Source organism: Myripristis murdjan, chromosome 11 (assembly GCF_902150065.1).
Source record: "Myripristis murdjan chromosome 11, fMyrMur1.1, whole genome shotgun sequence".
In the NCBI taxonomy this organism is placed as follows: domain Eukaryota; kingdom Metazoa; phylum Chordata; class Actinopteri; order Holocentriformes; family Holocentridae; genus Myripristis; species Myripristis murdjan.
This window is the reverse complement of record NC_043990.1, coordinates 25,242,165-25,296,541: the sequence shown is the minus strand read 5'-3', so window position 1 is coordinate 25,296,541 and position 54,377 is coordinate 25,242,165. Positions and strand designations below refer to the sequence as shown.

Here is a 54,377-nt window from a genome sequence, read left to right as displayed (position 1 = left end):
GGTGCTCCTACAATACTCCTGTGACCATGTGAAAGCAAAGTGATTTTTCTTTTATCACAGTAAGGGTAGAAAAAAGGAGCCATCCAGTGGGAAGAGGGTGACAGGATCAGCCTGTTGCTGAGAGAGTTTTGGCCCCTGAGGCGGACCAGGTCAAAGCCGCTCCGCAGTGACATTGGACAAAGACACTGGGACTCGGCTCCAACGACAACACTTTGCTTTTATCAGCGCTGAGTCATGGTCACGCGGGCCAATGATCAGGCAGACAGAAGAGGCTGCTAAGCAACTTAGGCCCATGCATGTTGTGAATGTCGAAATCTCACACATGCAAACCCCATGTGGGCAAGAGGAGGTCAGAACACTGATGCAGAAACACTCAGGAGTGATGGTAATGAAGAGTGAGGAAGTATTACTACAACTAGTACAATGAATGTTGCTACCACTACTACTACTATCTTTTGTTTTCTTTAATAACATTTTTCAGAAACATCCTAGTTACAAAGACAATTATACTGTATAATAACTTATCCTTGATCTCAGAAAGACACAGCCATACAACCAGGCTAGCAACACAAGGAAATTTCACACTACCCAGAGCAAAAACGAATGCAATAAAAAGGACAGTAATGTACAGAGCCATTAGTGAATGGAATGCATTACCTAATCATATAATACAAGAAAATAGCAAAAATAGGTTTACATTCTTACTAAAACAATACCATCTATCAAAGAATGATATATAAATACTAATTATGTTCATTTTCTCTGGGTTAGTGCTTGTGTAGGCCTTCATGCCAGTTGGGTAGGTGTGTATTTGACTGAGATTGAAGTACATATATATATTGTATATTCTGATGTATTAAAATATGAGCTACATATTTGAGATTTGTGTCACTTTACCCAATGGAGGTATAATATCTTTGGTGACCTGTCTAGGGTACTGGCAATTATGCCTGTATGTAATTTCAGTGAAACTCAATGTTTGGAGTTTCACTGAACAGTTGACCTGTTTTGTGGTCTGGATGTTTGTCTATTTATTGTATTTTATTTTTTTCCTTTAAACTGTGCTGCGTCATATGTGATGTGATGTTCTATGCTGTATGTGTAATAATATGATTTTGAGTGATGAATGCGGACCCCAGGAAGAATAGCTATGTTTACATGCTAATGGGGATCCAAATAAACCTTGAACCTTGAACTACTACATCTACTTGTACTGCTACTAGTGCTGAGTATTGTATGGGACATCCAAACCAATGAGGTATGGGCGAGGGAGCTGCATATTTTATATGTGAGATGAAGCTGTAAGGATCTGTACACGAGCATCATAAAAACTGACATCCTTATTTTTAGTGAATTAATTGTCTGTTGAATCAGGGATGAAATGGGTTTCCAGATTTCTCTCAGTGCTAAGTCGAGCCGATCGGTGGGTGGGTACCGCCGAGGAGGAGACACTTAGTTATTTGCGTGAGCTTAATGAAACTGAATGAGATTCATTTTGCTCTGCATTGCCCACATTACCATGAAATAAGAATGACATTGTTTAATAGAAGTGGAAGGAAAAAATGATCTACTCCTTATGCAGGACAGATGGTTGTTTGAACCAGAAAAAACCCTCTAAATTTTCTGATTATTTAGAGAAAGCATGGGCTGGAGGAAAGACAGCACTGTACAGATGGGATCCTTATTTTCTTTTTTTCTTTTCTATGGTTATTTGTCATGCATTATCACCAGAATGTACATGCCTGACTGTAATTGTAATGAAATGAGTATTGTTTATGGCTTTTGATGTAGCAAGAAGCTGAAAAGTTTATTTCATTGGGGTCTTGTAATCTCATTTGGGATGAGCCATTTAAGTGCCACTTAAAAAAATCATTCATTCATTCATTCACTACTACTACAGTTAGTACTACAGCTACATGACTAAAACTGCTGCTACTGTTACTACCACTAATACAACTGTTCTGCAACTAATAATAATAAACTTTATTTGTATTGCACCTCTTATACAAGAAATACAGCTTAAAGTGCTTCACATTACAGAAATTGCATGCACCAGTACTGCTTGTGCTACTACTACCACAACTACTACTATTGCTACTACTATAAATACCAGTATTACTATGACTACTGCTACTACTACTGCTATGCTGCTGCAACTAATATTGCTACAACTATTACTACTACTGCTGCTTTAATACTGCAGCTGCAACAATTATACTGCATAGAAGGGGTGATAGGGGATAGGGCGATAGGAGTTTAGATGATTTGTGTTTGTGTGGGTTTTCTTGAGGTGCTTTGGTTTCAAAAGCCACACAGATCAGGTGAACTGAGGAATATAAATTGTGCATGGCTGTTTGCCCTGTGATGGACTGGCAACCCGTCCAGGACTGTTTCCCTGCCCTCTGCCCCATGCATGCCAACATCAACCTGGTTTAAGAGAAAGTGGGTTTGGAAAATGAGTGGATGGATATTTATAAGAAGCTGATAACTCTTACAAAGTGCTGTACAACATCAATAAAAATGGTTGCAATATTTTAGCCAAAATGTGATTTAGATTCTAAGACAACTGTGCAAGGATTCACAGAAGTCAAGCCTTAATAAGAGCACAGATCAGAGTTTTCTAGTAATTAAAAGACAAAAATATAATTTAGTAAAGTCACATGAGTCATATGAGACCTGACCACAAAACACAGGGGCTATTTGATTTCAGGCCTGTCACACTGCTGCATGCAACATGGATGAGTAAAGACACTAATGGCCCTCTGTTTAACTTAGTGTACAACCTTGGTTTTCAGTGAAGGTTACATCCATTATCTGCTCCCTTTAGGCTATTAACTCTCCACTGCTAATCACCCCTCCCTCACTTGTTCTTCCTCTCCTGCAGTTATCACCCTACTGTCTTTTCCAGCTCACACCGATTATACTTTCCTTTGCCTACTACCTTTTTAATCTGTCACTGCTCTAACAGTGACAGATTAATAATAACTTTATGAGAAAAGATTAACGAGAGAAGAAGACGAACGTGAGCTACACTAGAAAAACACGCCAGCCTTAAAGTAATTTAACATCACATCAGGTGTTAATATGGAAAACATGTTTCCAAATGCAGATTCCAGAATTAAATTAAAATAAAATCTAGTATCAGAATCTCAAAAAACAAAACAAAACAAAACAAAGCAAAAAAACCTAAGGCACATTATTCTACTACTATCAAGAAGATGACTGTAATGTTTTTCATTTATCATTTATTTAATCAGGTGGTCTTGATGAAATCAAGATTCTTTTTTTAAAAGAAAAAAGAGTCCTGAGAACAACATGGAGTAGCAACAAAAGTGAAAATAACCAACTCATACAACAAAGAAAATACACTTACGTCATATGTTCCAGCTGTGAACCAGTCAGCAACAGACAGAGATATACATGACAATAAAAAAAAACTTGCAACATCATAAAAAATGAAATAGCATTCCTTTAAATGACAAGATTTTACCAGTCCAGTACTTTTGATTTATAAGGCTTTGATAACATCAGAATGTGTGTGTGGAGTATTTAAAATGAACCCGTCCTGTGATATGATTTTTTTCTCTTTATTTATCAATCTATCCTCAGTTTCTTGAACTTGCACTGAACTTATAACAGCCTTTTGATGTTGATGATTATAATTAAATGACTTCCTAAGATGGGTGTTTTTTTTTTTTTTTTTTTTTTTTTTTGCTGTGTAGTCACTGTGTGGCTGAATGTCCCATGAGCCTCTGGTCAACAGGAAGGAGGGGGGCCTCTGAATAAGGAAGCAAGGCTGTGATTGGTCAGGGGGAGGAGAGAGAGGGATGAGGCAGGGAGCAGTGAGAGAGGGACTGAATGGGACAGAGAAGGAGAGGAGAGCGAGAGAGGGAATGTGTGGGGACAGCAAGCAGATAGAGAAAGAGAGAGAGAGAGACAGAGAGAGACAATTGGTGGATTGTAGGTTGCAACACACTCACAAAGGACTGCATCTGTGTGTGTGTGAGTGTTTTGTGTGAATCTGTGGCATGCAAGCCTAACGGAAAGAAGCTGGCTGAAGGATAAAACATAGCAGAATGGTTGCAGGAAGGTGTCACTGAGTGAGTGTGTACCAGCCTGCTTGTCTCATGTTGTGTGGAGGGCTGCTCGGATTCAATTAAGCAATAATCCTCTTGAGGAAAAAGGATACAGAAGAGTGAACGCTTTTAGCTCTTCACACTCCGGCTGCGTCTCAGGCCAACAAACTCCTGTAGTAAAGCCATCTTGTTGACATCTTGATGAAGGCTATGGACTGTGGCAGGACATTTTGATCACTTGCTCACTCTCCTGAGTAGAAGTCCGTGTGTCCACAGCATACACAGAGCCAGCAGGCGGGACGGTGTGGCGAGCAGAAGGCACCCTTTGGGAGTACAGCAAGGTGGATTCTCTATGGTGAAGATGAGCGTGGATCCTGTGCAGGTGATGAGCGGACAGGTCAACGAGCTCAAAGTTACCCCGTCGTCCAACGGAGAGAGCAGGGGACCATGGGAGGAGAAAGAGTTTGACCAGGACCACCTGGGCCTCACCACCAAGCCAAAATCAGTAAGTCGGGACTGTCCACTACTCCCTGTGTCACTGCATCTGCACAATTCTCATTTCTGCCTGTGTGTATTAGGGTTCAGCTGATGTGGTAGGGTTTGAAGGCCAGTGCTAGAAGCTGCTGCTCAAGCAGAGGCAGAAGTACTGGTGAAAAACTATTCCAAAGTATAAGAAAAACCTATAAAAGATACTGGAGTGCTTTTTTAACTTTGTGAGATGTGAATGTGAAGAACACAAAGGTCAAACTAGAATCTTATGTCCACCCCTACATACTAATATAATTGAATTGAATTAAAATATGAATATTTTATACCAAAGTTCAATGTGTTTCCCTTTGTATTTTGTTTTTGTGGAGGTGGAAAAGCTTCTGAAACACCATTTAGACTATGAGACATCAGAGGCGCACAATGAAAATATCTTCTTTTGTCTGATTTTATGTGACAAAGCACAAAGTCTCCCAAGTGTCCCCGACTTTCAGTTTCCCCTCTGTTCTCCCTGTTCTTCCTATCTGGCCGGCCCTCTCCCTTGTCTCACCGCATTATTGTCTGGAGTCAGATGTTTACATGACCCACGTGCAGCTGAAAGTGTAGCTCAGGGGCCCGGAAAGGTCAACTGATGGTGTGTGTGTGTGTTTGTGAGAGTTACATTACACCCCTCACCCAACCCAAGTTTTAATGACAAACATGCAAGTGAAGACCTTGCACCTTGCAGAGCTGCTCTGGAGAGAGAAATAATCTCTCTGGTTGGGTCAGTGGAGCCAAAGAAGTTTAACCTGCTCTCCTGACATTTTCACACACATATTGGTGTGCAGTCTAACACAAACAAACTGGCAGTTTTGGCATCACCATTTGTCCCACCTCTAGCGCCGCTCTGCCCGGAGCCATTTCAAATGAAACTCCATTCTGCAAACAGGTTGACTTGAATCTGAGCTGCCTATCATGACACAAACACACTGGCAGGGCTTAGTGCCGTTAATAGCATTGCAGGACAGCGACATACTGTACAGGACAGGGCAGGATTTCCAGAGAAAGATGGGAGGAGGTGCTGGATTGGTGACAGAAAAAGAAAGGAAAGCAGCACATGTGAGAAAGTAGTGCAAGAACTACAGTAAACAGAGACAGAAACAGAAAAAAAATCGCAGGTTGAGGACATGGAAGAAGAGTGAGCACAGCATCAAGGATGAGGGAAGCTAAAGTTAAAGTAGTTAAAAGCTGAATAATCTCTCTTTCCCGCCTGAGGATTAGTGCGGCTGGCGTGGTGTATTTTCAGACTGCTAAGACACCGCTTAACCATCGATCAAAACATTACCGCATTAAGTTACTGCAATAAAAAATACGACACTGGTGGACAGAATGCGAACACAGCAGCCCACTTTAGCCTGCAACTCGGTGCACTTGAGCGTTTGCGTGTGTGTTTGTGTGCCCACGTGCTCACATGTACTCATATCAACTTCCGATTTATAAGATAGTGATAATATTAGTGCACATGGGGTTATTAATTCTAAATAATGGATTACACGGTAACAGATTATAGTGCCTTAATCCAAAAGAATGTCTCTTGATATTATGATGATGTATAATGTGATGTGGTAAACAAAAATGACCTCCAGCTGGTGAATTGTAATTTTAATACTTTATCTTTTTTCATTAACGTCCTACTTTCATCGATTTTAAACAACTTATTGCAGCATATACTATGGATTTATGTCATGGAACCTGTACTTTGCAAATAAAGAGGTCGGTAAGCAAAGATTAAGGGGTTTTCATCTCTCCTCCAAGAGTCTAATCTTGGTATAAATATGCAGCGGTGCCAGAGGAAGCGGCGGTATACTCTGAAGTCCATTCAAAGTGAATGATCCTGTCATGGTGCAGTTATACTGAAATCCTAGAAGGCGCATTATATTCCAATCTAACAAGACAAGCGAACAAAGTCATCCCGTGATGCATCTTGCCTGGTGTATTATTTCCCAGATACCCAGTCCACGTATGCACAACTGCTTACCAAAGAAAGCAGATGGCATGGGAACAATGATAGTGCCTTTGTTTGTGCTGCGTCATCTGATCATGCGTGTGACAGGTAAAGGCTTCCTCGCTCAGTAAAGGAATAGACCCTTTTCACTGCAGCCACACGCATTACTAATGACATTTATTAATATAAAGATGTGATTCATAACACCTGTGTTTACCCTGCTATTCATGTCTCCATTTTTTTCTGCTTTTTTGTTTGTTTGTTTTATGAAGAGTGGGACTTTTTATGAAGAGTGGCCATGCTTATGGTGAGGTAACTGGCACACTACAAAAACAATCCACATCTTATCAATTATATTTTATTCCGTTTTAAAAATCTTGCTTTTTCTAGAAAGAAGGGAGAAAAATATCAGTGAGATAATTCCACTTATTTCCCATTCACTCATTTCACCTGAGATTTTATTTTCTGGGAAAAAATGTTCATACAAAAAATGGTTGCTGTGAAAAAGGTCTATGCATTTCTTATCACTTGTTGCTCCAAAAGTAATGGCACTTTGCTTATTACTCCCTGGGAACATTATTTATGTAAAATTAATCAGGGAGAAGGTGTGTGATATAGGTTTTAGAGAATCTAATGAAACAGTACAGCAAATGATTTTCATGCCACAGTGTATGTTTATTGTTATTTAGCCTTTATTTTTTTCTTTGACTGCTTTCAATGATAGAAGATTGTTCTATTTGTGTCTAGAAACAGCCAACGGGCCTGCTAAGGACCGAACAGACTGCATCACAACTGGCCTTGTACTTATCTATAAATATACACCCCCACCAGCCCCTCCTCGTCACTTCCTCCTCCCTCTCTCTCACCTCTCTCTGTCCGTCCTTTCTCTGTCTGATGTTTGGAGAACTGTCCCATCTCTCTTCCTTTTATTCCCGGGTGAATGGAAGGGATGTTTCACACCCTCAGAAATGTAAATAACTGATGACTCCTGGCTCACACAGGAACCCGTGCTGTCAGGCCGGCAGAGCTCCAGCAGGATTATTGTGCAGTCTATTCCCTGCCGAATAGGGAAGTAGCTGTTGATGGTGAATTCAAGGGTTAAGGGAGTGATCAGTGACTTTTTTAGGCCAAAAAACAGCATCAGAATATCTAAAAATGAGTATTTATTTTCTTAAATATGTGGTATGCTTCAAATATGTCATATTTCTTTTCTTTTTTTTTGCACTGATTTTTAAATAGTGTCATATCACACAAAGAAAGCCTTTAAAAAAACATGAATTGCTTCACTTGAGTTCTTTCAAAAACATAGGGGAAAAAGTGATGAATAAATTAGCAGAAATGATCCAAAAATTACCCAAAAATTAGCAAAATGTTACCAGAAAATGACCAGAAAATTTGTGCAAGAAAAAAAAATTGTAAAACATGACTGGAAAATTAGAAAAAAATGGTTAAAAAAGGTAAAAAAAAAAAAAAAAAAAAAGAAAGAAAAAAAGAAAAATATTTATAATTATTATAAATATATAGTTAAATTAAATTACAAGGAGCTTTGCACCAAATTACTATAAAAATGTGTAAAAAAAATCCCATAAAAAATGAAATATTAAAAAAATAATAATTAATTTCGTTAAGAGGGTGAAATACCACCTTTCAAAATAGATATCAACAATTTCCTGAATTTTTACACTTTATCATTATACCAATCAGTGCTATACTGATGCTATTCAGTCACAGTGTGTTGGTTGTACCTAACTGATAGTATGACAAATCATGATCAGTAATGTATGTAGTCACATTTATTTGTCTTTTACATTGTACAAATCAACAAGCAGGAGGTCATAGCAGTCACTTTGTGTTACTGTGCAGAGAAAAATGAATTCTGATGGGTTTGACAGGCTGATGCCCAGACAGAGGGCAGGCTGTTAACACTACCTGTATCAGATCACAGCAGAGAAGTATACGCCTGGACCGGGATTAACTGCACACTGTGTGATCTGTCATTCATAGAGTAAACTGACTCATATGGATAAGCTGCAGCAAAGGTCTCACACAGCTCTGAGCAGCGTTCAGAAAGAGCAAAGTGCTCCTCTGTAACCCGCTCTGTCTTCCATCCTGCCACAGAGATATTTTCAGCTAACCTTTACACAAAAGCCATGAGCTATACACAACTGTCTATCCACTGTCTTTCTTCAGGTTGTGTGTTTGCAAATGGAAGGTTAAAGATCCTTGATTTGTGTATCGAGCACTGCAAAAATGATCTAATATCATTTCTCCTCAAATTCTGTCTTATAATTTTATTTTTCTTACAGTGAAAAATTATACTGATGGGGTGAAATGATTTTCTCTACTTGAATTTTCATGAACCAATTGTCTTGCGTCACAAAAATGATTGAAAACAATCCCAAATTACCTCACCCTTTTGACTGAATTTTTCACTTGACCTTAGAAATATTAGATTGATATCATACACATACTAAGACTCAATACCAGAACAAATCTGTATAAAAGATGTATTTTTTTCTTTTGCCTGTTTTATCATGAGCAAACTGGATAGAGTGTAAATGAGGTTCAATTGTAACAAGAATGCTCTCATGATGATCAGATGAATAAAAACAAATATGACCTGTCATTTTGCCAAGGTGACAGGGAGACGAGCCCGGAAGGTGGAGGGAGGAGTGTTCTTCGTAAGTATGTCACATCATCCCTTGTGGTGGGGTCAGATGTTGTTTCCGTGGTTACGATTATCACCTCTGCCCTTTCGTCTTCTATTAACCTCCTCTGTGACAGCTGTCTGATGTGTCTGCATGATCCTGGACACGCCCACCGTACTAACCAGCCCTTTGACTCAATGCATCATGACGTGTGGTGTCATGGCTGTAGATCCTGCGCTCACAGATGAATGCAAACTTTGTAACTTTGTAAACGTTTTATAGAATGAATCGTTGGAGCTGCGTTGATTACTACAACATGACAATGCTCTGATGACAACTAAGCTGCAGCTGTTGATGTATGTGAAAACCTTGCAACTTCGGTTTTGGTGATTTTCTGTTCTACCCTCAGCTGAAGGATTTTGGTCCTCCAGTGGGATGAGAAAATTCTTTAATCCCTGTAAATCCCCTTGAAAAGCAATTGTTAGTTAAAGCACAAAAATGCATTGTTGAAAAGCTGGAAATGAGGCAGCTCTACTTAGCTCCTAACAAGCTGGCATCTCCGAGGTTGTGAGGTTTTCATCCAACAGCGGCAACATTTTGTTGTCATCATCTCATTCTGTTAGATTCACATTGCCATGTTATGAGCAAAAGACGGCAAAGTTATAGATTTTGCTTATTTTTGCAAATGCTTTTCTCTGTCCAGCGTTATCTTCAGCCTATTCTTGCACTTTTGGACTTACTGTACATACATTTCTGTTTTCTTTTTTCACCCTGAGGAGGTTCTCTCTTTCTCTCTTTCTGGTGACAAAATACAGCTCGTCTTATCAGTGTGGGGTACAAACACCACGGCTGTACATGCCTGTGTTTGTAGTCAAAGCCGCATGGAGGCAGAACCCACCGGTAGGATGGAAGTGCTGTGCATTTGTTAACCATTTTGCCTTATGCAGGTTCTCCACTCCCAGATTGCTTTGGGGAGTCTGTTCTGACATACATCTATATATTTATATCTATATCTATTTATCTATCTCTATAGATATATAAAAATATAGATATGGATATATATATAGATATATAACAGCAAACAATTCAAATTAGGGCTTTACTGACAGGACAGGGGGATTTCATACCCTGCCACAGAGGTAATGCAAGGTCAGAATAATCATAATAACAACTGATAAGCAATAAACAATGTCACTCCCATTTTGTTTAAGTTCGTGTGTGTGAACTGCTCCATCTCTCTTAACATTAATTGGGATCTTCTTGTTAAACTTGGGTTCTACTTGAATGATTTTCTGAACAAAACAATTTTCTGACTTTGATATGGGAGAGGATTAGTCCTGCGTCACATGTGACGATGCACGCACACCCCCTGTGTGTGTTTATAGGTAAGTAGGTGAGATGTCAGTGGGCAGAGAGGCATTATGAGGGAACAGGGCCAAACTGACAATGGCACCGAGCTAAAGTCAGCCTGTGGCCTATTTACCAGGATGCAGCACAGCCATTAGGCCTGCTGGACAAATATGCATGTGCGCAAACACACAGAGCACACATAATGGACCGAGACACACACTGATTGATTGGCACGTGTAATTATTTTGGGCTGTAGTCCTCCTTTTCTCTATTTATAGAGATTGTTATTACTTGAAACTGTTTTGATAAATGCTGTGCATATTATAATCCAAGGCCCCTCTTTGAAAGACCATATCTAAATTCATACACATGCAGGTGCACGCATATAGAAGGAGCCACAGGCCTTTATGCATACTTGCACTCTCATACACACACATACACACAGAGTCAGTTATGCTGCCGCCTTTCCCACTGTGCTTTAAATTAGACCCTCGACCCATGCTGCCCATCTGCACCTCCCCCTGCCCCCCTCATCACCCAGCCGTCACTTTTTTTCAGCTGCTCGATATGGGGCATTAATGCTGGCTGCCCTGGCAGGAATGCCACCCCCTCCCCACACACACTCCAACCCCCAAACCTCGAGTATAAACACACACATTAGGTAACATGAGCACTCACGGCGCCACCGTGCCATTTTGAATAGTACATTTGACTCCATGGGGGGAAAACCTTTAAGGGTAAGTACTAGGCATGCAATTGCACATTTGCAGGCAAAGTTAACCCCCCCACCTATACCCCCTCATCAAAATCATCATGTCAGCATGGCTCTGGGATTGCATGTCCCTGTCTATTTCACACATCAACAGCCAGACAGCAGTGACTTACATAATATGTACACTCACTCAGAGGTATTGAAAAAGAAGTAGAAAGGCAAGGTCCATTGTCAATTTTCCACAATAGAAAGCAATTCATTTTCACGACCAAAAAAGCCACTCTCATGACATTGAGCACATAATTGTACCTTTAGGAGTACAATGGCTAGTCACTGGGGCAGCACCCTCTAAGGCACAGCTTGTGTACCCTTGATATTGGGTACTTACTTGTACCCTTGTGGTTTGTACCTTATTGGACTTTAACATTTTGGGGAAACTATCATTATCAGAACCATAAATCATTATGTAATTTGGCAGATTTCAAGGGTGGAACCAGTTGGCAATAAACAATGAATTCTTTTGTCATCTGCACTTTTGGTGACTCAATCAGAATTGGTGGGCAATTGGGGTAAATATTTAGCTTTATAGGTCCTACACATTCATAGCTTCAAAAATAAAAGACATAATAGAGTGTTGTGAAAGTCATGTCGTCATTTTCTCATATGGGTGCCAATAAAATGCGATAGACAATTTGGGAAATGGGTGGTATTGTGGACCTGCAGGCATACTCTCTCATTGACTCATGCATTTCCCATGATTCGAAGTGACACCACTCTGCTAATGATAGATCCCCATTAATCTGCTGTGGTTCCATGATGATGATATGCCATGGCAACAGATAGTGAGCATGACCGTGATTCAAATGTTCAACAATCACTTGCATGAACTGAGCTGGCATGTGTTAAAATGTTTTTGCATGTAGCCGAGCATGCACTCTGGCGATCATTTTCTCTGAAGTTCTAAAATGGCTTTTTATGATGTTGCCCTAGCAAGTCCTAGTAAAGATGTTTCACCTGCACAGCACACACACAGTAAAAAGGAAACATCTAAAGAATGGCAGGCCCCTGACTGTCCTGTGTAGCTTTCTGTTTTCCCCTCCAACATCACTGTGTCGGAGTTGTGCTGTGCTTTCCCTGATGGCACCTTGACTGTCTTGATTTCAAACTGTGGTTAATATGATTTCATATGTACCATTGCAGTTTGTTCTGTATCCTATGAAATAATTGTGTGTAATGCTGTATGTATAATCTACAAATTTAAATGTTTTAAGTATACTTTCCAACTTCCAGATAATGACACCAAATATGTTGGCTGGTAATTCAGAGAAAGTCTTTTGTCATTTATATGTGGGATATTTTACATGAATTAAACAATATAAATTACTAACTATTTAGCAGTACCTTAGAATCAAGTCTTTCTGGAAAAAGGGATCTGACAGAAATGAAATTCATGTATATTTTTTGAGGAGTAACAAACTGAATAAGTCATGATAATAACTCATTCTCACACTAAACTAGTTTACGGCAAAAGTAAGCTTTTTAATATTAATGAATCGTGGTTGTCCAGTGCACTTGGAGTTTCACATTCATACGGCTGCATCTGTTGTTATTTGCACACCAGCTAGTGACTGACTGTGCGCACTGGGCATTTTCCAAACGGTGTCCTCGTTTGACTGAGGTTGTTGACAGATGGACTGACGTCTCCCATTTCTGCAACACCTGTCCCTTCTCTATCCTCTGTATTTTCCACTCAACCTCGCGCTTTTCCTTTCTTCTCCCTCATATTATTCTCTTTCTCTTTCCTCCTCCCTCCTTGTCTGCAGCCCAAGCCGGAGAATGCGGTGACCATTGCTGTTTCCTCTCGGGTCCTGTTCCGAACAGAGCGCGAGCAGAAGGTGTTTGAGCAGAAAGGGGTGGAGGAGTATCTACAATACCAAGTTGAACATGAGAACGAGCCCTTTGCCCCTGGACCTGCTTTCCCCTTTGTTAAGGTCAAGGACACGCAATGTATAAACACGTCTGATGATCTGTATGCTCACGCCTGTACATAAACGTACGCTTTCAGATGTCCAAAATTTAAAAATCCAGCTCTTTGGACAGGTTCACATCTGAAGTTTATCTCAGTGACACATTGTTGACATTAGAGTTTGATATAGGTTTGTAAAAGCTGATGCCAGTATTTTTGGATTGAAGTTGGTCATCAGTTTCTGCACTCTTCAGTTTGAACATTTTTGTGTTAAAAAAAAAAGAAAAGAAAGAAAATCAAAATAGTATTCAGTGTCTCTCCCAGGCAATGTGGAAAAAAAAATCTCTAAAACTACAACATCATTCTAAAAACAATAAGTCAACAGTGGTCATGAGGTCCCAAACAGTTGAACTGGGCGACTTTTTGGGCTGTTGGTGGCGCTATGGAAGGCTACGGTATAGATGTTCGATATAAATGAAAAAAACATCTCTTCCCAAGGGTTTGTCAAATTTGACTCAGCAGTATAGAGATATTGAGCATCAAGCTTAAGGCATTGTTGGCCTGGTGGTGGCGCTGTAGTGAGCCAATCAGGTGTACACTGAAAATGCCAGACTCCAATGTTAAAATCTATCATTACGTCAAGTTTCAACCAAAACAGGCCGACCGATGCTCAGAAATCATACATGACAGACAGGGCCCAGTCCCTAGTCTCATCCCCGGTTGTTGAGGACAACAATAATACCAATCTACACATCCTTGTGTGTAATCCATTCAACACGTTGAATTAGATTTCATGCGGCTCAAAGTACTCAAACAAATTGCATCATATCCATCGTATGAGAGGTGGACAATACTGTCTTGGTTGATATCCAGTACTTAATGAAATGTCACATGGCTGAGCAAATATGTGGCTCCCACCGTGCTGACATGCATACCGGATGTTCTCACATGTCATCTTTGTGTGGACAGCTGACTTCACCTGAACTGACTGTTCACACTCCCTTGTTGTATGCCAACAGGCTCTAGAGACGGTGAACTCTCGCCTCAGGGAGATGTACCCACAGAGTGAGGAACTGTTTGATATCGTTCTGGTGACGTACAACCACGCCCATGTGGGGATCCGACTCATCAACACCATCAACCATCACAGTGAGTTCTACAAGCATCATGTTGACAGCATCATGTGCACACATTCATGAATTTAGGCCATTGTCTCAATTTCCATATGGCCCAAACAGTCCTAATTAGACCACTGTAAAATATCCCTCTCAACAAGTCATTAATTCTGCTTTTGAGCCTTAAAATGTTATTTTTCTTAACTCAAGTGGAGAAATCCGCCAGTATGGTGAGACAAATTACAAAATAATTTATCTTATTTCGAATCTTTGAATTTTTTTGCAACCAAGAGAGAGTAATCTTGAAATAAGTAAGACCATTCCTCTGTATCTTGAATCAATACTTTGGAAACAAGCAAATTTGCTCTTGACATATTTCAATTATGTTAGTCGTTAGTCGTTTCAAAGCTGCAGCAGTCAGCTTTCCACTTTGGCAGTAAGTGGCAGCAAGAGAAAACGGCTTCTACTTTTGAAAGTTTGAAAGACTTCATCACCTAGAAATTATATGGTGTGACATCAGTAGATTGCACGTTCCTTGGACCTAAATTTCATCTTCTTGTGGCTGGTGGGGCTGGAGTGGTGATGGCAAAAACAATAAGCGTGTTCATCACTGGAGTGTCAATTGTTCTCACTACCGTTTAGAGGAAAGTTTTGAATTTCATTCATACGTTTCAGTTGTCACTTCTTGTACTTGTAGAAGATTTCCCACCATAAAGGATATATGCATTTCATTTGGACAAATCTCATTATCCTTCAGCGACTCCATTAGTCAGTTGAGACATGCTCACCTGTTGCAAACATTTAAACTGATAGGACAGGTATGCTTGTAACGCTCGAAGCTCTTGCCGAGAGCAGCATGAAGACTCCATGGTGAATGACTTGTGAAGATGGCTTCAATGGAAAGCAATGGTTCCTGTCGGATCAGTACACTGCAACTGACGTAGGTTCTGCTGTGGTACAAACAACAAAGTGTATGAACAGCTGATTCACAAAATCCTTCCCAGGGAACTTTCGTTGACCTTGTGATGACATCTTCACAGGCAAGCCACTTCCTGTTAAGCCCCTGGGATGTTTTCAGAATGCTCAAACAGATCTGCTGGACGGGTCGAGCTCGAGATTGCATCCTGTGGGACGCTAGAATAAGTCAAGAGGCTTAAAGTTAGGCCGAACAAAAACAAGTCCGAGCAGAGTAGCCAAAGCAACACCAAGGTTTCCAGATGGTTCCATGTCAGATCTCTCTGGTGGATCTCTCTATGAGAGGCCAAACACACGAAACCCTACTGTGACTTGGAGAACCAGAGCAACAAGCAAAAGGAAACATAGCTTCTCTGAAGTCAAAGATTGAGTTTATCCAACAGTATTCCTGCAGCGAAAGCTAGTACTGGGTCTTCATGGGTGGCATTGGGTGGATAACACAGTAATAACAGAACATAGTGAGAAAGAGAGAGAGAGGGAGAGAGAGAGAATTTGAAACTGGATATGGGTACCAATTAGTCTCAGTATTGTCACTTTATTTTGGAGACAAATTCATGTACAAATCCATCAGTCATCATATTCTTAGACTGTGGCAGTATCTTGAACACAGCTGCTGTTTGGATGAGGTATAGAATTCCAGTCCTTGTTCAGACACGACACTGGATGATCGGGGCAATGAGGCACTCCCAGCCTGAATTCGAGTCGAAAATGAGTCCCATTAGTACTGTGGTGATGCTTTATCTGGACTGTCCAGTGTTAATACTCAGCTAGGTATCAGCCTTGTATCAGTTGAGTTTCACAGCCTATCAGTCCGGGAAGTTAAAGGGATAGTTCACCCATTTTGAAAACTTGAGTAGTAGTGGTGCTATCCACCACTCCAGCACTAAGTAACAACGAGAGAAAGACAGCATCACTACTGTCCTGCATAACAGCTAGGGGGAAATGAAACACTAGCGGTGTACGGAGGCACCACAAGTTGTATTTGTATTTGTATTTGTTTTGGGTCAAAATAATTTGGATTCGAATTCAGCAAATAAGTGGGCATGGCTTAAACTGGAAGTAATTTATTATGTCCTTAATCACTGGATATTAACCACAAATAAAGATGAAATTCCTGCTTATTAAACCTAGATAGGTTTAAGAAACCCACTCTAACAACAATGTATTCTGTGAATCAAAAGATATATTATTCATATTTTTTTGTGCACTGTGACTGTTATCGTCTATTCTTTTGGTCTATCTCCATCCGCCAGGTGGGAAAAGATGTAGTTTCTGGATTAACGCTACTTCAAATTACAGGGCAGCATGTCAAAGACAGCTCAAGTGGCATTATCGTTGGCAAGAAAGCTCAGACTGAGGAAATAAAATGTATTATTATGCATTATTGTATGATTATTTTTTGCCAAACTTTTGGAAAAATCTTTGGAAGGGTAATTTATTCAGCAGGAAGCCATTATTGGTTACTTGCTGACTATGGATTCAGATTCGGGTGCATCCCACTATAACACTATAAAAACTTTTCAGCTATTCAAAAAGAATTTCAACTGTCCCCTCAATTTTATATCAACCTGTCCAGTGCAAATACACAACTTAGTGTCAGAGTTTGTACATTTTAGGGTCAGGGCTAGGTTGATAGAGTTGATTAAGCTAATTATCAACATCAAACAGTCCAAATAAAATGCTACCAGTATTGCCAGATGTAATAAAAAAAAAAAAAAAAAAAAAAAAAAACTGCCAGGATGTAATAAAATAATGTCACTTCCCTAAAACTTCTCCATTTCCAAAACATGCACAGGACTTTGGCTGGATGATATTGGTTCACAGGCCATTGACAATTCATGTGGTGCCATTCATGCATATTGGCGCATATATTCAATATTTTGATATGGGAACACACCTAGCCCATGCAGCGTTCATCTTAGAAAGTGCTGTGAGAGAAATTATAAACTGATCCACTGTAGTCGTCCTTTGATGTGAAAGCAGCGTCTGCTAAGCCCTGCTGAGTTCCAAGTGTCCTTTCCATATTACCATGCTTTAGATCCTCTGCATGGGTAAATAAATAAGTCATATAATGATAGATGATAAGACAACATCAATGGAGACCAAAAAAGACACAAAAACATCAATGGGGAGGACATCTCCCCCTGTGTGACTCCCACGCTCCGGCACCGTCTGAAAGGGAACGACGGCTCTTGAGGTTTGAAATGATGAGGGGCAGCGAAGTGCGAGGTCAAACTCAGCACAGGCAGAGCACAAAGCAAAATAAACCGCTGAGGAAATCTATCGAGGGCAGCTCTCAGAATGATAGATAGACCTCTCAAGGGCTTCAGAAAGCAACTTTTTCCCCTCCGTCTATTTAAGTTTCCGTCGTCATGTCCGTCTGCTTGCCGTCAGCCTGTATATTTGTCTGACTGCCGCTGTCTTTGTCTCAGTGTGTTTCACTGCTTGTTCACACTGCAGGCAACTTGGCTGATAGGTCAGTCTATTCCGAATGACTGCGGGTGGTGAGTTATGTTGAGGGCCTACAAAGCTGTGACCATTAAAAATAAGCTATGCAGAATATTAATAGATGATAATAAATACATAATTTTGTAGAGTATTATTGCTCATATGTCATCACTTAATAAAGGAGCATACAGGATACTGAAAATAAACAGAGAGAAAAATGTTTCAATTGATCTCAGTGATGGATGCATGGATGTTTATTCCTGCAGTCTGTCATATAAAAGTTGTGGGAGGCTTTGAATGGCTGTAATCAATTTCATATCCATTCTGCATTTGCCAGGCAGAACTATTGTTGGTGAAACTAAATCGTAGAGGCAGAGACATCTCCAGTGAATGGACTACTGTTGTTTAGACTGCTCACCAGTACCTCACAGTGTGAATGTGTTATTAGTTCTTTCCCTTCAATGCTGCAACTTCACAATTTGCCAAGTGACATCGAGAGGCAACTGTTCGAATTTTTTTACTTCAGTAACGGGTGTTAATTTGATCTCAGTAAACTACACACAGCATTTTTGTGTGTACACACCCAGCCAGTCTGCGATGCTTTATACAGACAAAAGAGGCAAAAATATCAAATGTTAAGGAGACCAATTTCTGTTTCCTTCTGCTGTTTTTCACAAGCAATGTGACATGTTTTTTTTTCCTAGGTGGTTTTTGTTGTGGTGTTTCTCAAGTGCAATACCCATCATCTAACAACCAAACAGCATGGGTGGTACTATGACTACTATTGTTTTGTTTGGATTTTCTTTTGATCAAGTTTGAGTTTCTGTATCTTTAGAATGGCAAATGCAAAGGCTTCCATGAAATGATTATTGAATCAATATCGGTCAAATTTGATAGTTTTATATCACATGGTTTGAGTGTGATTCATCATTTTTTTGTGCACCAGAAAGATTTCCCACCAGCGACAATAGTCAACAGCAGGATTTACTTTGGGCAGACAGGGCAAATCTGTGGCATTTCAATTTAAAAGGGTTGTTCCTCTCAGTTAGAGCCTCACATCCTGATTTGGCCTGTAGATGGATCTGCTTTTACATAAAAATCTCGCACAGTGCCACTTTTAACAAATGCCTCAACCTTGCAGTCCCACTTTACTGCAGTTGCTCATCCATCTCTGCTGCTGTTCTGTTTTGCTCACCGTTTCTCTATCAGTCTTCCTGTTATCCCTCATTTTCATTCGACTGTCACCTTCACCCTCACTCAGACTCATTCAATCACTTCGTCGCTCCCTCCTCCACATGCACTCTATCCATTATTTTGATTATGCGTTGTCCAAGGCCATTAGTTTAGCCCTCCTCACTCTCTAACACAGCCCCTCTCTTTATAAGTATCAGCTCATCTTAGGATGCAGTCATGTCTCTCATTACGTACTACCAGTCTGCTTCCATTCTCCACATAGTCCAACTAACTGCTCTTTACATCAGGTCAGAGCAGCGCATTGAAAGAGCCTCCCTCAGCCAAAATGCAAACAGACACTTTCCCACCGGTCTTAGTTCCCCCTCCTTCTCGTCTACACAGCCCTCCCCCATCCTCCACCTCCTCTTCACCCCTCAAAATAACCCCTTTCTTGGACCCTCTCCCTGTCTGAAGTGCTCCTAACTTTATCCTGGCACTGCTTCGTTTCTCCTCTCCGTCCACCACCGACTCCCAGCCACAATGACGCAACATTTGCCCGATTATCTTCCTAGGTTCCTTAAAGAAAAGTGTTTTCAAAGGAGAGCGTAGGAGGTGATTCAAGTGCTGATTTGTGTTTCACTCTGCGGTTATGTTCCCATGCAAATGTCAAGCTGGATTTGAGGGGGAAACGAAATGCCGCAAAGAAATAAAAATTCAAATGTGCTTCATAAATAGTAAATATATATGTATTTTTAAAGAATTTATAAGCATTTTTTATGTTGCACAAGTTTTTATTATTCTTTGGTGTCAGTTAATGCTGGCCAGTGTTCATGTTGTTTGAAGACAAAAACAAATAAATGCAATATTACAGTGCACTTGATTCTGCCACCATGGAGGGGAGCAGCAGCAGATATGATATTTTTGGCAGGTTGTGGTGGGCTCAGGCTGCAGTGCCATCATATATTACATAATTACACTGACCAAAAACTTTTCCAACTCCAACATAAAACCTTAATTTACATTTTATTTCAGTGTAATGTCACCTTTTCTAATGAAATACATCATAATTTGAATCAAAATACAGTGTGCTGGTGTTCATTACAGGGATCATGTTGCAGCCTTTGGAGGCTAAAAACACTGATTTGTTTTGCTTGGTCGTTCCTTTTGTCCCTCAGATCTGTTCATTGAGAGGTTTTGCATGACGGGGGGAAGCAGTCCTATTGGCTACCTGAAGGCCTGGCACACCAACCTCTACCTGTCTGCCGACGCCGAGAAGGTCAGGGAGGCGCTGGCTGAAGGTGAGCATGAAAGGTGCCTGCGATACATATTTGCACACACACTTACACATACACACTTAGTACTGGCAAAGCTACAGTATCTTGGATTTATTTACTAAAGTAACTTCAAAAAGTAGTTAAATAATACAGACAAAACTGCAATCCAAACCAAATAGCTTTGTCTGCTGTCATCATAGGAAGACGAGCAAACAGCATTAAGAAAGCAGCTTTTGGCTGTAATGTCCATGACTGATGCATTTTCACTCAGTCTGAACCTAAACCCACGGAGGGGAGCAGCAGCAGATATGATATTTTTGGCAAACAAGGACTCTTAGCTGGTTTTGTAACATATGACTGATACAACTGTGCCATTTAAATGGGTAAATAATTTTTTCGAAAATATGAAAACCATTTTCATAGCCTGCTATACCTTTTATGGCCCAAACAGTTGCTGGATGCAGTAGATACCAATGCCTAAAAATGGCAAAGAAGTAAGAAACTACCACACAAAAAAAAAAAAAAAAAAAAAAAAACCTACTTCCGAAAATGCTACTTATCGCTGCACACACATACACACACACACACACACACACACTTGTATCGTGGAGCACACAATATACATTCTGAATGTCTTCTATTTGCATAATAACGAATAGCAGAGATTGACATCTTCTCCAGCTCCCCGGCTGAAATGAAATTACCATAAATCAGCATACTCATCACTTTCTCCTTGTGTATTTTCTTGAAGAGATTCTCTGCATGATTAGATATCAAAGCCAACACTGAAGGGAGTAGTAACATCCCATTCAGGAATTCACATGACATTTTCTCTGGTTCAGAATGTTTCCATCAATATTTATGAACTTGGACCACGATCTCTGAAAGCAGAGAGAGTGAAAGACATTAATATATGACATTATCACGATGTACAGTATGACAAGATGCAAGGAAAGTGATGTTCATGAGATTTCTGGCGGTTTAAATTTGTTCAGTGCAACATCATCGCTGTCAAAAAAGAGCATACACTTTAGACGACCAGACCAAGACCAGACAGGCGTGCAACCAAAACAAATGCAAAATCCTGCGGAGCCACTTTGTTCCACAAGGAGGTACAACAAGATGGATTAGAGTGGATTCAAAACAGTTGTCAAACTAATTCTAAAATGGGATTTGGCCTTAGCGTGGCATGTTTCAGCATTTGTACGCAAATGCTGGAGTGGGTTTGTGTGTGTGTGTGTGTGTGTGTGTGTGTGTGTGTTTGCGCGCGTGCGAGTTGAGTGGTGAGGTAAAATTAACTGGTGCGGTGAATGAATGTAGAGGTGACTTCAAAGACATTTTTCATGTGACATACAAGCTTAATGTCACTTATGCAATGACTCAACAGGAAGTGCACTCACACACACAGGAGGAAGGGGAGATCGTGCCCCTGACATTTTACTTGAAAGGTTTTAATTAGCGGCTTAGCCATTTCTAAATACTGCACGTCAATTACATTACCTGGCTCTGTTTCAAACCTTTTTTTTTTTTTTTTTTTTTATAACAGTAATAACTTTATTGAAAGCATTTCTAGTTTGCTCTACACTGCAAAAAGTCAAAATCTTACCAAGATTATGTCTTATTTCAAGTAAAATGTCTTATTTCTAGTCAAAATATCTTACTACACTTAAAATAAGACATGATCAGCACAGAAATTACTTGTCTTTAGACAATTTTCACTTGTTTCAAGTGAAAGTCTACTTGAAACAAGTGATAACTGTCTAGAGACAAGTAATTTCTGAGCTGATCATGTCTTATTTTTAAGTGTAATGAGATATTTTGACTAGAAATAAGACATTTTTACTTGAAATAAGGCAAATAATCTTGGTAAGAGTTTGACTTTTTGCAGTGTATAACTCTTTAACACAAAAATAGTTGCTACTTAATCTGACCCTGATGTAAAATAACTAGGCTCTTAAAATAAGAAAGATATCAAATGAAGTGAATATATAAAGAAATGTCTCTATTTGATCCAGCTGCCATGTTAGATGAGAACATTTCTTATATGTTTGTCTGCAAGGATCAAAGTACTATTGCTTATCTTTTAGTTCCCTTTGGGGTTTGTTCATCCACCATCTTAAGGTAAATAAATCTTCATCTGCCTGTAACTAAGGTATTATTTTGACTCGCATCATGATTTGTTTGACTGCTGCAGCAGATATGTGTGATGTAGCTTTGTCTCTTTGTGTTCAGGCATCGCAGCCGCCACCATGTTCATGCCAGAGAAGCTGACGGAGGTGTCAGAGTCGCAGCTCAGGGTGGCGTTTGATGGTGACGCCGTCCTCTTCTCTGATGAGTCGGAGCGCATCTTCAAAGCTCACGGCCTGGACAAGTTCTTTGAACATGAGCGGGAACACGAGGACACACTACTCGATCATGTATGTAGCGTTCCCTGGAAGTCTGTCTACACATTCTCGTTCTTTTACATACTTGTATCCAGAGCAAAAAGAGGCTTTATGTATTTTATAACATTGGGCAAGATTGTTTACTTTAATAGAGACACTTTAATAGAGGTCGTAATTCATTTGGTGTTGGGTGATTTCATGTCCCGTCCTGAGGAGCATGCTGTGAAAACTGGCACTAGCATTAGACCAACACCATGTAACCTCAGTCACATGTAGATGATTGGCATTATTGTGAACCCCACTGCAGTCCTTTGCAAGGGACGCCCACAAGCTCTGTGATTGGATAGAAAACATGCTGTGCCTGTTGCCCATTTACTAAAACAGCCTTGATACGTCAGCTGGGAAAGCCCTCACCCAACCATAACCATTGCTGTGTGTCATCCCCTCTCTCTGCCCTGTCCCTCCTGTCTCTCTCCGCTGTGTCTGTCTAGCAAAGAAGAAATGCCCAAAAATAATCTTTAAAAAAAGAGGGATTCAACCCATCATCTAATGTATTGGTCTGTTGGATTGCCTGTCGTTTTGAAAATGTCGCAGTGGGCTATCTACACACTCCAGCTACAAACTGAGATCCAGTTATACCCTCACATACCTTCTCTTTTGTCTTGTCCTATCATAACCTCTCCTCCTCCTCCTCTCTTGCAGGGTCCTCTGAAGGGCTTCCTGGAGGCGCTGGGGAAGCTCCAGAAAAAGTTTTACGCCAAGGGCCACCGACTGGACTGTCCCATCCGGACCTACTTGGTAACGGCCCGCAGTGCAGCCAGCTCTGGCATCAGGGCGCTCAAGACGCTGAGGGCCTGGGGCTTGGAGATTGACGAGGCCCTCTTCCTGGCCGGGGCACCAAAGGGCCCCATGCTGGAGAAGATCAGGCCCCACATCTACTTTGATGACCAGATGTTTCATGTGGAGGGAGCAGCAGAGATGGGCACTGTCGCTGCCCATGTCCCCTACGGCATTGCTCAGAAACAACCCTGCAAAAAGAGCACTAATGCATAGGAACGCAGTAGGACTCTGGGTGCCAGTGCCACAGACATTGGGCCTGAACTGGTAATCATAGAGGGATGAGATGAAGAAACAGATCTAAAGAGGGAGAGAGGTATGAGGAGCTTTGGACTGCATGGAATGATGAAGAACTTGTACTGTAAAGTTTATGGGAATGCATCATTTCCATAATGTAGCAATCTTTCTTGTCAGTTTGTTTATCACAATGTAAGCTGCCATAGCTCCAAGCTATGACGTCAGGCATTAGATAGAGGTCTGGATAGAGGTTATATACAGGTCTGCAACCTGAGACCATCTGGATGCCAAGTGTTTCTCAAATCAAAGCTTGACTCTACAGAAAAAGGCTCTCAGTGCATGGGCTCACTATCAAATCTTGCTCTGTATGGGATTTTCAAAGGCATTTGTTTGCAATGGTAACCTGACTCCATTTCTCTCTCTACTGCATGTCTTTATTCTGACAGAAGACATCTGTGAATGCTTGCTTTTCATGAGGTATCAGCTGAATGGCTTGACTCATTGACACTTACAAGACTACTGTGTTAAGTAAAGCAGAGACTCCGCTCCCCCTGAAGAGTGCGGTCCTCTATTCTTCACTGTATATCATCAATCGATGAGCCATAAGCATAATGCAGGGAGATGAAGAAAACAGCTATATCATGGTGTACTGTAGCACGTCAGTCAACATTTGAACATCTGATGTGTCGATCACTTTAAAGAGTTTGATTTTACAAGAATGTAAAATAATTTGTCTGCCACTGTATGTACTTCATATTACTAAACTTAGAAATGTTATTTTGTTCACTGTTTAGTCAGTTGTATTAGTCCAAAGCAAATACAGGATGCCATACATTTCAGTTAGTGCCTTAGGTTTGGTAATTACACTGAAGTGCTGTAGGTTATTTCTCAAAAGTTACTCTGGTGGACTTTCACGTTAATACACATGGCAGTGGTGAGGGATGGAAAGTGCCTGTGCTTTGTGTTGTGGGTCTTTGAATCATTAAAGAATAATTTTGTGCTGGAATAGCCTGCATTATATGAGAACTGTAAGTTCCCACAGTGCAATTATGCAAAAAAAAAAAAAAAAAAAAAAAAAAAAGTACATTATAATCAGAGAAAAATGAATAAACTGTATGTAGCTGTCCCTACTGAAAATACTACATCGTACATTGCATACCTCTTTCACCATAAATGATTTTAAGATTTGCTAAATTATATATTAAAAAATTAAGACATAACAAGTAAATATGTTATAATTTTTTTGCACGCGGGAATTCACGGCTTGGTTGCTGGGCTGAGACACAGAAAGTATGTGTGTATGACATGTATACCTCCCAGTCCCATGATGATATTATTGAGTTTGGGCTGAAAATGTGCGAAATGGTCCTTTAAACTAACAAAATATCACAATAAATGGTATAATTTGGTGTATAATAGATATCTTCATCTGCAACAAGTGGATGATCCAGTACTTTGCTTTGCTCCAGCAGCTGAAAAATGCAGCTCCACAACATCACTTGAGTTTTTATGTTGTCAGTGAATATAAATTTTGTAATGTAAAGTGGCGAGTAGCGCCATTCTCACATTGTTTTAGCAAAATGTTTTAAATGTTACAGTATATCCCAGGAAAACTGTGCGTGATTTATCACTTTCAACTCATTGTACTATGGCAGTAGGAACCAGAATTTCATAATTTCATCCATTTAATGTCATTGGTTCAATAAAAAGAGAGGATATGATGTATTTAACTTGTAATAGACCCAATATTGAATCCACTGTCCAAACTCAACAGAGACATATTGACGTATTTTGAGAACTTTGATTAGTCTAGATACTGTACAGTTTGATTTAATTTTAAAAAAGGCTATTGCTTATTATCGTCTGAGCTAACAATGCACAAACACATCTGTCACAGTAGAATGTGATGAAATAAATATTACAGTAACACTGCATTCAGAAAGAGTGTGTGTCAGGGTTCTATTATTCAATTAGCTGTGCAGTACTGCCCTCTGCTGTATGTCAAGGTTAATGAGAGGATACAGGCAAGGCAGAGCAAGGTGGCACAGATCCATGTTAGGAAGTTTAACAAAGTGATCAAAAACTCATTTAACCTCAGACTTTATGTTTTTTTAATGATATGAAAATTTTAATTTGCCTCCTTTGGCTTTCCTTAATACCATGGCTGCCGTGGCCTTTTGCAAATGCCAGTTCATTTCACACAATCCTGTCACCACTGGCAAGTCCTCAGATGTCTTCCACCTACATTTAGCTGTGGTTCATCACTCCTCATTACCTTTTCAAAGCCTCAAAGCTCAGAAAAGTGACAAGCACACCAGGTCCATTCAGGTTCATTGCCCATCCACAAACATATCATCAAACGCTGTGAATTTTTTTTGCCCTAAAATGACAGCTGAACGAGCAGAAGATAAAGTTTCGACAGACAAGCAGCCAGACCAGCCAGACCAGCCCGGACTTCAGGGCAGCAAGAATAAATTCTGTTAGCGTCAGATGTGGCGTGTCAAATTCAAGTTTAAATTGGCGACTTGCTTTGCAGCCAGATGCACTGTGGGCTAGAAAACACCTGTTGCATCTGATGTGAGAAGAATATCATGTTTTTGCTGGACTGAAATGAGTTGCCTCTTAAATCCACTTTGCGAGAGCCAATGATATGCACTTCTGCAGTCCACCATGTAGTGGCAGCATTGGCATATCTTCATCATCACTCACACTTTCTGACTGAGATGAAAAGTACATAGAGATGCTGGGAAATAATAGTAGAGCATTTTTGCTTTTTTATGCTTCCCAACAATTTCATTGATTGAACAATCACAACAAAACACGTGTCAATAGAAAAAGGGTGTTCTTATTCCCATCTTCCTTTCTCTTTTCCCCTCAATTTTTCTTGATTTCTTTTCTAAACTGTCTTCCTGTTTCATTCTTTTGCTTCTTCCCTCCCTTTCTGCCACTTTACTTTTATCTTTCACTCCCCAGAATCAGTGGAATTATTTACAGTAATAACTATCAGCCCTCTGACTTCTCCTGTCATATGCGCATATCTGTGATAAATGTCTTAATATTCCCAGTCGTCCCCAAGATTTAATGGATCCTCCCAGCAGAATATGGGTGATAAAACCCGGGGGCCTGGTCTACCTGGCACCACATTGTTAACAACACCACAGGGACGACGCTGCTGGTAAATGCTGACAATCTCTTTCGTTTTATAACCTCCGAAGCAGCAAGCTGATGTTTCTGGCAACGTGGAGGCCAGGGGCAAACGGATAAGATATGGCCAGCTGGCGACCTCTGCAAAGCCCATGCACAGACAGCACTTGGCAGGCAGAGATGCGCAGTTCATAATGACACACGCACATAAACACACGCAGGCTGCCAGCTGCATCCATAAACAGACAATAACCATCAGCTTGAATGGAGAACAATGAGGGAGAGTGGCTCAGTGCTCCAGACTTAGAAAGTGCCTGGGGAGAGGAATGACCATAATATCCCATCACCTCCCGCATCCACAAGACACCCCGGTCAGTCGATAAAATGCTGAAAGGTTTTTATGTAAAGCAAACATGAACAGAAGCAGGTGGATTTGCTGGAGAGACACATTTACATTGTAGGCTTTATAGCTGGCACTTTTATCTGCATCAACGTAAGGAATAAGCTGCTGATGAACCAAAAATGACAAGCAACAAAGGATGAAAGGAATGCAGAGATCACCACTCCTGTCTTCAGGGGTGTACACAGGGGGAAGGCGGGATGTTCCCATCACTTCTGCAGCGTGTCCCCTCTGTCCCCTGAACTTTATTCCTGCTACAAATTGTTAGAGTTCATCCATTTACTAAATAATTGTCAACATAGTTGGGCATCCCACCTCATCCTTATTGCATTTTTTTTGCTTTCTTTACTTTTTTTTCAAAGGCTAATAAACAACCACAGAAATAAGAACTAATCAAAACTTAGCTAGAAAGTAGTAGAAAAGATGAAAAACACAAAAAATAAAAAGAAATGAAATGATCAGAAGGTGCCCACCCACGGACTCCTGGCTAGCAAAGGATTAATATATACACAAGAAAAGTGACACAAACCTGTCGATTTAATTTGATGTATCTAATGTATTTTATGTAGTGGCAGGAAAAGAAATGGAGTAAAAACAAATTAGAGCTATTGTGTATATTTTTATAGATTAGGGATACGTTCCGCTAGCTGTAAACCGATGACAGAATATGGTGTTGTGATGCACGATGTTATGTAAGAAGACATAAGCTTGTGTATAAGCTGTTTTACTGCTGGGTCTGGACAGATGTGGCCTACAGACGGGGTGGGGGTGGGTGCTGGGAGGCGTTAGTACAAGCTGACAACAAAGTAAAGCTGTAGAGAACAAAAGCAAAAGAGAGAAAGATGATTAACAAGACAGAGAGGCAGATGGAGAAGAAAGCAGCACTTGCCCCAAAGACACACATACGAAGAATGCTGTCCTTCTGCTCAGCGCTGTGGCACCCACGGAAAGGAAAGATGGGTGACTCACTCCATCTTGGCAGCGATGACGGTCACAGGCACGCTGCAGGCCTGCGGTGGGAATCCAGTCCACTTAATGTATTAGATCCTTGAATGCGCGCCCTTGGATGCATTCAACAAGCACTTTGTAGTCTCTAAAGTTGGAACAGTGAGCTCTTCCCGCTGTGGGAACGCTGCAAAGTTTTGAACCGGGAAGTGTCCTCAAAACACCGTGCCGAGCTCTCCTCTCTCCATCCTGCACGTCTTTGTCAAAATGAAGAGAAAGTCAATGGAGTTAACATCCTGCCACTTGTTTTGCTGGGCTAATTTGTTGAACCCTCCATCAGACACTTGTGCAATATCCTCAGTGCGATCGATAGACTGCAGCTTTGAAAAATATGTGTGTGTGCATGTGTATTTGGGAGTGTATCTGGATGTCTTTGGCCTCAGTGACTGCATATAAAATCACACAGCACAGAATGCATTACAGGGGTGCTGTAATTGCTTTGTTGCTGGTGCTTTCATTGCAATAAGCGTGTGTGTTTGTGTGTGTGTGTGTATGTGTGTGTTGTGTGTGTGTGATGGCTAAAGTATGTGCAGAGGTGCATTTAGGAGAACAGAGAGCAAAATAACAATCCCAGAAGAATGAATAAAAATGAAGCAAGAATTGAGTAAAAATGAGACAGTTTCTCCACAACACTAAGTGCAAGGTCATAAAGATTGTTAATTAGTTGCAGAAGAGAGAGTGTTGTCCAACACTATCACCCATCTCAGGTCTTTAACAGGCTAAGAGTTATGTCAAGCAAAACTATGCACAACAAAAGACAATTGCCTTTACATTTTAATGCAGTTCAGCGTGAAAAATGACACTAACTTCGCTCTGTAGATTGTGCCGGTGTTATTGAATTTTTCACTCAGATATCCATCACCACAAATACGTTGTTGCGCTCGTGAAGAATGCTTGGCTTCAAAGAAAACATCCCTGAGCGCAAACTGAGCCGACACCAGCCTTAATTGGTGGTAATCCTGCCATCTGTTCTTTCCCTCAGTTATGAAATATACAATATGTACTGTGGCAATAATAGGACACTCTGCAGTGATGGCATGTAGTGTAGCGGTAAATGGAAGAGGGCAGTAGGTGAGCATTGTATGATAAACACCTACCATTCAAAAAAAAAACCCCATCTATTTCATATCACTTGATAATTTTTGGTTTTTAAGTGTCACATTAGGTAAAAGTGGGTCACTTGTCACTTGTTAAAAGCCACATAAAAAGACAAGTAAACATTATTTTGGCGGCTTCGCACTTCACTACATCCCTGACTATAATTTCATTATAGCCTACTGGGGCACTGAATTAAGCACAGTCAGATACTAAAGCTGCAAAATCAATGATGGGTTAATAGTAATACAAAGAGCCAGCCCTACTGTACACGAGCAAAAACATCATCAATACCACCTACACAAAAACTTTTGGCCCGTTGCAAAGAGCTGCAGAAAGAAAAATGATTTAGTAAATGAAAGCCAACGTGTTATTAAAGAAATGCACATTTTTGTTACCCACTGGGGAAGAGTCAGTAATAAGAACTTGGACAATAAAATCATCAGAATCATACGCCCCCTGTATATCATTTGCTTTGGTGCTCCATGCTATCACTATAGCTTTATATGCAGTGATATGTTAACTCGTGGGCCATTAACATAATCTAAAGCCAGAAGACAGACCTTGAGTTATTCATTGTTGTTGGTAGTGTTCATTATATGGCACATAGAATTATACATGTTAACAATGAAATCTGAAGTCAATATAATTGATTTGGCCATTATTTTGGGTAAGCAATTGCATATTCATCTGCTGCATGCTCTTTTTTTTTTTTTTTTTTTTTTTTTTGTACACCGTTTCCCATCACCCACCACATTCAGTCCCTGGTTGTTCAAAACAGGATATTACTAATATCATGTTTTGTTCAAGTCTCCTACATAAAACCTCCAGAATGAGGCTGACTCAAGGTTGTTGTGGCTCTGCTATAATTGTCTATAAAAGTGGTATTCAAAGTGTAAGTAAGTGGGGAGGTAAATAAACTTTATTATCCCCAAGGAGCAATTCATTGTACAGCAAGCAGAGAATAAATAAACAAGTAACAACGACAGTTCCTACACAGGATACACCACCCAACAAATAGATGTCAGCTTCTAGCTATTATAAGGACAGATCACATCAAGCTGTTAATGAGGCCAATAGTGACCGGGACAAATGACGACTTGTACCTCTGTACATTGTACCAATGTGTAGTCCTAAACATTGGTACAATGTACTTGCGACCAGATGGCAGCAGTCTGTACTCGAGGGACAAGGGGTGACTCTGGTCAGACAGGACAGTTTTGGCCTTCCTTGTAGCTCTGTCTCTGTGTAGGACGGAGAGCTCTTCAAGCTTTATTGCTGCAATTTTGCCACACGTTTTCACAATATTGTTCAGTCTGTGCTTATTTTTATAATAACACATTTATAATAAAATATTTAGATATCTGTACTGCTGCACAACCTCAACCGCCTGGCCATGAATATAAACAGGAGAAGTTGGTGGAGGCTTCTTCCTAAAATCAATGATCATCTCTTTGGTTTTAAAAGCATTTATATTCAGGGCCAAGCGCTCACACTAGTCAATAAAATCCTTCACCACAGGGCCGTGATCGGTGTCCTGGTCATTAAGTCGTGACACAATTACTGAGTCATCCGCAAACTTAATAATGTGTCTGCCTTCATGCTGACTCTGGCACTCCGGGTCTGTGGACCCCCAGGGGGCCTTGAGGTCCCCCAGGGGGTCCATGGCAAATTGAGTTTAATTTCACTACAATTTAAATGCTTGTGAAATGACTCTGTGTTTATTTATTTGTTGATATTTTCCCCCAGCCTTCTGGCATTTTTTTTTTTTTTTTGAATTTTTTATTGTCCTTCCCTCATGTTTCTGAAAGAAATGGCAGTATATCTATCTATCTATATAGAAATGTGAACTATATGGATAAAAGTGTTGGACCACCTCTACATTCCGCCTACAGGAGCTACAGGCATTAATATGGAATTGGTCCCCCTTTGCAGCATTGACAGCTTCCACTCTTCTGGGAAGGCTTTCTACAAGATGTTGGAGTGTGTCTGTGGGAATTTTGCTGTTCATCCAGAAGATGAAGTCAGACACTGATATTGGACCAGAGGGCCTGGCTCACAATCTCCTTTGTAGTTCATCCCAAAGATGTTGGATGGGGTTGATGTCAGGGCTCTGTGTGGGCCGCTCAAGTTCTTCCACACCAAACTCAGCCAGCCATGCCTTTATGGAGCTGCTTTGTGCACTGGGGCTCAGTCATGCTGGGACAGAAAAGGGCCTTCCCCAAACTGTTCCCACAAAGTTGGAAACAGAGAATTGTCCAAAATGTCTTGGTGAACTGAAGCGTTAAGATTTCCCTTCACTGGAACTAAGGGGCCGAGGCCCAGCCCAGAAAAACAAGCCCATAGCGTTATCCCTCCTCCAGCAAACTGCACAGTCAGCACAACACAGTCAGATAGAGAACGTTCTCCTGACGTTCACCAAACCCAGACTCGTCCATTAGACCGCCAGATAGAGAAGTGTGACTGGTCGCTCCACAGAACATGTTTCCACTGCTCCAGAATCCAGTAGCGGCGTGCTTTACACGCCGCCACTGGCAGTTTCATGTTTGTTTTTGCTTGCAGGAAAACAGGAAAATATCCTGTATAAAATTAGACTCAAGACCTTCAACAGACATATTTCCCAACAAACTTTTTTCAGTATTTTAGGTTTTTAGATGTGCTGGCAATTTCCACTGTCTTCCTCCACCAATATGTTGCACTGCTGAGCCAGCGGGTGTTAAAACAAAAACAAAAAACAAAACAAAACAAAACAAAACAAAAAAGTTGTAAATGCTTTTATTAAAGTGCAAGCTGTTTGTTGGATTAGGCTTCATGCTAATTAATTTACCAGAAGCATTGATTAGTATTTTCTTAGTATTTTTTTTCTTTTTTCTTTTTTTTTTTTTTGCTGATTAAAACAAAGCATGAAACAAATTGCCAGACTTTGGAAGGGAACTCAGCGTGACAAAGTCTGTACAAGCTGTGCAGTGCTGTTAGCCACAACAACAACTCAAATGTTAAATACAACAATAAAATAATTTAAACATATTGGAAACATTTCTGAGCTATATTTCGCTATATATTCACGGACTGCATATTTATGAGCAATTGATTATTACTATTGGTCAATGTTAGAGAGAAGACGACAAGTCGTAAAGACCAGTAGCGGTTTTAGGCACGGGCAAAGCCGCCCAGGGCGGCATTTTTTCATGTCACGTGGGGGGCGGCAAGAGCGTTAAAAAAAAAAAAAAAAAAAAAAAAAAAAAAATCATCCTCGCTGCAAAGCAGTTTTCTATTACCATATTCATCTGAATATAAGATGATGTTTTTTCCATTGAAAATTCCCTGAAAAAACGCCCTAGTCTAATATTGGGGGTCTAAGCAAATACACATGTATTGTACTTGGATATGTAAACCAGTATAGACAGAATAACAATCAAAAGGCAAACTAGCTCCCAGGCTTTTTTCACAGCAGCCATTTTGACATGAAATAGCAGGGTAAACACAGGTGCAACTACATGATATAAAGGCACCATTCATAATAGTTCAGCAGAGCCTTTCAAATGAGACAGAGAGCACAAGAGCAGGGCCCTGGCTCTGTTAGACCTAAAGGGAGCCTTCATTAAAGATCCAATGAGATGGACTCCTACTTTCTTGATTTTATATATGATGATACATGAAAATTTAATACACATTCATGTCATGAGTCATGTGTTTACTCTGCTATTTCATGTCCAAATGGCTGCTGTGAAAAGGGTGTGTTCAGACACAATTAGAGCCACACGCCTGCCATTATCAAACGCCTTCAATAGTCCAGACAACTTCCAATCAGCTTGCAGTATAGAGCTGTGAGTGTAAACCAAGGGGAGCTGTGTGTCCCAGGTGTGGGAGGACTCTGCACTCGAGTGATGTGGGGGCCTTCAAACAACAAAACACAGCTTCATCCCACTCCAGAGTGTTGAGTGTTGATTACTTTGTTTCATTCACTACTATTCAGAAATTCTTCCAATAAATACAAACTATTATACATCAGGAAAGCACTAATATTCTATTTCACCTTAGTGATCCTAACGGCTCTCATTTTCTCACGAATATGACAGGTTAATCCAAATATCATCAGAGTACGCTAAAGTGTGATGTTGGATGATTTTGGTATCTATGGATTGGATTCTTATCATTTAACAGTTCAGCTGATCAACAGGAAAAATCTCCCTTCATTTCTTTAAGTGCTGCGCTTCAGTGAAGAGATGTTACTCCAAGTTTCTCCTGGGGAGATCGTTCCTCCTGGTGGCGGTCTCCATAGCAACAGATTAAGGTTATCCCTCAGGAGCGATAGGAGCAACAACGGGAGTGTGTGTATCTGTGTGTGTGTGTGTGTGTATGTGTGTGTGTGGTTTGTACGTAATCCATGGGTTGTCCTTTATACAACCTATTTTGTCACTTAAACACCTCCACGATGTTGCCATGGTTACAATGCATAGATGCTGAGATAAGAAAGAAAGAAGAAATTTCTATACAGTTAAAAAAAAAAAAAATTAGGAAGGGAACAAAAATTAATAATAATAAATAAAATGTAAATAGATCAATTGCATGTTAAATAATGAATAATATAAAAAAATAATAATGAGAAATACTGAAATAATAATAATGATGATGATAATAATAATAATAATAACAACAACAACAACAATAATAATAATAATAATAATAATAATAATAAGCATAATAAAAATAAGCATAATAATGAAAACATATGACTTAACAGCATTTGAAAATGTGTTATGTTCATTTGAGTCTTCCTGGACCCGGGATCAATAAAGTATTCCTGAAACTGATTCTGATCTCGGTGTTTGAGATAAATAGAAGTATGCAACAAGTGAAATTCATTAAAATATCAAGATATGTAACAAAATGGAGGAAAAAATATGATTTCAGCAGCATATCTGTATCTACGCCTGTGCAATATGTGCATTTAGATTTACAGTTACACAAAGCCATATGTATGTAAAGAAGGTATGCTGACATGTTGTAAAAAAGCTACTCAGATTCAGCAGGACCTGCCAGTTCTATAAATACACACCTGATATGCAATTCAAGGCATACAGCACAGAAATGTCACATGAAGTGTATGCCTGCGCACACACACACACACACACGCACGCACATACGAGGAGGAGAAGGGGCTCATAGGAGTGGTGAGGCATGTTGCTGAGCCTTGGCAGATCCTCAGAGATAGAGGGATAGAGGCACAGGCAAAAGGCGGGACTGAAGTAATGAAAGAAGGAGGAAAGAGGATGGAGGGCAAGATAGTAGCTGCTTGGCTCAAACAGACATTTTAAATCACAGCGATTCATCAGACATATTTATTTTCCCTCATTCAATATACCAGTAGAGCTAAGCCGAGCCCTCCTCAACCCCTCCATCCAATTCCATGAGTCTGGTTTCCTTCCCTCGACCAAACTCTCACCCCTGAATTGGGAGTGGATGGCGTAAAATTTTCAGAAAGACCAACTGAAGACTTTTTAAGACTCTTTTAATGCCAAGTCGTACTGGATGTAACAACCAAATTTACAGCCAAAGTAATTAAAATAAAGAAACACAACACTGGCAAGAAGAGACTAGAAATAGCCTCAGAAGTCAGATGTAACATTCATAACACATTCTCTCTCTGCTCCATGTTAATACTTTAGACTGTGACATTAACTAGAGTTTAAAACATGTCCTAATGAAGTGGGCGAACTAATTAACACTGTGGTGCACATGACATTAATGTACATTACAGTACACTGTAAATACATGGCTAGTCTCCATGTGAGCGGCTTTGCCTGGTAAATTCATTACTAGAATTATTCTAGCTTGTTGCTGAGCCATAAAAATACCTGGTTTGCAGCTGCTATGTCTGTTTCTTTCTCCACTCTGTTGTCTTTGTTCAAGGATGACAACAAAAAGATTAAGAGCAAGAGTCATTACAACTCCACTCGTGTGCCTCGGGACATCAAGGCTGACTAAACACTTAGCTGTTAAAAATTGCTTTTTAAAATCATGATGACTGCAATCGAGTTATAAAAATTGCAAAAAAAAAGTGCAAAAATTGCATCTTTTTCACATACTAGCATCCAAATGTCATCATTTATTGCCTTACTGTATATATTATTGAGCATTTCTGCCAGAGACATCATTTTTTTGTCTCAAAGTTTTGAAAATGTTAACAAATCAGAGGCAAATGCTGATATGACATCTGAGACCTACAGCTCAGAATAAAGCTACTGAAAACTCTGAAACTATAGATGTGCAACATAAGAAAAAAGGTGAACTTGACATTGTTAGGGGACATGATGTAAACACATATAATGTGATGAAAATGAAATATGTCAGAAATATGACAGATAATGTTAAAAAATATTCTAATTAGTCCTGTTCTGTGGATGTGGGGATGACAATGGGATCAAATGTGACTAAAGTGCACAAAATTTATTGGTGAGATAAAATTGTACAACTAGTCCCGTTCATATTTTTTGGTGAAACTTTGGTGAAACTTGAAGTTTGAATGCCCTCATTACCCGGAGATGATGTAATGTTGCTTTAGCAAACTCTTCTCGGACCAAAACTTCCTCGTGTCAGTGAGTGCTGTGTGTGGTTAAGAGGTTCATCATTTGTGAGTCCAGCGGGGCGCTCGCTCACTGCTGCGGTTTCGATTCGCCTCCTCCTGTGTGGACACATTTCTCCACCGGCGACCAAGCCTGACGCCACAATTAACTCTGGGCAAAGAGGGAGAATGTAGAGTGTGTCAATTAGGATCGATGGGACGCTTTTCTCCATTGCAACCCTTCTTCTTCCAGGGACCCGCGTGTTTAGGCTGGAGAACTCCGTGGAGAAATGAGTTGGATGAAAAAGTATAGAGTCAATCAACACCCTATTCCACTGTGAGGGGAAGCATGCCATCTGCTGTTGTCTGCTGAAATGTTGGAATATAGCTCAAGTTAATTAGGCACATTCCTTTTGACTATTTTCTCTGTGTTTTGAAGCACAATTATTTTCTTTGCTCTTCCAGTATCTTGTCAATTAAATACAGGGATTTTTTTCCTCTAATTGTACTGGAATGGCTCAGCTGCCCTCAAATGCTTCAAAAACACTCTGTGAGCAAAGGACTAGATCTCAGCTATTGTATATAGCTTACATAATCATCAATCAAATCGATAATGTCTCCACTAATGGGTTTAATGTGTCCAGATAAGCCAAAGTGTGTGTGTGTGTGTGTGTGTGCGTGTGTGTGTGTGTCTATGAGAGATAATATCTCCTCTAATGGATTTTATTTTCCGAGATCAGCCAGACTTGTGTGTATGCACAATATGCGTGGCATTGTGGGTGTGTGAATGTGCATGCGTGTGTGCATTTGTATTTTTTTGAGTGTGTGTGTGTGGCGTGCATGCCTACGTATGTCTGATTTTGACAGCATGTGTGTGTGTGTGTGTGTGTGTGTGTGTGTACATGCTGACACCCCACACTTCTGGCAGCAGGGGCCACATGTGGCCTAACAATTATTCAGGAGACTGACACAATGGATTTCGTGCTTCAGAAATACGAAAAGATGGACACACACACACACACACACACACACGCATGCGAGCGCATGCATGCACGCACACACACTCACAGTTCATGACTCCTGGAGCAGCTGGATAACATATAAAACACACATGTCTGGCTGCAATATTTATGTTACCTCAATTTGCTGCAATGTTGTTTTGGCAACACAGGTTTCTTTCCTGTCATGTTGATACAGAAAAGACAGATTTGAAAAAAGAAGGAGGAGAAGTGAGGGGGAGGGAGGCAAGGGAAAGACAGATATAAGGTGGAGGAGAGAGAGAGGAAGGAAGAGAAAGACGGGGAGAAAAATGTGGACAAAAATGGAAGATGGGAGAGATAGAATAGAAATGGGGTTGGAGAAAGACAGGCAGACAGAGAGTGAAAAAGTGTGTGTGTAAGCATGTGTGTGTAGGTGTGTGTGTGTCTGTAGGTGTGTGGTGAGGTGAGGGGCAGAAAGGGCTTTTTATTAGAGCTCTGCTGGTGGTTTATGGTCTCCCCTGCTCTGCTCTCTCTGGTAGAACCGCTCGGTATTTTATCTCAACTGAGCAGATGAACCAACCAGCTGTCAGCCCAACAGCCAGCTTAACTCACCAGCCACCACAGCTATCCTATACACCCAGACTGATAAAGGCTTTTGAAGCTGACGCCAGTATTTTGGGGTTCAAACTGCCTGTAAATTGTATATTATGCCATTCAAAATCAAAATCTTTAAAGTACATTTTCATGCCAACAGCATTTCAAAAGCTTGGTCATTCTCCTACAGTTTTAATCTTGTCAGGGTGGAAAAGCATTCATACCGTCACTAATAATAAATAACATTTTCATGCATACAACACTTGTGGAGTTTGCACAAAATATTACAGTCGATTCTGGTTGAAAGATTTCTACGGAAAATTGAAATTGAAATGAAATTGAAAAATAAAGTAAATATGTAATCAATCAAACTGCATCATACCCATCACATCAGAGGCTGGTGACAATGACTAGCTGATATCTGATTTTGAATACAGTGTCAATATATCAGCAAACCAATATGTCAATCAAATTTTTTTTTTCAATTTTTTTTTTTTTTTTTTTTTTTTTACAGTTTATGGTCTAATTTCATGTCTTTGGTTCTGTTACTTTATCGACATAACTTAACCACAAACAATATTGCCAAAGCAATGTGTACAACATTTCAATCTTCAGAACCAAACGACACTGTGATGACTTCATTTTTGGAGCTGTAATTCCAAGCAATGCATTTGCTGTGGTGGAAAAGCTTAAACTTTGCATAATATGCTCTCTAATTCATTCTTTTATATTGAGGAAATATGTTCATGACAGCACACAAGGCAACACTGGTAATTTATGACTTAATAGTGAGCATATTGTTTGGAGGAAGCAGGCAATGATACACCCCTTGTTAGCAAAATGAACAAAATGCATCCTTCTTGTTATCCTGCCATTCCCCCTCTCCATCCCCTAGTGGCAGAGAGAGTGCAGGGGCAGAGGAGTTGTTTAGTTGAATGTGTTAGTCTAGTCTGCCTGATTCATTAATCCTTAATCTCACTGAGATTTGTGCAATTTAGAATCTATGGCCCCGACCACAGCTCTGAAGTAGCAGCAGCCTCACTGTGCTGTGTGTTGATAAATCCATGGTGCTGTCCATGGTGCTGAAGTAGCAGACAGATTTGTAATTGCACCTTTTTCTCTCTATCTATAACACTCTCTATACTATAAATACTCAATTTTATACCAGGCCTATATTGTAGCCTATATACTCTATTGAGTGGTGTCACCTTCATGATCACAGTGACAAGCAGTAGTGTGTAGTTGCAGAAGAGCAAGAGGATAATGGAGCCTCACTGCTGCCTGGAGTATACCTATAATATTTTTTTGCTCACTTAAGCTTACTCATCATTAACTTCATCATGTGATAAATTGGAAAAAATGGTGTATCCAGATTATGCTAATCATGATCTCATAATCCAATTTGTGATAGAAAAACACATTCTCTACATAATTTGTGCCCACGACAGGTAATTTGCATTTCAGAGATCTTGCTCATTTTATGAAATTTTATGAGACTGCAGTGCTTAATCACCTAAAACGTGCATACAAACATGCACGTTTTAGCCCCAAAAACACACACACACACACACACACACACACACACACACACACACACACACTTGCACACAAACACTGTGAAGTAGACCTTTCCATCACTGCCATACTGTGCCTCCTCTCCCCGAGGACCACCTTGCAGCAAAGGCTCTCAGCAGGCCTGGTATATGGATCCAATCATGACTAATGGCCTGTCACACACATGACAACACACACGGCAAACAAGCAAATACTTGGTTGTGCTATAAAGTACAGAAACACACACACACACAGACGCACACACTCCCTGCCTTGTTGAGGTCGGCAGGGTCTTGGCAGGCTACATGCTTGTGGAGGTGGAAATGGTCTCCAACTGTGAGTTGGTCTGTAAGTTGTGGAGGCAGTTTCACTCCCTAATGTCCTTCAAATCTCAGTTTATATGCGAATTTCCTTGAACTTGCCAGACATCATGACACTCTTTTGGTTTTTTCTATCATTTCACTAATTGATAAAAAGAAAGAAAACAGCAGTGATTCAACCTATATCCAGTTCATGAAAGGTGTCACATTTTACTGTTCGCGAAAAAAACAGTACCGCCAACTCATGTGAGACAAATAAAAATCCTTGTCTTCAAAAATAAGCCCAAAACAAACCCAGTAAGCATATTCTGTATTCAGAATTTCAAAATGACAATGCCATCACAGTGTTTCCTCTGTCATTTGCTGTAAGGCTGCATAAATAAATCCAGTTTTCTCCCATATAGGTTTTTGTTTGGGTCCAAGTTATATTTCAAGTTGAGCTTCAAGTACCAAAGATGCATGTCTGCCATAATATAATAATTACCTCCAAGACACTGGGATTGCACTTTTTTAGTTTTAGAAAACAGTGAGGCTAAATTACAGTGCTTATTTTGATTTTAATTTTACATTTTCTTTTTGTATTGTTGGTCATTTCCTTGCTGTCGTGATATTAGTGATATAGCTGTTACCCAACGGTTGCGTAAAAAAAAAAAAAAAAAAAAAAAAAAAAAGTGTAAGTTGGGTGTTGCATTTTAAAAGAAGCCTAGAAAACAACGTGCAACTCTCAATTTTCTTTAGTGACTTTGTAAAAAACAATCCATTGTCAGTTACTCTAAGCAGAGTAACACTGACCTGCAGAGGAAATGATTGTTTTTTAGAATGGCTTTTCAAAGATGAGAGGGGACTGATGAGTGATGCAGATGTGGCTCTTTTTCTTTGAGATAGGCAGGTTTTGGAACAAGTTATCCCTGTTGTTAGTTAATGTTAGTGAGACTAACCTTGTGCTGCTACAAGAACCACTAGCCTATTGACACCACAGTACAACCCACACTGACTGAATGACAACAGATCTATGGAAAGTACAGTGTGAAGACACTGCAGCAGTGACTGCTCAGGATCAAAGTTGGGGACAAAATGCCAAAAAAATGACAATCTCAAGCATTGCCACTTCAAAGACTGAGGATGGCAGCTTTAGCAGAGTGATGACAGATGGGATTGTAGTAGGAGGGGGAGGCAAACAATATCTGAAGCAAATGTAAAAGCAGTAGACTAATGCATTCTCTTACACCTTTTCAGTCCCTTTCAAAACCTTTTTTTTCATAAACTAGCATTTGTTAGGTGTTCAAAGACATGTTGCAGAGGGCTTACTTTGCTAAACTCATCTATTTTTGCTCACATTAATCAAGATGGCATTAATACATTATATAATCATAGTAAGTAGCACGCATATTTGGAGAGGCTACACAAAACTACATGCATGAATACTGAAATATAGCAGTTGATTTAAATATTATTTGATGTGTTCATTTCCTATACAGCACTTATTATGGTAACTGTTTTAGAGTGCTTTAGAGTTGAAATTATGGTAATTATCATCATACCAGGAAATTTGCACAAAAACAACATGCTTTTTCGGTAGACCTGTTTCCCTGCACACATGGCTGCCTTGTGTGAGATCAAACAGGATGAGACAGTGATGAATTGCAGCGCCTCCCACGCCTCTTGTGGCACGAGCCCCCAGTATTGAACACCTCTTGTGACAGGGAGGGAATGAGTGTATGTTCGTGTGTTCGCTGGGATCTATTATCCATCTGGTCCTGCTGTCCATCCTACCTGAGTGGTTAGATACACACTCCAGCACACCTTGATAACGGCGCGAACACACTCGGCTGCCATGCACGCATCGATCAGTAGGGTGTTCAATATGTGGTAAGTGCAATGCAGCGGCGGTGCACAGTGGGCCAGGAGGATTACAGTTCAATCCAACTCTGGGGAGAGGAAGAAAGGGAGGGAAGGAGAGAACAATGAGGAGAGGAGGGAGAGCACAGAGAGGAAAGGTTAGACATCATATTAGTGAGAAGAGATGGTGACGCTTGTGTGAAATGAACTGAGTCACTTTAAAAGACTGACAAAGGATAACAGTGCCACTGCAAGCTGCACATGGGACACATTATCTTCACAAACATTTACTGCATATATTGATAATCTATGTCTATATGTTTCTAATGTTATATAATCATATTTAAACATATATAACACATTTCATATTTAGGAATCCATATTTAAGTATGCACAAGTCAACACAGGAACAGCTGTAAGTAAATCCATATATAGAGGTAATTCTTTGCCATAATTTACAGTCATGCATCTATTCAACACTTGTTTAAATTGCATGTGTATTCAATCCCTTGGTAGGTAGGCTAATATTTTATTTATAATGTCCTTATGGTTTATATTCTGTTTTTATAGTTAAATTAATGTTGTGTGCTTCACTGTTATTGCAATGATGGCCCAGTTTCCAATATGACGATAGAGTTTTATGTAAAATACAATGGTTAGCGTAGTCACACATTCCTCATCTTACAGCAGAGTTACTCTTATAATCTGCTTTGTTGCAGCATTTTCAGCTCCTGACTCTTGTTCATAAAAATCCTCAAAACAAGATCAATTTTCAGGTGGGAAAACAAAAATTTTAAGGCTCAGTTTGAAACTAAATGGGGGAACACAGTGCCATTTAAATGGTTTGAATTTTCTGTGTCAACACCATGAAATAAGGCAGAGGAAAGCAGCTTACTTCAAGTGTCAAGAAAATGATGCAATAGTCATGTAATTTCTTGAGAGATGACTTGCGTAGATATCAAAAGTAATTCCAAAAATGGAATTCCTGATCTAACACATCTTCTTTATGGGGAAAATATATTTTCACATACTGTGATCGTCCTGTAACAGTCTGTGATTTACACTGCTGTATGAAACATATCTTTTTCTTTGTTCAAGGATGGCAGCACAAGTATCAAGAGGAAGAATTGTTTTCAATTCAAATATGACATGAAAAAAAAAACATTGCAGCATTATTTGTTATCTAGTGAAAAGCGAGATTTTATCAAGGGTCTAAATATGTTTTCAATGCAGTATATATAATGTGATAATACTGATTGTGCACAGTGATTTATCCTGGCCATAAAATGTTACTTTATCATTGTAAATGCATAAGTTAATATGTGCAAATGTTTACTGAAATTTCTAGTGTGTAACCAGTTGTGTAACTGGAAATATGATGGAATATTTCCTTGTTCTCAATGTTCCAATACAATTTGCAAATCAGCACTGAATGATTTGTTGATTTTGTCCATGTTTTGCAATTGCAATTTCAATCAGAGGAGTCACAAGAGAAGCCACACACTGATAGCACCAACGAGAGAGAACTGAGGATTTACAAAAGGCTTTGATATACTGTAAAATTGTCCCATCAGGGTAGCTACCACCTGCAACTGTGCAGTTACTCTCAAAACACAGTTTCAAATATCACATTATACATTTCCAAAGCCTTGATTTTACTTTCATATTCTTGTTAGTCCAACCTGCTCAACTTGGATATCAATTATTGTTTTTCTCTGAAGATCCAGCAGGGTGGCCTACAAAGTAAATATTGACCACATAAGGAATTTGCAATTATGGTTACATTGCAATTGAACCTAAGACATACTGTAACTTCACTGTCAATTCTCATGTCTAAATTTAGGATATAATATCTGTGAATGTAGATATCTATATCTATATCTATATATCTATATATACACATGCATCTATCTATCTATCTCTCCATCTCTCTATCTATCTATCTATGTACACCCGTGCAGTTTACGCCCCACTGTAGCCCACGCATGTTGTTGATATGCAAATTTGCTTTTGAACACAGCATGGTTTGTTGTTGTTTATGCAGAACTGAGCCTGCAGACCAAAGAGCTGCCTAAGTAGTATTCATCCAACCTCACTGGGATCACACTTATCTGCTATGACCCACGACTGTGTGACTAGTCCGGCAGAGTCGGGAGCTGTCCTGGACCCTCCACACTGTGCCGTCATTATCCTTACCCTTTCTTTTCCATGCTGGAAATAGGTGTGCAGAAACACTCATATCTTGTATCACTGGGGGTGTGTGTGAGGGGGTCTGTCTGGCACCCTGTCTGGTTTGTCCTGAGAGCCTATCCAAATGATATGCAGTACGTGATGATGAGTGTTACAGGAGTAGGCTGTCACTTAAAAAGCATTAGAATTGGCTATGGGTGCCACACTGAGAAGAGTGTGTGTTATCTCAATGAGATACAGATGAGGTGTGTTGTGGTAGCAGGGTGAGCGCTATAAGAGCACAACATCAAGAAGTGTAAAAGTGTTTGTTTGCCACAGAGCGGCCATGAAACAGTGTTCAGCAACAGTTTAAATTTTGTGTGAGCACAAAATTAATTTATTTGTCCAAAAATATTTTAAAAATACCAAATACACTGGATGGGAGCTTGACTGACTTGACAAAGATGACTGTTGTTTGCTGTGTACACTAATGAAGGTGCGATGCTGTATGCAGAATGCACTTTGGATTCTGTGCAAATTTCTACAGATGATTTGCTACAATTAGAGGTGGAAGTAACTAATTACATTTGCGCACATTACTGTCACGAGTAGCTTTTTTTGTACTTTTTAAAATCTTTTTTTTAAGTCAGTAATTTTCCTTTTACGTAAGTACATTCTTGCCTGTGTTGTACTTCACTACATTTTAAATCACACCCATTACAGAACACAAATGTTCAATGACAGAGTGTGGAAACTTTCACAATAAAAGCTCAGTCAGCAAAGATGAGAAAAGGAATCTACTTTGTTATATAATAACACATGATGAAACATTGCAGATGGTTGATAGAAGCGAGGACCATTTAGAGCCAACTGCCTAAGTGGAGTAAGTGTGGGAAAAAGGAGAATGAACTTTTGACTTTTACTGCAGTAGATTTTTACTGCACAACTTCTACTTCTACTGCAGTCAGATATCAGCAGAGGAACCACCGACTACAGCAGAGGCATTGACACAGAGAAGTATCAGTACAGGATATATCATCTTCCTCTTTTTCTATAATGTGACATTGACTAGTTGACATCTTCTGTTTAGTGACCTTGCCTTGTCAACAGAACAAGACACTCTCATTATTGGAGAGTTGTGAGACACACTCATGATGATTTTTGTCCATTTTAGTTTCTAGAGCCATCTGTATTTTGTGTTAATGTTTAGAGTGGACAAAGGGTCACACTCCACTGGAAATTTTGGCACAAAAAGATAGATAATTTTGTAAATGAGTGCCTAATCTTGGATGGATATATAGCCACTGCCACAAATTTAAAAAGACTCTTGGGAACTGGTGAGAGGGGAAAAAATCTGAGTGAGAAAAAGTTCCAGTGTGTTGGATATTTATTTTGTACTAATGAGATTTGGAATGATTAATATCAATATCAGATAAAGATGGGCAACTTTTTTTTTTTTTTTTTTTTTTATCAGAAAAAGCAAATCACACACTGATATGATACAGAAATACACAAAAGTTGTCCTTTGAACAATTGTTTAAAGGGTGACTGATGTCAGTATGGATCATCCAGAGGCAGCTCTCACTCCCAGAAATGCTCCTGTGGAATAATCATTTATTAGACTGATGGAGAACCGTCATCCATGCACATGGGGATACATACAGTATGTGCCATACGTACTGTACATTATTACATGCAGAGACAGACTGCAACAAAAAGAAGTGATGCAATGAGAGTGGGTGAGAGCAGAGAGGAAGAGAAGGCAGATGAGGAAAGGATGAGGCATTGAGAGGCAGTGGTTGAAAATACTGTGGAGGAGAGGAGCCGTGTGGTAGGAAAGATCCAGAGACGGCACAGAGGTGCAGAGAGGTCCGATCAGGGCTCAGAAACTCCAGCACAGGGTTTTCAGATGTATCTTTTACGGAGCACATCCCTTTTCAAGCCTCTTGCCAAGGCAAAACTTACAATGCTCTCTGTGGAATGATCAAAGAAATTTGCTGGGACTTTTAAAACGATTGTGCAAATACTGGCTAAACAGAGAGAAGAAGAAGCAGTACAAAAAATAACGGGATGAAAGTGACATGGAGATTTTCTCCAATATCCTCTATGTGTCAAACTCTAAAACACTGACATGATGTGAATATAGGCTCACAACTTTAAAATCCATATAATGTTAATTTCATTCAAGCATAGGTTGGATGATAAGTGCTACCAATTCATAACTTACAATTCATAATAGCTGAGGTATACCACTCAATAACAAGTTAAATAGTGATATTAAGAGAGGTTGAAAAGATAAAAAGTGGTTATCTGCAAGGTGCATGCAAATAAATCTGTTTCAAACCTAAAACAACATTGCTTCAGGTTGTGTTGATGGGGGATCATTCCTTCCTTTACAATTATTTAGTTTCTTCAAAGTTCCTTTTCATGTGGAGCTTCTGTGATTTTGTCCACCCGCTGTAAAGCCAAGTGCTCCAGGCCAGCATTAGAGGATGGCTGAATATGTGGAGCTATATCAATGTAAATGTTGGTTTAACAAAAAAAAAAAAAAAAAAAAAAAAAAAAAAAACTAGTGTCATTCCCCCTGCTGCTCAATCAATGATGATCACATGCCTTCATCCTCATCAACCCTGCAGCCGAGCCCCTCCCCTGTGCAGCGGCTGTGCTATATTTAGATCCAGGGCCCAGAATACAGTAGCCAAGTAATCACCCCCATCCTGTGTGAGTGATGAATTGCTCCCTGCCTCCCCTCCCGCGCTCTATGGGGGACCGAAGAGCATCTTCCAAGTCTCCTCCAAACAGCACCGCGGTCTGCATCAGCTGGCATGTTAGACAGACCTTTACACACACACACACACCCATACGCACACACACACGCACAAGCACACGCACACGCATGAGTATGGCAGGGCTGAAGGGTCTCTTCCTAATAACTCAGCTGGCATGCTACCACAGGCAGTACTTAAGTTTCAGCACTTCAATACAGTTTCTCCAGAGACGCACACGCACACACACACACACACACACACACACACACATACACACACACACACACACACACACACACACACACACACAGAGTTATCCACGCACAAGCACATCCTTCACTATGTGCACACAGAGATGTTGAATAGATATGTTTACGCTCACAATTTGGTGGTAAGCTTATATGCGTATGCACACACGCACGCACACACACACACACACACACAGTCTCCCCCTTTAAGAGGAGTCCAAGATCTTGATCTACCCAAACTTAGTTTCCATGGTAACAGCCTCCTCTCTCTCTCTCTCTCTCTCTCTCTGTCCCTCTCCCTCTCTCCCTCCCCCTCCCCATCTCCAATCTCTTTTAATTAAAGTGTGTGAGATGCCAAAGGCCAGTCAACCAGTCTAGTCCCAGGCTTCCTGTCTCCGTCCTGTCATGTTTGCTTTGACTCACAGTGATATCTCCCTTCCATTCCCTCCATCACTGCATCCTCACCATGTGCACTCATATATAGCACCTCTTATGTTTACAGTGTCTCTGTCCCCCTGCTTTATCTAAATCATCTATTTTATACTGCTATCGTTCTCTGACACAGCCCACTGTAGGCCTGCTTTGAAACCCAGATGCCACATCCGTATTGTGACAGCATGCGATAGGCAGACAAACAGATACTCGTTACAAACAGGAAAATGACAGCAAACTACCAACCACACTTCCAGATATGGATAAGATGAATTTTCTCAACTTTTACCTTCTGCTCTGGTGGTGACGACAAATCGGAGGGAGAAAAAGCAGGCAAAATGTATGTAACCAACATGCATTTGTCTGTTTTCTCTCTTTTTTTTTTTTTGACTGGGGATCACTGGACACTGGAAGAAAAACTGGCCTGATCTTGGCACCCCAGGGTTAATGAGAGACAAAATTTACAATAAAACAAAACACTAAAACTAAAAAAACTAAAAAAAAAAAAAAAAAAATGACCTGCTTAGGTTTCTCTCCTGGGTTTCACAATATATTGTTGCATATATATTATTATGTACTAATATAATATTGTATGGTTGAAATTGTTGGTTTCAATTTTTCCATGTCCACATAAAGTCTTTCAAGTGTTATATAGACAGCAGACTGCCTTGGACTTACTTTTGAGCGACTCCATTCCCACAGAGGATGGTCACCTTTTCCAAGGCAGAGCCACCGCCTGCTCTTTAATTGGCGTTGATCCCGGCTGACTTTTCAAAGACCACCTGCAGATATTAATCCTACAAATAAGACTCAAGCTGCGCTCCAGTTAACTCTTCTGTGACCCATTAGACCCTTTGAAATCAAACAGAATATTGATCATGAACAGCAAACAGGTTTGCAATGCTGTTTGACAGATTGTTGAAAAAGGCCTCGCTTTGTACAAGGAGACACAAATTGGTTTTAACCAATTTGTGTTTTAACATTTATAATCAAATTTCCTGCAGTTACACAATTTTTTTTATTGCACTGCTCTTGAACAGAAAGTTTTGGGCATAAGTTTAGAATATAATAAGAGTAAAATGGTTTTCTGAAATATGGACAATATGCTAATTCAGGTATATTTGCAGTGATTATTACATTTTACAATTTTAAATGACTTTAAGCTGGTTAAATTATCATGATTTAAGTCATTTGCATTGTGTATATTTAATCACAAGGAGCTGCTGCATATAAAGAAGTGCCTGCTAGATATTCTGTTCCCTTGTATTCAAATTTATGACAAAGCGTGTAAATGTTTTGTTTGAGAGTGACGTGAGTTCTGAGGTGTTACATTAATTGCTGCAATAGAGTGATGACATTTTTGTCAGCCAGTGTGCATGTTGCTTTGACCATGCCTGTCATGGTTCTGAGTTTCTGGTGTTCTGGGGCCTCATTTATAAACATTGCGTACGCACAAAACGGGGCCTGAAATTGGCGTACGCCACTTTCCATGCAAAGGTTATGATTTATAAAAAAAAACTTGACAGAAAAATGTGCGGTCCTCCACGTAAATTCTGAACCATCCGTAAGCCTACGCACATCTTGGAGACAAGGGGAATTTGGCGACGCAGATGGTGAATTGAATCCAAACTGCATCATGATTCGTCTCACACATTTATTTACACTCTATATCAAACGTTAATTGTAAATCCACTTTATCACAAAATCCCAAACAGCAGTGATATTTGTGCTCGCGCTACTGAGCCATAACTATTGCATAAGGAACATGCATTAAAAAAAAAAAAAAAAAAAAAAAAAAAAAAAAAACTATATTGTAACGAGTGTAACTGATGAAATTAGTATCACTGGTTGACAAATTACACAAATGACATTAAACAATTGCAGCACAGTGCATTCCCCTGTCACACTTCCATCTTCAAATCATGCCAGGGTGGTGGATATCACAGATTGAAATGTAAATTGTGACAAGTTTTGAGGCAAGCAGTCTAATTGCTGTAAACATATAAATACCGTGGTGACACTCATGCGTAATTGCTGGCGCCTTGGTAAGTCAATTTACAAAAAAAAAAAAAAAAAAATTATTGTAGAAATTCTAACTATTCAAGTCTGACGTACTGATGCACTCTTCCACTATAACCTGCAGCCTGCAGCCTGCCAGTAGCCACTGTCACCTGCAGGCTGCAGGTGACAGTGGCACCTCGATTTCCGTATCTGTAAAATTCCGTTTTTTCCGCCTTTCTCTCCCAGGTTGCCATGATTAACCGTAACACACCATTGGTCAGCTAGATCATTTACATATGCATCAACATTCATGAGGTGCTTTGCATTGGCCATTTATGGTTGAATGTGGGCGTGTAGTGGGCGGAGGATGAGACGCAATCTTGTCTGCAAACTTTCAGGTGGACTGTGATTTATAAAGGGAAATTGCTTGCAGGTGTGCGTACGCATGGCTTTATAAGTCTGGATTTATTTGGGCGTACGCCATTTTTGGCTTTTGGGCGTACGTACACTTTAAGTATGGATCCTACACAAAGTTTTATAAATGAGGCCCCTGGACTTTTGGTATGAACTCCACTTTTGTTTTTCTGTGTTTTCCTTGTGTTTTGGTGGAGTTTCCTTTGTCCCTGCTGTGTCATTCCCATTAGTGGTTTCACCTGTGTCTGGTTCCTCAGTCTTGTTTGCCCCTCCCACTTCCACACCTGAATCTGTGTCCTTATCCCTGGTTGTCCTGATTTCCCTCAGCCTCTCCTGTCTTGTGCTCCAGCCTCTTTCCCAAGGTGTGTCTTGTTCTTACTGGTTCCTTGTGTATTTAAGTCCTGTCTTCACTTCAGTTCCTTTTCTGATCATTTCCTTTGCTGCCATGTGGTGTACTGCAATGTGTGCTTCCAGTGTTCCCTGTGATTATTCCCAGTTCTCCTTGTGTGTGTGTAGATTCGGTTAATAAACTATTTTGCTTCACTGCAACCTGCTCCTGCATCTGGGTCCTGCCAACCTCCACGTGACAATTTATGCTTTCAAACAGGGCTTCTTTTCAATCAGGTTCTTGAAAAGTTAAGAGCTCTGTCGCAAACAGCCTTATGATGCCTACACATTTGGTTCAACACAATATTCTCCCAAAGCCAATACAGTTTTTTTTTTTTTTTTTTGACTTTAAGTAATTAGCTGTCAAAACTATAAATGTTGATGTTAATGGGTGTATGTTTTGGCACAGAGCAAAATGTCAAACTCTTGTAGGCGTAGGTTCGGACCTTATTTTCTGCATAAACACCAAAATCCTGCGGGGAAAAGCATTTGGAAAAGTGGCCTGGGGAACTAACGGCTCACAAATGCTAAGTCACTTCTGGGTTTTATTATATTAAGCCACTTAGCCAATCACACAAGCGCCTGAAAGCAGCAAAGTGAACAAAGACCAATAGAGACAGATTTCTGTTCCCCAAAGAGCATTCACTCAACCACATCCTCTCAGTCTTGGTGAGACAACAGGGAGAAAGCAAAAGCTGAAGGGGGGAAATCCCTCAACTAACACCCACCCCTCACTGTCTGAACATAAACTGATTACAATAATCTGAAGTCAAAAACAGACTGCATTTTGCTTTCTAGCAATGCGCCGTCCCCCCCCCCCCCCATCCCCGGAGGTAATCGGAGGAATTAGATATCAGACCACTAATCTGTCACATCACATTCTTTACGCAAGTGAATTCCAGCTAATTAATGTGCAGGGAGAGCAAATCGGAAACATTTGACCTCCTCCAGCATAAAAATAAGTCCCACAATCCTTTGGGTTGTCAGAATTGCGCACTGGGATGTCCCGGTTTCCAACGCGTGAATGTGTGCGTGTGGCAGTGATAATTACTGCAGTGTAGAAGCTAATTGGGCCAATGCATATTAATTCATTAAAATGTTTCCCTCCTGGTGTGGGCCTCAAATCTGGGCCTCATCTGTCGAAGGATAGGAGTCCTAGCAGCTTCCTGAGAGAAATACAGAGGAGTTATTCTCAGGTAATATCCAGAGGATGGAAATCAAGATGTCTGTGCAGAGCAACATCTCTGACATCCTGCTGTTTTTATGTCCCCATATTCCAGCTTACCTCAAATAGAAAGTCTCCAAGCATGGCCTATTTTCAAATGGAACACCTTATCTTCCCACTAACCTCTATGCTCTTCATTTCTTGCAATTTAGATTTCTTTGATAGTCGATGTCTAGTCGTCACAAGGTCCTTGAGCCTGTGACATGATCAGTGTGTATGTGTGTGTGTTTGTGAGAACCACAACTAAAGGCTAGCAGGGCCCACAGGGGCTGTTCCTGGGGCCTGGATTGAGAATGGTTGCCATAGCAAACTGCTTAGTATTGACTTCTGGCAAAGAGTGAGATCCTCTGGTTTTTGTCCTATCCCTGTCCTGTGTGTGTGTGTGTGTGTGTGTGTGTGCGTGTGTGTATTTTTAAGCTGTCCATCTCAGAGAGGCTTTCATTACATGCTAAACAAACCAAATGAGCAGATAGCAATCAGCTAAAGGGCACAAAGAGTTTCTGCACAGCGCCACTGAATACAATAGGGCCAGACTGTGACCTCTAGCTATAGTGTGTATGTGTGCATGTGTGTGTGCGTGGCCTACCTGAGGCCACTGCATGTGTGTCTGCACCAAAGCACAGATAAATGCTGCTCTCCACGTTAAGAATAGGGTCCACATCAATGAAACAGCCAGTTACTGCACTTACTATTGAACCAGAAGATTGTAGGCAACCACAAATGACAATATATGCCTTGTCCATTTTTGTGGTGGTGGGAAATCTCAGTTATGCATTTGAAGAATGCATAACTGAGGCCTGAGGGAGAAAGGCCCTATTTGCTAGACTGAAAGGGTGGAAAAATCAAATTACGGCACATCAATGGCATAGTAGAGCATTTTAAAAGGAGCTGAAAAGACACAAACAGAGGAGAAATGGATAAATGGATAGACGCCAGAGTCAAGACAGAGCAAATGGGAATATGTTGGAGCAAGTTGCTTGAGACAGTGGGAGAGAGGGATGACAATGAGGAGATGAGACAAACCAAGTGGGAGAGAGGGGAGGAAGACGAGGAGGGAGAGGCAGCGAGCGCCTTGGTCGATGGATGAGAGGGAAGAGAGCTGATGAGTAACAAACAGAGAGAGGAACACACTCCAAAACATCTCCCAGGCCCGTGGTGTAAGTGTATGTGACAGTCTAAAGAGGGTGTGAAAAGAGGGGAGAGAGAAAGGAAGAAAGGGACATGGACACAATAGAGAGAAACCGCTTCCACACACATGATTCAGGAATAGTGCAATACTTTGATCTGGGTCTATCCAATTTAGGAGGCAACTGACAAATGAGGGACTCTCCGCTACCATTCATGCCACACCGGGATGTCGCGTCGACTAACACCGAAGATACTGGATAGTTAAAGGAAGATGATTCTCATTGGCGTCAGTGGTAAGAAAATGGAATACACTCCCTGTCCCCTAAGTGGGTGCAGTCAGCCTTTCTCTGCCTAGGAAGCACCGCCAGATCTCAAACAAACATCTGAACAACGTCAACTTCATTTCAAAATGCTGGGAAGATCTACGGCTTGTGGAAAAGAGGTCCAATATTTAGCCCGGTGACGATGACACATCAGAATCAGTCATACTCTGTACTGAGACCAGCCTCTTCCATTGGGATCAATACACTCAGAAAAACTGCCACTTGGCTCCTGAGGTGGGGGGAGGGCACAGCAGTGTTGAACCACATGACACAAATACCAGAAATAACTCGAGGTTGACGCATCTCGCCTCTCTATATTCTCTGCTAATGCTGTGCAGCCACATTCAGGTTAGCATCCCTGCAACAGAGTGCTATAGTTTGGCATTTTGAAGGTGGTACAGCTCGGACTCTTACCCATGCAGCAGTATTAGTTGCTCTGTGTGAATGCGATACATCTACCAGGGTTGGTCCATTGAGTGCGTCCCTGTCGTGAGAATAGGAGTGTGCCGCTCCAAAATGAAGACGCAGATACAGACGGGAAAACAACACGATTCTGAGTGGCGAGACAAAGCTGAAAAATAGTTTTGAAGGATGCACAACAACACGTTTGCTTTGCTCTCACTTTCATCACTGGTTTCAGTCCCCTGGCTTCCAGAGCGCCGGCTGCTTTGTAGTGATACAGCGGCAATGCGGTGGTAGAAAACGACAGCGATGGAAATGAAACAAACAGGCTTCTATCAAACTTTTCCACTGCACATTTATGAATTTGTAACAGCCTGGCCAAAAGCAAAAATATGTTTCTGTTGGTCCTCTTTCACTTTGCTCTCGTCTTCCTCTCAGGCTCTACAGACTGAGTGGTTGACTGCGAAAGTAAGTCTGAGTGTTGCAGTTTATACTAAAAAAACCTGGAAGCCACGTAGCATTTTTGAGCCATGGGTTCAGTGGCCAGACTTCCCATGTTTTCCTTCCTATAGGGTTTTCAATTTATGCAGTATGTGGTTAATTTAAGGCTGTGTACGTGGTTAAAAAGCCAAAATAAATAAATAAATAAATAAATAAATAAAAAGTGTTGATTTGTGGAAACTATCATGTTGAGCAAAGTTTGTAGGTATCAAGCATGTGCAACAGAGATTAGTTTCTTCAATTTGCAAAAAAAAAAAAAAAAAAAAAAAAAAAAAAACCATATGGAAATCCTGTGAAGGAACCCAGTGGTCATTGCAACCTCCAGGATGGCATACAAATACAGGTCATGATAAGAAAACTCTATTGCAGATTCTGTTAAATCAGTTTTACATCATATTCAACAGGCCATGTGACCCCAGAAATCAAAGGACCATGCCAGTGATTTTGTATATTAACATAATATCCAAGAAATATATACTTCACGTTTCTGCCAAGCTTTTCCCAAAGCAAAAAGTCATATGTTAGAGCTCCAATATCACAGCCAATCATCAGTTCCTCGGTTTATGAATGGTGGTGACTTTGTTGGCAGCAGAAGCAGAACATTATGAGATGGGTGTTGAGATCAAAAATCCAAATCTGAAAAAGGGCTTTTGATTTTATGCTGCTAAGTCTTTAGTACCCCCCATGGTTTGCCAAATGGCTTGTTGACCCTGATTTTCTAGCTTCTTTAATTCCGGTGTCACCAACAAGGTAATCATGTGTAATCAAGTGGAGCTAATGACATGTTAATTATATCTAAAGTAAACAAGACGGGCACTTTTCATCACAGTGGTCGTTGTGCCTCTTAAAAGGCGGTGGCACGGCACAACTATTTAATCGCGATTCATTTCTTTTGAGGTTCAGTCATCATGAAAGCTTCACATGAACACTTCTTGCTTTTTTTGATTTCACATGGCTTCAGTGGTATTCTTGTGGCTTCGTATGCAGCAGACAGCAAGCAGAATGACCCTTCTCTCTTTATTCAGATCCTCATTAGCTGATGCCTCAGAGATTTGTGGACTGCTTCCTCGAGTCCACGTTTTTCCCAAATGCATGTCGTCCGTAACATACATTAGTCTGCGTGCTTATTGTTTGATCTAGCAGTGAAGATGAAGTTGAGAATTAGTTTTCATTTTCGAACCAGATATTTTGGAGAAATGGATGTGCTGCCAAAGATTG

At 40.3% G+C, this 54,377-nt stretch overlaps 1 protein-coding gene across 2 annotated transcripts; it reads left to right on the top strand.

Annotated features, from left to right (window-relative positions):
• Window positions 1–3,959: 3,959 nt before the first annotated feature.
• On the top strand, window positions 3,960–25,390 carry nt5c1aa (5'-nucleotidase, cytosolic IAa). Of its 2 annotated transcripts, XM_030062887.1 has the most exons (7): window positions 3,960–4,581; window positions 9,183–9,227; window positions 13,080–13,247; window positions 14,242–14,371; window positions 20,109–20,231; window positions 22,440–22,624; window positions 23,294–25,390. In XM_030062887.1, exons 1-7 carry the CDS (start codon window positions 4,429–4,431, stop codon window positions 23,642–23,644), a joined length of 1,155 nt encoding a protein of 384 aa, XP_029918747.1. In that variant the 5' UTR covers window positions 3,960–4,428; the 3' UTR covers window positions 23,645–25,390. The 2 variants fall into 2 exon arrangements, with proteins under 2 accessions (XP_029918747.1, XP_029918748.1); XM_030062888.1 differs by lacking the exon at window positions 9,183–9,227.
• The last annotated feature ends 28,987 nt before the right edge of the window (window positions 25,391–54,377 follow it).

Coding starts and splice junctions, on each gene's coding strand:
- nt5c1aa (XM_030062887.1), top strand. CDS start 4,429: ATGGTGAAGATGAGCGTGGATCCTGTGCAGGTGATGAGCGGACAGGTC. Junction 13,248..14,241: donor CTGCTTTCCCCTTTGTTAAG/GTCAAGGACACG, acceptor GTATGCCAACAG/GCTCTAGAGACGGTGAACTC. Junction 22,625..23,293: donor AGGACACACTACTCGATCAT/GTATGTAGCGTT, acceptor CCTCTCTTGCAG/GGTCCTCTGAAGGGCTTCCT.